A 54,928-nucleotide genomic window follows, 5' to 3' on the forward strand; every position below is an offset into this window, starting at 1 on the left:
TATATATATATATATATAGATTTTGTCGGGAAACCTAGTACACTTGTTAAAATAAGACCGTTGGATTATTTATTTATTTAAATTTAAACCATCTCACCAAACATGGGCATCGGGTAATCCAAGGGGTATCAAAATCGTGACATAGGACCAAAGCCATTCGCTCAAACCCACGGCGGGTGGGAATATTATTGCAAGATCTTCAAAATACTGGCGTGTTCTTGCCACGAATATTTAGTAAAAACCTTAAGGAATATGTTATATAAATAATAATTTAAATATTAAATTTAATAAATATTTTTATTTTCAGCATGATTTTCCTGTCAATATCCTGAGAAAAATCCCAAAATTTGAAAATCTTCACGGAAATTTCTACGCCAAGAAAGAGATTTAGCAAAACTATGCAGGAAAAAAACCAAAGGAAGAGCACACCAGGCAAACAACATCACATATGCATTCGCAGAGATGGGCTCTCATTAGACCGAGCGCCCACCAGTTTATTCTTTGAGACGATATTATACAACTCTAGGCCATACATGAGCTATATCAGCCTCACAAGCCAAAACAAACGAGAAAGAATGGAAGAAACAAAAAAGAGAAAATGGAAGAAACAAGTTACAAGATCTCAATGAGATCACACCTTGCACGTCGATTCGGCTTCCTGACCGAAGGATAAAATCTGCTCTCATTTGGCGACATCAACATCTTTCTTCAGAATAAGTTTTCCTGACTCGTTCCTGTGGAAAAGCTTCTCAACCAGTGCATCCCAATTAGTTCTTCCACTGGATTGCGATCCACTGCAGGAATGTCCACCAGAAGGTCCTTCCTCCTGACCACCAGGTGGACCTTCCATTGCTCCCTCTTCGGCAGTTTCATCTGGCATGACGGCATGTGGTACATTCAAGCTAACTGCCCTTTCCAATGCATCCTTGTGTTCTTTCTTGATTGTTTCTTGCCTCGTGATTCTCTGCTCTGTTGGGGGGGTCTTCGCCGCCTCCATGCTCTCCTTCATCCTCTGCCAGATGAATCAGAGCTGTCAAAATCATGTGGAGAGTACTACTAGCAATGGAACAAGAGAGAAGGAAAGAGAATGGGAGCAACAACCCTGACAAAACAAAGGCGCACCGAAGATAATCATAATGATGCGAATTGACAGGGCTGAGATTGTAAAGCCTTATTGTGCATCATGTGTTCCGAATGGTTCAAAAGCAACACCAATCAAAATTATCTTAGTATCCGATCAGTGACCTTCAAACTGATGCTAAATGATAAAGTTAATGGCTGGCATTCAGCAGAAAGAAGTGAAGAGGTGACAGGTAGTATTGTCATATAGCCTAGGTCTTTTTGAACAGTTTTACACCCACACTAGGGCCCACAAGAAGGATGGCCCAGACCAGCACATCTCCCTATGATGTCGAGAGGGTGCCACCATATTCCAGTTCTATTGTTGCTGCTGAATTATTTAAAGTAGGATCCAAAATCATAGGTGGCAAGGGTGAGTCTGTGATGACTTTAGTGGGACACTGAGGCTAAACCTTCTGGATCATTCATGCTACCATTTTTCACTTTGACAAAAACTTGATGCTAGTTCCAAGGTACATTATAGCCATTACGTAACGGCAATGATTGGTACTGTTACATGGGACGGGCCGCCCGCTATAAAAATAAAAATAACAAAAATAGAGAGGATGAGATTGCCCATAATGGTCGTACCGGCTGTTACTGGCCATAAAGGTCTTTACGGGGCGCACGCATATCAGCCCGGGTCGTGTGTAGGCCCTCTTAAGAGGGTTGTTTGGCTTCTTTAGATTTTTTACAATTTCTCCTTTCCTCATCTCAGTGGTGTGGGATTAACGGAAACCCATTTTCGAGCAGATTTACACCCATTTGCAAAATCAAAACACAAGAATTAAACTCGAAATGATGAATCAAAGATCCAGAGCCAATTTTGGGAAAATTGAAAACAAGAAAAATCCTTCTTTTTTCTTTTCTTTTTTCCTTTTGTTTTTTGTTGTAGTATTTGTGTTCTATTCAACATGCTATGAGCAAATTGACCAAATCTTGCTAGATTTATTTTTGATTTGGGCATATTTGCATAATCTTTTAGGTTTTTTATTTTTTATCTTTTTTGCTGTTTGTGAAAAAATATTCATCAATTTTCTCTTCTATTTATTTATTTAAAATGTCAGGAGTTTAGATCAATGTATAATATGTTTACAATTTAGATCTATGTATGGATGCATTAAAACAATGGTTTTGACTTTTGAGCTTCTTCTTTTTTGAAGTATTATGGCCATGTTTTAAGCAATTTTTGGGATGGATAGTAACAATTAAAAAAAATCTCAAATTTCTTGAGAAAAAAATGTGCAAAATGATCAAGGACATGCATTAGTGAGATGAATCCCACAAATTGCAAAACTTCGAACAGTTCAAGTGTACCCAAATTAAGGCAACACTATATGTCATATTAAATATAAAAAATAAAAATAAATAAATAAAAGCATCAAGTATTGACTTATAATCTTAATTATGTATTGATGTCAGATATCTAAAATATTAAATATAGGGGTTTTTAAGTCAATTAGTTCAATAGTACTTGAGCAGCCTGAGACAACGTTCTTACCAAAGTGTTACACCAAATCATCATCGTGATCATCATCTAAGCCTTATCCCAACTAATTGGGGTTGGCTATTTGAATCATCTTCGGTCCGTTCCACTCTATCAAGAGCCACAGCTTCGGTTAGACCATAGGTCATCAAGTATTTTTTTACTACCTCCATCTATATCCTTTTGGGCTTTCTCAGCCTTCAACTTGTACCAACTTACTTCTAACTGGCGACCAAACACATCAAAAGTGCATAGAATTATGTGCATGTAGGGAGCACAAAGTAAATAAGTAACCCAAAAGTGGCACTCATGCATCTTCAACCCTTAAAATTGCACAAAATTAAGAGCAGATATGATGATTACAGGTAGGTTCAGAAAGTGAACAGTAGAGGCAGAGGCTTGGCTTCGAGCATTGTCGGTGTAACAGAGAGACATGAGCAGGGGTTATCGGCGATCTCATTTGAAACGATAAAGCTGAAGAGGGCTTCCTCTATTCATACGGGTTTGTGACAGTCCAATCACCGGCAGATATCTGAGATGGAGTGCTTCAGATGGAAATGGGACCGAGGGTGGTCCGTGCGGTGGCAGATTTGCAAGGGCAACGAGTTCAGGGTGACTTTGGGAAAAATGTTTGGTGGGTTTTTCGACATGTAGATCTGTCGAGATCTAGCAAAGTTGGATTCCGATGCTAATGTGTGGGTTCAGATCCGGTGGGCTGAGTCATCTCCGAGTCAAGAGGATGAAACATTGGAGAGGATGAGCTCATAACAATGGAAAGCCTTTTTAAGTTTAGCCACTTGACTCCACTTTGCTTTGCATAAAAAGATTGTCATTGGTATATTGCGGATAAGCAACTTGCAACCCGTTCTAGCAGAACTTAAAGGCATGGTACAAGCCTTTCCCATTAGCTACATCAAAATCTTACTTAAGGCCTCAACAATTAACCAGAAAAGGAAAAAGAGGATAGCCCTCTCAACCCATGAAAGAAACCTTTAGGGGAACCGTTTAAAAGGATATAATCAAGGTATTCCAAAACAGTTACGTAATGGTAACACTGGTAACTATTATGCGTTACGGGGTCATAATGGCCATTGCAGAAAAAATGACGCATAACAGCCTGTAATGGTCCTATAGCAGCCGTAACAGCCCATTACAAGGCCAAAATATGTTTTTTACAAGAAGAAGAAGAAGAAGAAGAAGAAGCAGCTATAATAGCTGTTACAGCCCATATTGTAACGGTAACGGCAATGGCTCTTATGGCCATCGTTACTGTTTGGAATACCTTGGAAAGAATAATGTGCAGAAGCCACACATTCCAATAATCCATTTTCTCCATCTAACCCCAAAAACAATCACGTGAAGCAGATTACAAAGAACAGACAGAATCATATGACTTCTCCATATCCAACTTGCAAACAACCATCACCTTCTTTCTCTATGTTTGAAGTCGACGCATTCATGAGCAATTAATGCACCATCCGTGATCTGTCTACCACAATGAAAATCCTCCTGAGATATCAGAATGACCCCTCCAAACAATTGTTTGAATGGAACTTTTTTTTACATGAACTACCAATGAGGCTAATCAGCCAAAATCCTAAAGATCAGACACCGCCTCCTTTTTAGGGATACCCACGCCCTTAAGACTCCCTCTAAATGGAACTTACTGATAAACTCCATGAAATCATGTTTAACCTCCTCTCAAAAGATCTGGAAAAGGCAATGGGGAAAACACTAGGTCCAAAAGCCTTGCCCAACCACAATCTAAAACCTCCCTCTTCACCTCTTCTTACAGTATTGGGTGCTCCAGCCAGTATACTTCCACCCCACTTAGCTAGTCAAAACGTTAATCATCAAGCGTCCGGTTCCATCCCTTGTCGATCTAGAGATTGGTGTAGGACTCACAATCACTTCCTTATCTGTTTGTTCATAATATTCTTTTAACTTTGGGATACCTCTTAACATATAAATAGTATATTTTTTGTCTCTCCATTTGGTGCAAGTGTGACAAATAAGAGATTGCCTCCAAATTGACACCTACTTAAAAATATCATGGGATGTTCCATTAGCATGAAGTGGAGTTATTTGGTTGCAAACTCTTCTTTAGGATTGAGCTTACATCTAATCTACTTTTGTAGCCCTTCACATGACAACCTTAGAGCTGTCAAGCTTACTTCTATTGTTGTTTTCATGAGCACAATACCATATCAAGGTTTTATTATTATTATTATTATTATTATTGTCCTTAACTTGGGAAGAAACATTCAAAGATCTCATTACCTCCCTACCCACCTATAACAAGGACATGCCACTTTTGAGTTGTGACACTTGACACACACGTACAACATTGTTGGCATGTCTCGTGTAAAAACTATTTTTCATGTTTAAGTATAATTGTCGTTTACTTTTGGGATGTTTTTTCTACATGTAATATATTGAACTTTAGGTTTATTATTATTATTATTCTTATTATTCGTATTATTATTATTATTTATTATTATTACTGTTTTTGAAATCTTTTTTTAAGTACTAATTTTCAAATCTTTCAACATATAAATCATTACAGTACCCTACTATATTATTTTAATATTTAAAATATTTGTATGGATGTGTCAGTGAACCTGTCTTATCAAAGCCACTGTGTTCGTGCAATGAATCGTACCTCACACTGGCACATGTGTTATTGTCCAAGTTACACAGGTCCCAAGCTACAGAATTCTCACCATATCATTAGACATAGAAGAACCAGATGCCTGACAAGCTATCCTGTACAAACATTCAATCGATTATGAGATGTGTTGGGTACTAGGATTAACTATAGTCCCCTTGGAATTTCTTTATATTTGTGTTTGCCTCCTTGTTCCTTTATTTATCCTGAAACCATGCATTTCACATTCATCTTTTGAAAACAAGTATACTGTATGCTCATTTGCCATCTTTCCCTCACAAATCAATCAAACGGAAACAATTTGCATGATTGTACAAACTTTCATAAGGCAGGAATAAAGCATTTGATTATTCTCCATTGCTTGCATACGAAGATTGACAATAGTGTCCAACAATGTTTTAAATATCAACGATATCGGCCGATATATCCCACAATATATCTTGTATCCCACCTATGCGATACGAAACGCATAGGTAGTGCCGATATATCCCACATGTTCGATCCGGTGAAATTTTTTAATTTCTAATCCATTTGTTCTTTGTTAAAATTTATGTTAAATCAATGTCAAATGGTAATAAATTTATTGGTTCTTCATGTTTTGCATGAAAAATCATAGAGTTTGAGCTTTGATTTTGATATCCATTGGTTTTTCACTTTCTCCATGTTTTTTTCAAAATTTTCCTTCAACCAGCTATCAATTGAGACTAATTTTGCAGCATTTACAGCATTTGATGAAATGATCATCACATGCACTCTAATTTCGAATTTTAGTGTAAGTGGTCTGATATGCAAAAAATTCAAAATTTCCCCAATTTCTCCCAAATTGCTTGCAATGTTGCACTCCAAACATAATATCAAGCATGTATAAGGGCTGATCTACTGATTTGTCAAGTCCTTATAAATTTTCGGAAAATAAAAATCATTTTTTAATTAAAAATTAATTTTTTTTTTTTTTTTTTTTTTCAGAATTCCCCTTCAACCAGCTATCAATTGAGACTAATTTCGAAGTATTTAGGAGTGTTTGCTGAAATGATCATAACGTACACTCTAAATGTTATGCATTCAATTTAAATATAGTTGCATTAGTTCAATCAGACAATGCATAGCTTAGGACCTTATATAAAGAAAGCCCATTATGTGCACTTATTTTTTGAGATGTTATGATTTAAGAGTGTGTATTAAGGTCTTTTTTAACAATCCCTAAAGTTTCATTAAAAAAATTCAACCATTTTTCCCAATGTTTCCCAAAAAGTGCAATAAATTACCCGATATAAACGATATATCTCGTGCGATAACCGATACATATTTGTATCCTAAGGATGCGATACGTAATGCGATACCGATATTTCGAACACTGGTGTCCAACACCACCCTTCCTCCTTTTCGACCTATCGGTCTTCACTATGACCAAGTTATTCCTAACCATTTAAAACTCCATAGGCCTCTGGATTATTCTATGGCTGCACTACAAGTCTACAACTGGCTTTTGGATTTTGAACAACACTATAGGCGCTCTAGAAAGTTTTAAGTTTGCTTTCACTAATATATTGTCTGAAGAAAGCATCAGCAGCATGGAATATTCCGTGTTTTATATATATATATATATATATATATATATATATATATATTATTTTACCAATAGTGTTTGTGGAATTTCAGATTTTATGGCGCTCAATTTTGATTCTTTCCTAGTTATTTAACAAGCTAAAGTTGTATTGCCATAACTTCGTTCTATGCCTAACGTAAGTGGACCCCAATTAGCTAGGACAAGGCCATGATGATGAAGTGAAATGATCTAACGTAAAATAAATGAAGCGAAAGAATTCTAAATGCCGATGCCTATGTTATCAAGATTCAAGTATGCTGGTACATGTGGCAGGCATGTATGAGATCTGGACAGTTGATTCATGGGCCCTACCTTGGATGGGGTATATGCCAAAAATTTACATCAGTCAGATGATCATAGTCACTGATTTAGGACTTCTGCCCATTAAATTGCTTGAATCATTTTCCAACTGCCTAACTGAAATTCTTGGAAGCTGTCCAGTTATGCCTAGGACCACCAACTAGGATATATTTTAGGTGTGCCCATCCACTGTAGAGTCCACAATAGATGTAATCTCGAAAACTCCTACATGTGTTTCATGCATGCAAAATTAATGCATTAATGCTTAGCACTGGATATTTTCTAAAAGTGAAATATCATCAACTAAAAATGAAATATCCAAGCTCATTCATATAGAACTATGGAATGAGTTTGAAATTGTCTATCAACTTACGTCTAAAGTTTTTTGCGCTTCTCTTTCAATCCAAATAATTGCATGATCAGATGTGGCATTGGATGATAGGACAATATGTTCAAATCTTCCATCAACTGGAATGGCAGTCCTCACTTCAGGAGGAAACCTTCCACATCTGCAATATATGGATATGGAAGAAGTCAGTTCCAGAAACAAACACTACTCTTTCTGTATGAATGAATTAAGGCAACCTACTTAGACAAGGGACTACGACATTCCACACAAACAGTGAAAAAAATTCACAAAAATACTACTCATTTTGCTTGCTGACATTTCTCAATCAATAAACGGTACACTGAATTTAAGCAAATTTCTATGTTGACTATGATAGCCAATTATACAAGTATGGGGGTTTGGATAAAGAATGGATGACGGGATCTGGTCTATGATTAGAAAGGTTGTGATCCTTGTTTGATACAGCCCCATGTTGTTAAGGAAAGCCATACTGCTGTTTTTTCTGCAACAAGTGATTTTCTGATAAAAGCGATACTAACAAGGGCCAGTTTGATAGGAGGGAAAACAAAGGAAAAAAAAAAGAAAATTGAAATGATTACTCAAGGATGATTTGCATAAATCTATTCAAACATGAATTCCTATGGATTTCAATTTTAGGGGTATTGTTTGAATAGCAAGTAACCTCATTTTCCACTCACAGAATTCATGTTGTTTCTTGTGTATAAGAATTTAACTATGGAAAAAGGGTAATGATGGTATGTGGAATCCTCTATTTTCTTTCCAATTCAAACATAGTAAAACATCCCATCATAAGAAAACTGCTCCATTTTCCTTTGTTTCTCTCCTATCAAACAGGCCTTTCCTTTTCTTTTTTCATTTGCTTAGTTCAAGATTTTTTTAACCTGAAAAAAAGATGTCTAATATAAATGCATATCATTGATGGTTATATTACTGCAGTAGTAAATGAATTGCATGATTGAACAGGACTTGCTTTCGTTCCCATAATTTGCATGAAAAATAATTTAATTGATCTGGTTTGGGCATGCTATAAATGAATTACAATAATTAGTTGAGTAATGTTGAAATGACCAGCTTGCAACTATCATCTGCAGTGTTCATACAAAGGAGATAGGTTCCAAATTGCAATCATCTTCAAGTTAGACTTGAAAGGAATGTAGCAGCAATTTGAGGAAACTATTCGTTGTGAATACGGAGGAATGAATTAGAACTTGGTTGTTCCACTTTGATGAACATCCCAATTTAATATTTTCATCAAAACACAGCATAAAATTTTCCTAAACCATCAGCAAGGACATGGATGCATGCAAAGAGGGGAACTGAATAAGCAGAAGCATCTGCTCATTTTCAAATACCAGTAAGATTGTACTTCAGATATAGAATGCAAGATGGAACACCATTTCTCAATGAACGTGGAATCTAGAAACAATCCAATATACATGGGACTTCAGGTTCCCCACAAAATCCTTAAAAAAGAAGTCCCAAAATCAACTCGGACAACACTTCAAGGTTTTAGTACCTGCAGAATTTTCTCTCCACAATGTGATATATTCGTCCAGGAGCATAAAGCCTTCTCGGATCTCTGAGCTTTCTATCCTCTGGTACGAATGTATCTCTCATGCAAACAACAAATAATAAGCAGGGCAAGCTGTCCAAAGCAGTAAGACCTGGTTTAAAAATAATCATAATTTACTCCTTAAAACATCAAATCTCAAATTAAAACAACAGCCCTGAGTAACCCAAAACAAGGAAGCCTGAAAACATTGTACAACCTCAGAAACAACGTAGAGACATCAGCTTACCAAAAGATCGACTTAAAAATGTCTTCCAAAGGCGTAGGCGTCCTGGGCAAGAAATCATCCTGGAGAAGTTAACAGTTCAGACATTTCCATCAATTTCTAGAATAAAAATTTAAAAATAAAAAAATTACGGCATTGCCTTTTCTGGAATGAGAGGATAAATCATAAATTGGATGAGTAATATTTACAGAATTCGAAAAAAGAAAAAGAAAAAGAAAAAAAGAAAAAAAAAAAAGAAAAAAAAAAAGAAAAAGAGAAGAGAAATGGAAACAAAACTGGCAAATCAGAAGTTAAATCAAAACGCTGGTGATCTTAGAGAACCTTAGATAAGGCCACGTGCAAATTAGAAACTAAGCCCATGTGCTCCACTAGAAGCGGACAGATGTGCCTGTTGGGGTATAAAATTTGGTTAACGGGAGAAGTTTCAAGGAGGAAAATTGGTGAAAGAAATAAAGGATAAAGGTGAAAGGCAAGTGAGTTGCGCGGGAAGCATGATGCGCGAGAGCTGAGTTGCGTGGGTCCACGCAACTCATCCATAGTCATGTTGGGCCGCGCAACTCTCACTAGAGAAGAACGAATTGGAAATGCGAAGTGGGGCCCATGGCACAGGATTCGAGGGCTCACACGTGCAGGAGCCTATAAATCCTCCCTCATTTGGGACATCGGATGTTCAGAAGACCAGTGCCTCTAACAGATATTGGAGACAGAGAAGGAGAGGGAGTGTGGAGTGTCGAAGGTGCGGCCCGCGCAACACCTCGGTCCGCACAACTCCCATGAGTTGCGCGGATACTCTTTGAAGCAGCTGCTATGTTGAAATTTTCCAGATCCTCAGGCTATTGCAGATGCGTCAAAGGGATCCAAGCACTACTTTATCATGCCAATAAGGGACGAAAGTCACGAAATGCATAGGAAGCCCACACAACTCATCTCCCCTGGAGATATGATCAATATGAGTCGGAATGCTGCCGAAATTCATATTTTGAATTTACTTAGCTTTTGTATTTCTGGTATTTCTAAGAGATTCTATCTTGGAATCAAAGGACTAAAATGATGTAAATGAACTCAGAATGAATAAAATTGATGATCATTCTCTTAGTTCTATCTTTTGTTAATATTAAGTGAGATATTCCCCAAATCAAATGCTTTTCGTTTCTGGTCGAAACAGTGCCTACATGGAAAGTCTGTGGGGGTCTCTCAGTTGTGAATTAGGTGGGCCAGTCAACTCATCAGATGGGCCCCACATGTTGGAAAATGATAGATGGTTTAAAAGAAAGTGCCGATCTCCACATTCAACTAATGATCATCCATAAGTAGCTCCTTTTGAGTAGAGAGAAAACAGAGGAGAGATAGTGGGCCACGTCTTTGTACATTATCTCCAATCAGACGATTATAGCCTTTGATTGTATTTGGTGGCCCATCCAAAACGAGGATCAGTTCCTCGTCACTCCTGTAGTGGTTTTGGCTGACTGTTGGAAAGAGCGTCCATCTTTGGCTTCGCAAGGTCCACAAGATTAGATTATGGATTGTTGCAAAGGTCCACAAGCATCCGTCTTCAGCTTTTCTGGCTGCCAAATCTGGCACACAGAAAAGGCTAGCATTCTGCCAGTGGGGCAACCAGCGTCCAACAGTCAAAGCTGCTGGATGAGGGCCAACAAAGAAATGAGAGGAGCGACCAATGCTACAGTGGCTGCTGGTGCGGCTGGTGTGCATAAGAAAAGGGAGGAGATGGGTGGCTGAGCTGGGTAATGACAGTGGCAGTGGTAGCCATTGTTGCCATTGTTGGTGGCTGTGGCTTCAGTTGTTGCTGATGCTACTGCTGCTACCTGCAGTGCCATAGCTGCAGCAGAAAATAGTGGCTGCAGCAGAGCTGCATATTATGGAGAACAGAGGGTTGACCAGTGAGCACGGATTTCCAGCCATGGCAATTGATGCTGTCAGTGGTGGTTGCAAGCATGTTATCACTGCTCCCATTATTCTAGGCAGTGTTATCGAAAATACATTAATGACGTTCTGATACCATTTTGTAGCCCGATGGCAGACCCGATGAACAAAAGCGCAAGATCTAACAATCTATACACGACCTAATCTTGTGGACCTTTGCAAAGCCGAAGATGGAAGCTCCTCTTTCCAACAGTCCGCTAAAACCACTATGGGAGCAAGAAGGAATTGATCCACCCTTCTGATCCCCATTTCAAATGGCCTACTGAATACGATCAAAGGCTCATCATCTGATCGGAGCGAATGGACGAAGATGTGGCCAACTTTCTCACATCGCTATTTTTTTCTACTCAAAAAGGAGTTGCACATCATTTTATCTCTATTCGAAAGGAGTTACTCATCGTTTTCTTTCCATTCAAAAGGAGTAACTTAAATATCCAGCTCTGCCACGGCCACCACACTCAATAGCAGCTACGGTAGCCACAATCACAGCCGTTGCAGGTAGCAACAGCTGTGACTACTTGTAATGGTGATGAAAACAAAAGGTAGGTGTTGGGTTTCTTAAATGAAAACCCTAAGGGAGAAGAGAACCCATGTTGGGCCTGGGTTACAGGCCTGTTATTAGTGTTCCTTCTGGTATTTCTTTGGTTTTCTTGACACCATTTTTTTACTAAAATTGGGCAAACTTGTGGGGACCATCATATGCCATCCATGGGCATCTAGACAGCTTGCATGAGACACACATTTACTCATAAAAGCAGTGGGGCTGATAATTAGGCCCAGAGTCCCTCCTTGGTCAAGATTGCAAGTCATTTTAGAGGCCCTAATCTGCCATTTGTGGACTGATACAAGATCTGAATAAAGAAGTGACTCAAAGTTTTTCAGCGAGATCTTTCCATCGGTGTAGTCCGCTTATGCGACGGATGGTTCATATTTGATGTGATGATGACGGTTGATTATGGACACATGATAAAGCATGCAAAATCAAATGTGTTCATTCAAGGTTTTTATGGTACAACCAAGGTATTAAAAAACAGTTAGGTAAACAGTAACGGTGGGAACCTTTACACATTAAGGGGCCATAACGGCTGTGATATCGGCCCGTTATATATATATATATATATATATATATATATATATATAAACAGTTGTTACAGACCATATCATAACAGTGGCCGCTAGCGTTATTGAATACCTTGGGTATGATCAGACCTTTTATGATATTCTTGGATGTGGGCCCACTTTTGAGAAGATGACCAACATGTGGGACCCACATTCATTAGTGTTTCTTTTATATATTGAGTTCTTGAAAATGTGTGAGGGGTTTTCCAGTCTATCCCATCAATCATATATGTGGACCGCTCATCCATTTGCAGCCCATGCTGATGATCAATGGTGATTATCTAATTAATTGATTACACTGCAATTAATCAAGGGTCCTTGTGAAATTGTCAAAAGATGGGGATTCTCATTCAAAGGTTTGATTTGATTTGATTAAGCCATCTTATTCATGAGAACCGTTGATAATATGTGCTAATTGTAATCACCCATACAAGTTGTGCGTGACCTAAGTGGAGCTTGTCTCTACCATGAAACCAATCTTGCATCCATGCTAGAAGGTTGCATTTGTTGCATAAATTATTTTTGCAGAAGGATCTTACTTGTTTTACTTGAGAACTTGACTATTCTACACCGTACGCTCTAGTTATGTGGATTTTCAAATCTCATCTATAATGGATTGATTACTTCTGCAATAAGAGACTTGCGCAGCAAGTAGTAATGTTGATAATTAGTGCCAATATTGTTATGATGTGTAATATAAATGTGGCATGACTAATAAGCTAGATAGTGATGTTTTGCAACGTAGTGGTGGCTTTCAAAGCAAATTATTATTGAATTGTTGAAGGGTGAAAAGTTTAACAGAAATAACTATGATGGTTGGTTCCACACTGTGAAGATCCTCCTCGCAAAGGATAATATTGGAAACGATTGTTGAAAAGTCAAGTCTGGAGGGCAACTCAGCCACTAATAGAGCTACCAATATTATTAGTGAACATGAGTATGGCTCATGCAACTGTATGGCCCACCTAGTCTTGGTGTTTGGTCTTATTTATGTGTTTTGTCTTATTTCTTGATGTTTAGCGGTACTTTGGGTATTTTTTTTTGTTTTTATCACTTACATATACGAGGGGACTTTTTTACCCTATTCTCTATTTTTCTCGTTCTCTTCTCTACAACACTTTTTCTTTCCACTTTTTCTTCTTCTTTTCTCTTCTATATTAATATATATGGTATCAGTGTATTTACTTCTAATCTAATCCATCTTCCACTCTTCTATCTCACAAACTCTCCTCTTTCTAATATAATATCAGAGCATATTTACTTCTGATCTAATCGATCTTCTACTCTTATATCTCACAAACTCTCCTCTTACTTTTCTTCTTTGTCCTTCCTATCTTGTGCTAAAAATTATTTAAGAAACCTAGGATTTCTTCCTTTTCTTGGTGTGTCGGGCCTGTGTCATGGTCCATGTGTGAGAGGATGAATGTTGTGTTCGAGATCACCACCTCTCGTGTTCGGTTGGGACCAAGGTGTTCCAAAACGGTAATGGCGGCTGTAATGGCCACCACCGTTACCATTATGATAACGGCCATTACGGCCGTTACGTAACCGATTTTCAATACCTTGGTTGGGACATGCAGATGTGTGGGCTGATTGTTTTTGTCAAGTGAGGTGTGCACATTATGTGATACATGAAAGTGGAGCGTTCTCCTATTATGAAAGGTCAACCTATATTCGTGTAAGCATTGTGGTATTCATCTTAACCTTTTGTTCTAATGGTGATGAAGCATGGTCCAGAATCTAGATTTATAAATTCATCCAACTTTCTAAGAGTCCAAATAATCTCTATAAAATTAAATAAGGCAAATTGTCTCCAGTGGTCTAAATCTATTCAAGTGATTTTAACGGCCAAAGGCTAATTGAAATATTTGTCCATGTAGAAGCCATATGAGAGCGATACCATGTATGATCAATGGATCCAGGAGGATGCTCAGCTTATGACATGGTTGTGGAACAGTATGGAAACATCTGTAAGTGATAATGTAATGTTTTTGGATACTACAAAGAAGGTTTGGGGTGTATGACGAGAGATGTATTTGTCTGGCAAAACAATATCTCGTATGTACCAATGGTTTGAAAAGACTTTCTCATTCCAACAAGGAGATAAGTCTCTTGGTGAATATTATTTAAAACTTAAAGGAATGTTGGAGGAACTAAATGTGTATTAACTTCTCACTAGTTATCTGGAAAAGCAACATGAGGAGTTCCTATCTAGTTTTAAACCAGAATGTGAACTACAGTGTATGATTGCCTCCAACATGTATCCCTTGTTATGGTGATCGTGGTGAAGTGGGAAGAGGTTATGGACCTAGGAAGTGCACCCATTGTAGGCTTATAGATCACTCCGTAGAGGAGTGTTGGGATCTCCACAGAAGCTAACCTAGGCTAATCAGACATTTTATACTAGAGAGAGCAATGGGCCTCATTTTATGAGTTCTAACTCTACAAACTCAACACCAATGTATATCTAGAGAGACAACTACACTTACCCAAAATGAATCTTCCAAGTTATTGAAGAATTAGCCTGTATCTGTTGCTACTCACACTCCTATAGCCACATTCATAAACTCAGGTATGACGTGTTTTAAGTCAAAGTCCTCTACTTCGTAGGTCATTGACTCTAGGGCATTTGACCATATGACAGGTGAGTCCAGTATTTTTTCCTCTATTAATACTGTTTTTTGCCTTTAGTCCACTTTTTTTGCCCTCGCAACAAAAATGCACAAAATGAATTCTTTGACAATGTATCGCCAATATATCGCTAAGCATCGCCAATGTATCACCTATATTTTTTACTCTGTGTATCGCCAATACTTTTAACTATGTAAATTCCAAGTGTCACTTGTATCGACAATGTATCGGCGATATTTTGATAATATTGCCAATGTATCGATATCGGGCGATATTTGTTTATTAAAAAAAATCATTTCAAATTTTTTATGAGTGCATGGTTGTGTGATGAAATGCATGTTTGTATGTGTGTGTATATGTATGCATGCATGGATGGATGAATGTACGTATGCACGGATGGCTGGATGGTTGGAAGGTGGGTTGGTTGGATAGATGGATGGATGGATGTGTGTATGGGTGCATGTATTTGTGTGTATGCGTGTATGCATGAGTGGATGGATGGATGTGTGAATGGGTGCATGTATGTGTATTTGTGTGTATGTGTGTAAGCATGTGTGGATGGATAGATGGATGGATCAGGCATGCGTGTTTGTATGTACGTATGTGCATGCATGAATGGATGGATGGATGGATCCACCATTTTCCCCATGTTTCCTTGAGTCAACCAAACATGCTTTTAGGCCCCATGACAAGAAAATTAATATTTGATTCCTAAATATGCAAATATAGGTCTTTTCGCTATTATTTGATTCTTAAATATGCAAATATGTGCGTATTTTAACATCTCTTAAAGTATCGTTGAAAAATTCCACCATTTTCCCCATGTTTCTCTGATGCTTCCTTGAGTTGTTACATACTTTAGAACCCCATTAACAAAAAACTTAACATGTATGCATCTTTTTTCTAATGATTTCATTCCTAAATATGCAAATATGTGTATTTTAGCATCTCCTGAAGTTTCATTAAGAATTTCCATTATTTCCTCGTGTTTCCCCAATCTTTCCCTCAATCAACAATACATTTTCGAGTATCAGCGGTGATATTGATACATGTTTCCGTCTCCCTATACATGTAATGATACCAATACCACGAACACTGTTTACGTTACAAGTTATGTTTCACTAAAACAAAAATCAATTGATGTTTTTAATGATTTGTCACATTTTTCTATTTCTAATAAAAAATAGTTCATATTTTTTCTTTTTTCTTTTTCTTTTTTTAAAGATGAAAAATTAGTTATTCTTTTTAGTGATTTTAGTAAAATAATAAAAGTAATAGTATTAAACTAGTTTTGTTGCTCTTTCTTTATCTTTATAGTTAATCTTTGCGCTATTTTTAATATTATTTTAGTTTGCGTTTGGTTGCATCAAATATTGTGATTTTTTTAAGAGGTAGATATCATGAAATTTCATTATTAGTCAATCTAATTTGGTACAAAATATCATGAAATTTCATGATATTTGGTGCAACTAAGAGCAAACGTGATTAAAAATCTAGTAGCAGCATGTAGCTTACACTACACGCTATGTAGCGTACACCTCACTCTTTGGAGGATGAACACTATGCTGCACGATATTCGATATTCAAAAATTGATCATCGAGAACCACTCAAAGAGGTTCCCGGGATTGTCTTAGAAAATTTCATGATTAAAAATTCAAATATGTCCTTGAAACCTTAACAGAAAAGATTACCAGGTTAGTTAAGAAGTTGTGTCTGTAGACCAATGCCAAGAAATTAACGATGTTTTATATGTCATATGCAAGTGCAATAGGTAGCTTTATGCATACCATGTTGCACACTAGACAACATTTGTTATGCCATCAAGCATAGTCAGCCAGCCAATGCCAAAGTAACTCATAATAGTTTAATTGACAAGCTATAAAACATATATTCTACTATCTCAGAGGAAGTTAAGTATGTTGTATATTGTGTTGCGATTTAGGAGTGTTTGAGTCCGAAGGTCTTTAAAGAATAAAGGTGTTGTATCATGCATTCATGAGTCTATTTTCATTGAGGATTGACTACAGCTCTGCCAATATTTTTGTCAAATGATCCCGAAAACCACCATAATCAAATCAAATTGAAATCAAGTATCATTACATTCAAGAATAAGTGAGAAATAAGAGAGTAGTGCTCAGTTACATCCCTACCAAAGAGATGTTGACAACCTTTCTATTTTGCTTATAACAATTTAATGTTTATTGCTTCATACGCCAATCATGCTTCTCGCATGGTGTGCCGTAAAGGCCATTACCGGGCCGTAAAGGCCGTTACGTAAAGGTAATGGTGGCAACCGTTACACGTTCGGGGTCATAACAATCATAACAGCCATTACGGAAAAAAAAAAAAGACCCATAATTGTCGTTAATGGCACGTTATGTCCCCTATAAAGGCCATAACAATCCCGTAATTGTCTGTTATGGGGAATATACAGGTTTTCCATTCTTTATAATCAACATTACAGGGCAGATACATGTTTTCGGGATTTTTTTTCAATAAAAAAAGAGATCGTAGCAGCCGTTATGGAGGCCGTAACAACCGTTACGACCCATATTGTAAAGGTAATGGTGGTTGGCCGTTGCGGTCATATATTGTGGACATTCCTTACTAGGTATATAGATCGTCAACATTTGTTATAAGATAACGAGATTAGGTGGTCAACTTTATGATAATATGCCAATCACCCACTGGCACGGGACGACCAACCTTACTGCACAAGTAGTAGTAGGGATGATGCAGTGTTTAAGTTATTGATAATAAGTCGATAATATCGATGTCGCTAGCGTTGCGACACCAAAACCCACTAATATCGTTTCTCTTCCAATTATCAGCGAAATTCCAGCAATTTTTATACTTTTCGCGATAAATATTGTTCTTGGCAATAAATCTGTTGTAGCTACCAGGTGACGGTAAAAATCGAAAAAAAAAAAAAAGGAAAAAAAAAAAAAAAAAAAAAAAAAAACAAACTTTTAGATCATGCAAGAGAGTGATTGCGGTACATGTAGAATAAGATTGTTGGGCCAATCGATTGATCAGCAACAGCAATGCGTCGACCCTCCATAGGTACAAAAAAACCTCAATTTTCCATTTTTTTTTCAAACGCAATGGGTATTCCGGTGAAAATTTTGCGAAATTTGGTGGATTTTGTGTGGATTTTGACTAATGATTTGGGAATTTTGAAATGGTGGGTTCGAAAGCCTATTTCCCACCTTCCCCAAATGCTTCGAAGGCATTTTTAAGGGACGATGCCCTGGTGCAGCCTGCGAATCGTGACTACTTTCGGTGCTCTATGGGCCCCACTATTATGTAATATGTTTTATCCACGCCGTCCATCTATTTTGGACCATCATTGTATGACATGATCCAAAAAATGAGGTAGATCCACATTTCAAGTGGACCACACCACAGAAAATAGCAATGATTGAACGCTTACCCTTGAAAACTTCTTAGGGCCCATTGTACTGTTCATTTGCCATCCAAACACTTGATTAGGTCACACAACTCTAGATGAAGGGAAAACAAAAATATGATCTAAAATTTGAAAATTTTATGGGCCCCAAGAAGTTTTTAATGGTGGCCATTCAATGACCAATGTTTCCTCTGGTGTGGTCCACCTTAGAATTGGATCCGCCTCATTTTTTGGCCCATGCCCTAAAATCATCTGTAAAAATGAATGGACAGTGTAGATATACTGTTCAATTCATCCGGGTGGTTCCCATCGGCTGATTTTGAGGGACATGAATTGCTTACAACACAGGGACAACCTGCCAAGAAAGCTAGGTGGGGCCACCGCAATATTTGTGAGAAATCTACCCCGCCCATCCATTTTTCCAGATCATGTTAGGACATGGGCCCAAAAATGAGCAAATCCAATACTCAAGTGGACCGCACAATAGGAAACAGCGGATAGAGAAATGCTTATCATTGAAACCTCCCTAAGGTCTATTGTGATGTTTATATGCCATCCATACCATTCATAAACTCATTCCTAATGGGATAAATTGAAAGCACAAAAAAGCCAACTTATTCAAAACTTTTGTGGCCCCGCGAATGTTTCAATGATGGAGGTTCAATTTTCGTTGTTTTCTATCATGCAGCCCACTTGAGTTGTGGATCTACCTAATTTTTTGGCCCATTTCGTGATATGATTTGGCAAAACGGTTGGACAAAGTAGATTTCTCACAAACATCATGGTGGGCTCCACCTAGCTTTCGTGGCAAGGCCTGCTTTGGCAGGCAATCCGCGTCTGATTCCGATTTTGGAGCGCAGATTGAGTATTACCCCCACCAGGACCAAGCTAGAGGCGAACAGTCCTATTGGGGATCTGTGGAGCCCACCAAGATACATGTTTTTTATCCAAGCCGTATATCCACTTTGAAAGGTTATTTTAGGACATGATCCCAAAAAGGAGGTAAATCAAACGCTCGAGTGGACTACATCATAGGAAGCAGTTATGACAAAGACCCCACCATTGAAACTTTTCTAGGGCCTACCATGATGTTTATTTTCCATCCAACATGTTCATAAGGTCACATAGACCTGCATGAAGGGAAAACATAAATATCAACTTCATCCAAAACTTTTGTGGCCTCCAAGAGGTTTTCAGCAGTGGGCATTTAATCCTCATTGTTTCCTGTGCTGTGGTCCACTTTGGCATTCGTTCTACCTCATTTTTTTGCTCATCAAGTAAAATGATTTGTCAAAATGGATGGATGGCATGGATAAAAACACATATATCACAGTGGGTCCATGGAGCCCCTCATAGGACCATCTGTCTCTAGCTAGGTCCTGATGGGGTAGTACCCAATCCCTGCCCAGATTTTGGGGGCGGGGCTACATTGGATCCTTGATAATGGGGCCCACCTTGATCCATATTACTTACATCCATATCATTCATCTGTTTTGAAACCACAATTTAGAGTATGATATCCAAAATGAAGCAGATCCAAATATTTGGTAGACCACACCACAAAAACAATATTAATTAAATACTCACCATTAAAATTTTCTTTGGGGCTACCGGAAAGTTTATTTACCATCCAACCTGTTGATAAGGTCGCAAAGACCTAGATAAAGGACGGTACCAATATCAGCTTAATCCAAAACTTGTGACCCACAACAAGCTTTTAATAGTCAATTACCACCGTTTCATGTGGTGTGGACTATGTGGTCCACCTGAGATTTGGAACTGCATCATTTTTTTAATTATGCCATAAAATAAGCCATAAAAACGGATGTACTAGTGGATTTAAGGTACATAGATCAAGGTAAGCCCCGCATTTAGGGATCCACCGATATCATGCCTCGATTTTGGGGAGCGGATTAGATGCAGACCTACCTCACCAATTTTTTATTCATACATATGCAAATATGTTTATTTAGACATGTGCTGAAGTTTCACTGAAAAATTTCACATTTTCCCCCGCATTTTCGGTTATCAGCAATATTATCGACGATAACGATATTATATCTTTATCTCCATCCAGTGAAACTTGTAGCGATACCTACAAGTCGAACATTGGGGTCATGTTTACATAAAAAGGTGTAAACCACCATCTATTGTGAATAATGGAGGATGGGGATAGGATGAGTAAAATATTAAATCAGACTTCTGTAGTGGAAATTAAAGATGAGACGTTAAAGTTGAAATAACGTACTCATAATCCAGTGCACTATTAAACAATAGACACTATTGTATGATTTTAAAGCTACCTCATGAAGAGATGAGATGAGTCATGCCTCGTGTGATGAGTTGTGTATTATAAACCTTTATTACATGAATTTGTAGCCATACGTATGAACCTATTACCTACTGAATGCTTTGATTTGATCCAATCATTACAACGTGCAAATGGTTAGTCTCATAGGTAACTCTTTGTGTCCTAGCTACCCTCCTCTTGTGTAGTATAAAGGGATGAGAAAGACCGAGTGGCGCCACTTTAGTGTACAATGGCGAAGATCCCGAATAGATTGGACCAGAGTTAGTTGTGTTATAAAAGTGACTTTGTCGAGTCCAAATTACACATTCATAGGGAAGATCCTATGAACAACTTCATCAAGTTCTTAAGCAATTAATACACATTAAAAAAAAAATGTCTGCAAAACGAGTTTTTTAAATGAACTCAACAGTTAGATAAGTGTGTATGTTAGCCAAGTACTAAAATCAAGAGTCAACTCCATCATCACGTGGACTAGTGTAGACATAATAAAGCTTGGGCTATCAACTGCTAATAAGGTCGTAACTAGATACTCAAACACCTAGATAGCTTATCTAAGACAACATGACCTAGACGGACATGACCTAAATAGCCTATCTAAGACTATAATTCCAAGAGTGCTAAGAATAACAACTTAAATAGCTTATCTAAGAAAGACATTACCTAAAATAGCCTATCTACGACTATGATTCCAAGAGTGCTAAGAATAACCTAGATTCAACGAATGTAATAGGAATACCAAGAATCACCTAGATAGCCTATGGAAGACAGCATGACCCAAAGAGACAAAACTTTGCTTGCAACCAAAAAGGAGCTAAACATCTGAGTTAGACCGATGATATAACCATCAGATCACAAGAAATTCATCTATCGAGTTTGTCCACTAGTTTCTTTTTTTACGACACTGATGGAATCGTAAGGGCCTGTTTGGGAGCGTGGATTTGGAATCCCTTGGATTCAGAACCCCCTAGATTTGAAATCCCCCTATTGTGTTTGGCACCTTGGATTCGGAATCAACTTTAATCCAAAAGTAGCTATGCATAGTATATTTATAGGGGTTTGAATTTAATTACTAAATCAACTTTAATATCTCTAATTAGTGAACGCATGTAATGTTTGACACAATGGTTGTAATAAGCCCGCTGAAATATATACTTTGCCCGAAAATAATGAAATTCCAACTCTCGGATGGGCCACAAGCACAAGATCACGTACGAGTGACTGACCAACGATTTTTAACCGTTGATTTAAATGGACAATGTTTGGACAGCGCTGATCATCATATTAAAGTAATTATAGTGATGCAATTGATAATCTAGTTGCTTTGGGATATCATTAGTGGGCCATGTGCCCAATAGTTTAATACTCTAGTGACACACATATTACACATGCAACTCTTGGAAGGATTTTAGATGTAATCCAAGCTCTCACCGTGGATTTCAAGAGTCTACCACCAGAGCAGGAGTAAGGATCCAATCCTTCTAAGAGTTGCATGTGTAATATGTGTGTCACTAGAGTATCAAACTATTGGGGGCCCACTAATGATATCCCAAAGCAGCTAAATTATCAATTGCATCACTATAATTACTTTAATATAATGATCAGCGCCATCCAAACATTGTCCATTTAAATCAATGGTTAAAAATCGTTGGTTAGTCACTCGCACGTGATCTTGTGCTTTGTGGCCCATCCGAGACTTGGAATTTCATCATTTTCAGACAAAGTATATATTTCAGCAGGCTTATTACAACCATTGTGTCAAACATTACATATGTTCAATAATTAGAGATATTAAAGTTGATTTAGTAATTAAATTCAAACCCCTGTAAATATATCATGCATAGCTACTTTTGGATTAAAGTTGATTTCCAATCCAGGGTGTCAACCACAATAGGAGGATTTCGAATCCAAGGGATTCCAAATCCACGCTCCCAAACGGGCCCTAAGACTATTGAGTAAAAACCTTTCGAGTCTTAACAACAATCTAAAGTTGGACACACAATGAATGTGGCACAAGCCCTTAATAGAAATAATACTACTTCCTAAGTTATCCTATCAACTACATCACCCCATCCAATTTCAACCCTCGACCATAGTTCCACAAAATGGCCACTGATCAAACAGTAAGGACCCCTCCCCTCCGACAGCTCAATTTTAACACCGCACCCCATACAAAGCAAGCCCCACAATTTGAACTGTCCAGATCAAGCACATCCTCACCGCATCCACCATAACACAATTCATCTAAAAATCAAAAGAAAAACAGGATTTAAAAAAATTAAAAAATTAAAAAAAAAAAACCAAAAAAATACAGAGAATTCTAACTCACCTGCAGAACAACCGAGTATATCACATCAGCATACTTCACTGCCAGGTTCAATGACATACACCTAGCGGGTGCCACGGCATAGCACCGCATCTTCTCCCTCGGCACCCCACCGATCTTATCCCTATGATTCACCGCCGCAATCGCCATCAGCGCCGCAACGCCAGACCCCAATGAGTGGCCAGCGAACACGATCTTGTACGTCGATCCGTTCTGCTGCCACAGTTCACGGAGAGTGTCCGCTTCCTGGTTGAGCAGCCAGACCGCCGATTTCAGCAGGCCATGGTGGACATACCCACCGTCGAACATCTGCATCCCTAAGCGGTTGTCCATCAATACCTTGTAGTCGCACTCTTTTCGCAGATTAAGGCCACGGATGGCTAGGATGATCTCTTGATGGTCGTGATCGATGTAGATGATGTAGGGCGGGGCCTGGCCTTGGGTTTGCTCGTAGGTGACGCGCTTGACGAGCCAGTCGGGGTTCATGCGGTATCCGCCGTTGGCTGGGAGGAATTTGGGACAGGAGAGGTCGGTTTCATAGACGGCTAGGATTGTGCGGCAGATGCGAGGGACGGGCTCGAATTCTTCGAGGGTGGCAGATGTCCACGTGGCGCTGTCATCGGAGCCCACGTAGGTGCAGCGTTTCCATAACCAGCGGGAGCAACCAAAGCAGACAACGCACTCGATTCCGCAGGTGACGGACATTGGTGGCTGAAGGGAGTGGCTCTTTTTGTAATTTTGGTGAAAAATGGTGGGTAGAGATGTTGATGTGGAGATGGAGATGGGAGAGGCTGAAGGTGAAGGCAAGGGAGTGGCCTTTTTGTAATTTTGGTGAAAATGGAGGGTAGAGATGTTGATGTAGAGATATAGAGAGAGGGGAGAGGATGAAGAGGGAAAGGAAGGGAGTGGCTCTTTTGCAATTTTGGTGGAAATGCAGGGCAGAGGTTGACGGAGAGGAGAGAGGTTGAGCTGCTGTTTGATTGAGCCTCTGTAAGAAATGAAGCTGCGAGTATCCTTTCCAGCTTCCAGGAATGCTACAGCGGTACACCTGTTCCTGCGTTGAACACGTGTGACTCTTCATATATTCAGACCCCATATAAATTCATTCAACAGTATCTTTATTCTAACCTGTGAATATAGCTGATTCATTCATCAGGTGGGCCATACTTGTACTGGAAACTCATCAACGGCTTGTGTTCGAAGTACATCTATCAATTTATTTGGGTGGAAATAATATGAATTTTGGGTTGGATTATTTTCAATTGATTCTTCATAATATGCATGGCTCAGATCTCTAATATGTGTGTTAGGTTTCCAAGCGTACCGTGATTCACCTCTTCTTGTAACCTCGCGCGTATCCATTCAATATTTGTCGTTTGCTTATTCATGGAAGCGGACTAGATGAGATCCCGGCCCCACACAAGACGATGCGGTCCTCACCGTGCGGCCTACTCTGATGTGTGTATTATGTATCCACCCCGTCCATCCGTTTTTCCATATCATTTTAGGGTATTATTATAAATTAATAAGATCCAAATCAAAGGTAGACCATACTCTAGGAAACAGTGGTGAATGAACATCCTACCATTAAAACTTCTTATGGTCAACCTGATAATTAAATCTGCTTCATTTTTTAGATAATGCCTTAAAATGATATAGAAAAATGGATGGACGGGGTGGATACAGAGTATACATATCAAGGTGAGCCCATAGTAAGGGCCGCACTGTCTTGGGTGAGACTGGGGTCTCACCAAATCCGCTCATATTTTATTTCAGTCCGTATCGTATTTATTGACTTCTGGGACGTGGACAGGGTGTTCAGAGTCGATACGCAGGATTAGTGGGTGTACTTGGTCGCGTGAGATGGAAAGAGGCTTCGCATAAAAAGTGCAACTCAGTGAAGTTTTCATAATATCCTTTCCATTCATCAGGTAGCTAGTACTTGTTTCAGTTGCAAAATCCAACATGAGATTCCGTATTTATCATATGAGTCAAAAATTATACAATAAAAGTGGACAGTTAAAAAGAATTAAATTTATTAGTCAAATCATCAGTGAGGCCCACTGGATAATTCAACTGATAATATATCTTGAAAAATAATGAAATAATGGGCTCTAAAATATTAATGGATCAGATCGTGTATACGTTTGCTGAGACATGACACGGTGTATATCGCGCGAGCGAGCACACAGAACACTCCCGTCTTCTTATTACATTGTAGCACCATTGATTTGGCGTCCGGAATCAACGAGACTTGGCGTCGAAGGAAGCGGATTGCGTGTGGCACGATGTGGACAAAGCTCCGTGGGGCCCACTTTGATGTATTTGTTTTATCCACGCCGTCCATCCATTTTTTTGCAGCTCATTTTAGTTCATGAGCCCAAAAAAGATGCAGATTCAAAGAAAAAGTGGACCACACCAAAGGAAAAGTGGGCATTGAATGGGCACCATTAAAAACTTCTTTGGGGCACAGAAGTTTTGGATCATCCAGCTGTGTGACATCATGAAGAGGTTGGATGGCAAATAAAACATCACGGTTAGCCGTTGGAAGTTTTCAACGGTGGGCGTTCAATCCCACTCTTTTATGTAGTGCGGTCCACTTGAGCGTTGTGAGCTTGGGCCGCGTGGGCGACAGCGATATCCCTTCCGGCGGCGGGGTGCCACAGCAATCAGCTTCCGGTGTTAAATTACCACCATTTTTAAGTCGTAAGTATCTTATCACCTACGCACATGCGTACATGCGTATTAATCCAGGCCCTTCAAATCATGGGGCCACTGTGGAGGTGGCAAAGACCGGAATCACATGGATCAAACAATCCTAACCACACAATTTTCTGGTTACCAAGTGGATGGCTGAAATTTCATCACGATTAACAAACAAAGTTAGGTCCAAGTGATTAATGGGTATTTGGCTAGGGGTGCCCCACGTAAACTTGGACCCTGATTTGGGGTCGGGAATTTCCTGTATGTGAGCCAGCGTAGCCTTTTGTAGGATCCTCCATGATGTCTGGGGGACATCTATTCTGTCCATGGGACGGTGCATGGCGAGCTCATTTGTAGGAGGTGAACCCAAGCATGAGGCAGATTGAATTCAAGAGGACTGCACTGTGAGAAACAGTTAGGATTAAACGCCCACGATTCAAGCTCTCTTGGCCTCCACAAACTTTTGGATTAGGCTAGTATGTGTGTTTATCATTCGTTCCTCCCTTATGAAGAGGGGAAGCTGAATGCTTGGAGCTAGAGCCCATCACAAACCAAGCTAGCTCGGTTAGTTCACTCGACTCTACTTAGTTAAGCTTGATTCGGCTCAACTCAAAAACTAGGTTTAAGTTGAGTTGAGCTGATGTTTTTTAGCTTGAAAAAAAAAAAGATAAAAAAATCAAACTAAGCTCAAGCTAGCCTGAGTCTGACTCCACTCGAGACGAAGTTAGCCAGGGCCCGATTCGGTTTGGCTCAACTCAAGTTGGAATTGATTTATAGCTTAATTTTATATATTATATTTATATTATATATAAGATAAAATCTATTTTTTAAAAACTTAAGCATCCTTTATGACTTTTATTTTAGCTTGTTTTACAAAATAGCTCTAGGCCGGAAAGCTCTACTCGAACTTGGCTCGAGCTTGCCTAAGTTGCTGATCAACCCAAGCCAAGTTGAGCTAAGCAGAACTTGAGTTAAGGCAGGTTATTGGCCGAACCAAGCCAAGTTGTGTCAAGCTCGACTCAGTTCAACTTGTGTCTAGCTCTACTTGGAGCACCCCATGGGATATCACTATAGCACGTCGCCAGATCCCAATGAGACTTACTGTGCTATATGTGTTTTATCCACGCTGTTCATCCATTTTTCTAGCTCATTTTGGCTATGAGCTGAAAATTGATGCAGATCCAAAACTCAAGTGAAAGCCCACTCTTAAAAATTTCTTTGGGGGCAAAAGAAGTTTTGGATAGAAAATATATTTGTGCTTTCCTTTCGTCCAGGATCATGTGGCCTTATGAAAAGGTTAGATGACAAATAAAACATCCCAGGAAGCGTTCAATAGTAGACATTCAATGCCCATTGTTTTCCATGGTGTAGTTCACTTGAGCTTTAGATCTACATCAGTTTTGGCCTCATCCTCTATGATGAGTTGGTAAAATAGGACCACAGGGATGAAACACATACATCATGGTGAGTCGCACAAAGCTTAGGCCAAGTGTATATCCATGTAATGGGTGCCACAGCCAATGGCAGGCATTTGCATTGTCTTTACATCCTATGTGTGGTCCACTTGAGTTTTGGATGTGATTATTTTTGGCACATGTTATAACATGAGTTGAAAAATCTGCTGGACAAACTGAATGTCATATAAATATAATGGGGCCCCACTAAAATTTTGGTCACATGCGATTCATGTAACATGAGTTGGAAGAAATGGGCAGCCCTGGTTGGAAGGATCTGACTTGCAGTACATGTACACCATACGATGAGATGGGCACAGCTTCGGTGGATCTCCAAATCCACCTTGGTGGGTGGATCCCTAACTGTGGGGGCCACCATGATGTATGTGCATTACATTCACACTATCCATTCGTTTTGACAGCTCATCTTAGGGTATCATCCTAAAAATGAAGCAGATCCAAATCTCAGGCAAACGACACCCTTGGAACAATTGTGATTGAATACCCACTAGCATTAAACTTCTTAGAAACTACTGGAATGTTTATTTGCCATCCAATCTGTGATAAGATCACAGGGAACTCGATGGAGGGACCACACAAATATCAGCTTAATCCAAAACTTTTATTTTCCAGGTGATATTTTAATGGCCAATCACCCTATTTCTTGTGGTGTGGTTTATCTGAGATTTGGATCAGCTTCATTTTTTAAATCATGCTCTAAAATGAATTGTTGAAATGGATGGATGACATGAATATAAGGAACATACACCAAAGTCAGCCCCACAGTCAAGGATCCTGGAGCCGAGCCCATGTGCCATGGATGAGACACCCAGCTCAACCATAGACGTGAAATCTCCTTGATAGCTTTCTCACCCAAAGTGTGTGGGGGAGACAAGTAAATCAAGTGGCCCCACTAACTAGTTTCCCTAGGTTATTGGACACCCTTTTGCAGGAACTTCCTGTGCCAGGGAACTGGATGGGGCCCACCATAATGTTTGTGAGAAATCTACCATCATCTATCCATTTTGTTGGATCATCTTGGAACATGAACACAAAAATGAGCCTATCTAAAACTCAAATAACGTGTGAAGGAGATGGTAAGGATTGAACGTTTACTATTGAAACATTCACAAGGTTATAGAAGTTTGGGTCCAGCTAATATTTTTGTATTTTCGATTCATTTGAGCAACAATGAACTTATGAACAGTGTGAATGACATATAAACATTATGGTGAACCCAGGGAGGTTTCAACGATAGGCTTTTCCCTACTCACAAACATCATCGTCGGCCCACCCAGCTTCCCTTGGCCTGGAAGCTCTGTAAAAGGCTTTAGCAGGCAATCCACATCCATCCATATTCTCTTCACGTGGCCACATCAGCACGTTCAATGAAAAAGACAAATCAAATAAGGGCGTTCAATAAAGACCGCTCGACCTATGAACAGTCAGCCATATTTTATGTGGGTTGATGTATCTGTTTTAATAGCTTGATTGAGACATCTTGTATAATAATATCTGAAACATATTTTAAAGGAGTCGCTTGACATTATAGAAGACTATCCATTGATATGATGCAGAAAATTGAGAAATTATACACGTGGCTTATTGTTAGTGGTGGAAATGAGCTGGGATCATACTAGGTTGGGTCAACCAAACTTAACCCATTTATTAAATGAAAGTTCTTCTTCATACCTGACCCACCACCCATTACTGTCTTACATGACTTAATCCCACTTAAAAATTTATTAAGTCTAACTTAATTCACCTAACCCAACCCGAGACAACCGAACTCAAGTTTAAAAATGAAACACGACACTAAAGCTAGGCACAACCTAGACCAGACAGTGGATATGAACATATGAAAAAAATTCATTCGTACTCCTTTTTTATTTTGTTTCGGGTTTTGGGTCAATTTGCTTTAGTCGTCTGCCCAAGCAAGTGATAACTAGAGCTGGGCAGAATTCGACCCGATCCAAACCGAACCGAAGGCGTAGATCAGTACAGTTCAAGTAAGACCACTCAAATCCAATCGTACATCAGATAAAGTTTGGATCGTGGTCAATCCGGACCGATCCGATCCGAAATCCAATCTGAATGGATCCAATCCGATTTGGTCGGGTACTATATAAGTAATACTTTTTATTTTCATTTTTTTACTACCCGCCTCACCCGAACGAAACCCTAATTCCTCTCTTCTCTTTCTCCGCACCCACTCATCTCTCCTCCTTTCTCTCCCTTTTTCTCTCCCCTCTTTCTTTCTCTCCTCCTTTCTCTCCTTCTTTATCTCCTTCTTTCCCACCTCTCCTTCTTTCTCTCCTCATTTCTCTCCCTCTCTCTCTTGATCTTGATTCAACCCGACTAGACAAACTCAACTCGATCCAACTTAGTTCGGTTTCCCTGACCGAATCGGACTCTGTTCGGGTCAAGCCAGCAAGGATTTAGATCGGATCGAGTCAACCCTACTGGACTCGGTCCCAGATCAAATCGAGTTCGGGTTAGGTTCTTGGAAAAATCGGATCGAGTCGAGTTGGACCCAATCCGATCCGACTCGACTCGATGCCCACCTCTAGTGATAACCTATATGGGCGAGTCTAGTCGGGTCGTGTCAATTTAACCCAAGCCCATCCCATTTACTTAGACGGGTCACAATTCTGCATGAGCTCAACCAACTACCCATTGACCCAAAACCACCTCAAAGTCAAGTTAGGCCAATTGACCCATGGGTCGAACAATTTTGCCCATACAATTAGTTTAAAGCATAGTTTTAAAACTTGTTGATTTGTCTCAAAACTTGATCAGGCCAACTCGATTTGGTGAGATTTCAAGCCATCTTTATGAAAATTGTTACTGGGTCCGACTTGCCTTGGGCTCGAAGAGATTCATTGAGTTGACTCGGTCAACTCGACACAAAATGATGCAGATCAATAGCCTTAACCATTGCAGTATCAATGATGTTGGTGCTTTAGGTTAGGGATTATATTACATATACAAGATATAATTATTTTAAACATTTATCCACAATCGTAAAATTTTAATTTATGATTAATTAAGTATGGAGTTAAGTTAAATCAAGTCTTCGAGTCAGCCCGATCCAGCTTAACATCGAGCCGAGTCAAGCCTTTGGATTTTGGAACTATGATTTTAAGAGAGCTTTGAGATTTAGAAAGACATTAGAAGGAATTTCCAACATAGGTGGAGGTATTTAGGAAATTTAAAATTTTTCTTTCTTTTCCACAAGCTACTAAGTTTTACTAGCTCTCATCAATGAATGGCGGCATCTTTAACATTTTTTTTATGTGAGTAATTGATGTAGAGCAGGTCACGGATAATTTCATGGCCAAGATGGACCAGAAAAGGCCTGATTGAAGACAGAGATGATCTGAACCGTCAGAACTTAAAACAGACGTATCTCGCAAACCAGGATGAGTTATCGAACGTAAAATATATGATTTTGAGGTAGGACAAGCTACTTTAGCCACCTAACCTTACCGCATCGGGTTGCACAAGCCGGATTTGTGAAATACCATTAGATCGACGATCATTTCCCTATTTTAATTCCATTTTTACTATAAATAGTAAGTATTAGTTTGATTATAACTCTTCATCCGTTGGGCTTTAGGATTTGCGCCCAACATGAAAAGTGCTTAGAATAATTAGAGGAACAGTGTAGTGAAGCCAAATAGGACATTTACTATTTTTGGTCAAAAACCTTGCACACTAGTAGACATCACGATTGTTTATAAATAATAAGTTTACTAGTTATAGTAAGTTATGGATTCTAGGAATTTTAGTTGTAGTTTGATTCTAAAATTTCTTTCATTGCTTAGTATCCCTATTTAAATGATTGTGAACTCATTTATTTCATTCATCAATCAATTGCAAATTTTATAGAATTTATTCTCTATTTTCTTGTTCTGGTAGCTCAGCCGATATCCTCTTCACATCCGCCTTCAATAAAATGGGAATCGGGAGATCCAAACTACGGCATGTCCGTACTCCCTTGCTTGGGTGTTTAAGGAATAAAATCACCTCCGAAGGAAGTATACTACTGCTTGTGACTGCAGGAGAGGGTCACAACTAGACCACCATGATGGTCGACTTCCTCATAGTCAATTGTCCCTCTATCAACAACATAATATTGGGACGACCATCCCTCAACGTCATGAGAGCAGTGGTGTCAACCTATCATCTTACCATGAAGTTCCTGACTGAGCACGGTATCGGTCAAGTTAGAGGTGATTAGCACAAGGCCCGACAGTGTTATTCGACGACACTCATGGAAAAATCTGTCGAAAAAGGGTCTCATGTAGAAGACTTAGTGGTCATACCTCTCTACGAGGCCGAACCAACTCGAACGATTTAGGTTGGCTCGTTATTAGCCCCAGAGTAGCAAGATGGGATCATAAGTCTACTAAAGCGCCACACCGACGTCTTCACATGGTCCCACCAGGACTTGCCCGGCATCAACCCAAAGGTAATGGTCCATAAACTAAACATCGATCCCAACCACCGACTAGTGAGGAAAAAAGACGAGCGTTCGAACCAGAGCGATACACAATCATTGGTGAGGAGGTCGACAAGCTCCTCGGGCTGAGTTCATTGAGGAGATTTACTATTCTGACTGGATAGCGAATGTCGTGCTGGTGAAGAAATCGAATTGAAAGTGGCGAGTAAGTGTCGATTATACAAACTTAAATACAAGCATACCCGAAAGACATTTTTCCCTTCCTGAGGATCGACCAGCTGGTCGATAACACGGCCAGGCATGAGCTCCTCAGCTTCAGGGACACCTACTCGAGTTATAATGAGATTGCCATGCACGTATATGACAAGCAGAAAATGACCTTCATCACTGACGAAGGGCCCAACTGCTACAAGGCCATGCCTTTTAGGCTGAAGAATGCTGGAGCGACGTATCAATGCCTCGTCAACAAGATGTTTGCTAAGCAGATTGGGCACTCTATAGAAGTCTACATCGACAACATGCTGGTCAAGAGCATCAGGGTTGACCTTCGAAAAATGTTCTCTATCCTGAGGAAGTACCAAATGAGGCTTAACCCAAACAAATGTTCCTTCAAGATAAGCTCGAGAAAGTTCATCGGCTTCTTGGTCAACCAGAGGAAAATTGAAGCAAATCCCGACAAGATACAGGGGTTGATGAACTTGAGCTCGCCCAAAACTATAAAAGAAATTGAGTGTTGAGGGTCAAATATTGCATATCAGACCCATGTATTGTATGGATTTACAAGCATGACACCGTTTAATAGCCTAATTTAATTGTATTTGTGATGCAGGGCGTCTTCATGAGCTTGGACTGGGAAAGGACACTAAAAAGCATGGATTTACCGATCTGATGACACTAAAGCATGGGACGGACTCTAGAAGACCAAGAACGACGGAATTATACACCAGGGGTCCGCGGAAATCGGGGAATTGAAGCTCAAATGGCCTGAAAAGTGTTCTAAATGCAAGATCATAGGGTTCCCACCATCTGATCAGTTCAAAACTCCATACGTGTCCTGAAGACCATAAATGAACCGTACACGTGAAATTTCAGCTCCTGGATCACTGTGGAAATGGCCCAACGGACAGATCAGCCCACAAATTATCAATCTGGGGCCCGCCAGATAGCTGGATATACTTCATTTTTGGTGTCAACCCCTTAAATGAGATAGAGAAACGGATGGATGGAGCGGATTTAGCATGAACATCATGATGGCCCCCACCTTAGGTTGCATGTGTACACATTCATGGATGTGTGCAGCGCACCGGACCCATGAAATCGGTCAGCGCGCTCGCTGACCGATCCCTTCTCCAACACAGGTTCTTTCACCTGCGAACGCGAAACAGAGCTGTGTCTTGTGGGCCACCATCATGATGCGACGGTCCGATCTGGACCGTCCATTGGAATCCCACGGTCCACTGGCCAAGACCTAGGTGACCTTCTGGCCCCATGCAGATGCAAACACGGAGATCGATGTACAACATAAGATGAACGGTGAATTGAGTGAGTACAATGGGCCACACAAGAACCCACGAAAACTACTCTTCCCCGACTGATTTTTCACAAGGAATTCAATGAACGGTGGGGATTTCTCAACCGATTTCGATCAGGGCCTCCACCAACGTCCCAGCGCAAGAAGCGCCAAGCTCTGTTGCGCGCAACCGAGATGTTCGGGCCATTCCGTGATCAAGATGCTGATCTGATCAACAATCCAGTCCGCTCAAATGATAGATCAAGCGATCTTGAACCCCACCAAGAAGTCCGATTCCAATTCTTGACGATCAGTCATCCAAAATCTCAAGCCAAACGGAGGTGTGTTTCCGTGTTCCGTCTGCTGCGCACGCTGCTGCCGCGCCTGGCTGCGTAAAGAAGAGTGTCTTCGCACCCTATTCCGGGTAGGACTCCCGGACGACAGTCCTGTATAAGAAGACGTAAAAGGGGAGAGAGAGAAGGAGGTTCTGGGAGAGGTTCTGCTGCTGTGCACGGCTTGGGAGAAAGACAGGGACGTGGAGAGTTGCTGCTGTGCACGAGAGGAGTGCGGCTGGACGGTGGTTGTTCTCCAGGAAGTGCGGAAAGGCTGGCAGCGTTTTGAGGATTGGAGGACAGACAGAAGAAAAGAAGACAGGGAGAGAAGATGAGAGAGAAAAGATAAGGAATTTTTCTTCATTTTATTCTCTTTTTCATTTTCTTTTCCTTTCTATTTGTTTTGGGTTTAGGCCAATCATGAGTGGCTAAACCTCTTAGCTAGGGCTAAGAGGTGAAGCTTGTAGCGTGATGGGATAAGTCTTCGCTTGCGCCTTTGTTTAGACTGAATTGAAGTTGATTTAATCTTATTCTGGGAATGTACTTTTTGTCTTTAATGGTCTGTTGTGACTAAAATTACAATGGATCTGCGATGATTTTGAGTATTACTTTTTCCCCTTTTCATGTTTGTAAAGTCAGGAAGCCCTGTCGTTCACCATTGTCCCACGGGCATGGTAGGATGACAGTACCCTTCCTGATCCTCATACATGGTTGATTGGTTGGTAATTAGTTTAATTCTGTTGTTTGCTTTGTCTCCTGGGCATGGTTAGATGATGGAATCCATTCTGATTCATATACCTTTCGTCTCTTGAAAACCAAATCAAGTAAGTTCAGTTTGAATTCCATATGCGAGCATAAGATCTCCCTGATCTCTCCAAGTGGATCCTCTGAATCCCTAGTTTCCATCCTCTGAATTCCTTAAAGTTTTAATTATTCCACAATTATTTCTTAAATTCTATTTTGTTTAGATCGCATCTTAGTCTAGTTCTAGTTCTACTTGATTTCAGATAACGTACAGGTATCAGTCCCTGTGGATTCGACCTCGGTCTTACCGAGTTTATTACTACATCACAACCCTATACTTGGGGAGTGAACAAGTTTTTGGCGCCGTTGCCGGGGACTGACGGTTACGTTTTTCTGAAATTAATTAGTTTTAGAATTAAGTTAGGATTAGGATTTTACTTACTTTAGGATAGAAGTTTTTATTTTATTTTATTCTATTTTTAGAACTTAACTTGTTTCCTGTTTTATAGGATCTGGACATAAGTTTCTAAATTGGTAATTCCTTCCTAATCTCTCTACTTTTTCATATTTTTAGAATTTAGGTTATTTCTTTCCCTTCTTAGAAATTAACTTTCTATTTTTGTTTTATTTTAGTGACTTTCTAATTCTGACACTTTTAGAATCTAATTTTGTTTCTTAATTTATTTTTAGAATTTTCTGTTTAGAAACTAACCTTCCTATTTTGTAGGCCTTTAAGATAGAAATCTCTAATTCGGTACACTCCTTCCCTACGTTCTATTTTTCAAATCTCTTGTAGTAATTTACTTTTTAGTTTAGGACTTTCTTAATTTAATTTAGAAATTTCTACTTTCTTTTAGGAATCAGTTTACTGTTATCTTTCTTTTAAAAGATTGTTTTTCTCCTTTTTAGAATCTAACTTCCTTTTGTTTTATTTTGCAGGTCCTTAACTTAGGGGCATCAATTTGGTAATTTCTTTCCAACTCTCCTCTCTTTTTCCTTTTTAGATTTCCTTTTCCTTTCTTAGGATTAGACTTTGAATTTGATTGAGGGCTGTGAGTGTTTCATGCCCAAGTGGGCCCGTGACAACACTCGACGTCTCTTGACTGAAGGAGGATTGGTTGAGGGGTTGACTATCCATCGCAGGACTGGACACCGCTCGAAATCCCCTGAGTTAACTGAAGTTATGGCTGAAGACCAACCTCCTCTACTTCCACCCAGGGTGGAGGATACCCAAGATGAGAACGAGGTGCATCAGGCACCCTCGCCTCATACTTTATGAGATTATCTACAACCGGCGGGAGTGAGTATGCCCTCATGCATGATTTTTTCCGAAAACACAGGACAAATGGACATCAAGCCAGGAGTTATCCAACTCCTTCCCAAATTCTATGGACTTGAATCTAAAAGTCCATATTTACATTTGAAAGAGTTCGATGAGATTATAGCTACATTATGTTTTCCTAATGTATCTGAAGATACAATTAGGCTGAAACTCTTTCCTTTTTCCTTAAAAGAGAAAGCTAAGACGTGGTTACATTCACTGCGTCCTAGATCCATTGGCACATGGAACGATATGCAGAGGGAATTCATAAAAAAATTCTTCCCACATCATAAAACGATTACCCTCAGAAAAGCGATAATGAACTTTGCCCAAAAGGAAGATGAAACATTCTTTCAATGTTGGGAAAGGTTCAAAGATTTGGTCAGTTCATGCCCACAACACGGATTTGAAACGTGGCGCATTACAAATATTTTCTATGATGGACTGACATCTTCCATGCGCCAAATGGTCGAGACAATGTGTAATGGAGAGTTCATTAATAAAGATATCGACGAGGTATGGGACTACCTTGATAGTTTGGCTGAAAAAACACAATCTTAGGACTATTACCCAAAGTCGAACACCACGTCTAGGCCGACTCAATTAAAGGAGAAAGGTGGATTATATCTCTTGAAAGAAGAGGATGATCTTAAGTGTAAAGTGACTACGCTCATAAGGAAAGTTGAGGCCATGGAAGGAAAGAAGGATAAGGTCAATGAAATTGTTTGCGGCATCTGTGATTGCAACATTCACACAACTGAAAACTGTCCTACAATACCTGCCTTTCGAGGAGTGTTGAATGAACAAGCCAATGCCGTAAATAATTATCAAAGACCTTTTACTGGACCTAACTCCAACACATACAATCCTGGCTGAAAAAATCATCCAAACTTTAGTTGGAGAAATGGACAAACGGCGACTCTTCCAGGTTTCTTCAATCAAAATCCAAATCAAGTGAAACCTCAAGAGGAACCGGTTCAAAATCCCATACAAGAGCTGGCTCAGGCAATGCGGGGAATCACAGATTTTATGCAAAAGATAGATTCTCGTATGACGGTTATAGAAAAGGGGATGCTTCCTGCACAACCTCTCCCCAATCCTAAACCGCAGTACGAGAATAATGATCCCAGCTCTTCAAATCAGATGGGGCATGCTAAATCCATCACCACTCTTAGGAGTGGGAAGATCATTGATAAAACTCTTCCTGTTTAGGCTCGAAAAGCCCCAAGAACCAAAAGAGGACAACAATGATGGATCCAGGATGCCCCACAAAAAGTAGAACCTGAACTTCTAGAGAAGTCAGTTGCTCCATTCCCCAACGGTTGGTTTCACCAAAACCTCTCTCTAACTCTCGGATATTCTAGAGGTGTCAAACAGGTGAAAGTCAACATTCCTCTACTTGATGTCGTTAAACAGATACCTTCATATGCCAAATTCCTGAAAGACTTATGCACGACCAAAAGACGGAAAATTGTTCAAAAGAAAATCTTCTTGACTGAGAAAGTGAGTGTCATCCTAAAGCAAGACGTGCCGCAGAAATTCAAGGATCCCGGTAGCCCAACCATATCATGTGTAATCGGGAACCATCGAATTACTCCTGCACTTCCTGACTTAAGAGCGAGCGTCAATTTGATTCCCTACTCAGTATACAAACAGTTAGGTTTGGGTGAATTAAAACCCACCCTAACCACACTACAACTTGCTGATCGCTCTGTTCGTGTACCAAGAGGGATAATTGAGGATGTGTTGGTCCAAGTTGATAGATTTTACTACCCTGTAGACTTTATCATCCTGGACACTGAACCCATCAATAACATGAGCACTCAGATTCCTGTCATTCTTGGTCGCCCATTCCTTGCCACGTCAAATGCAATTATCAATTGCAGGAATGGGATCATGACTATGTCTTTTGGAAATTTGACATTGGAGTCAAACATTTTTTTCAATAACGGCAGCAATTCAGAGGATGATGACGAGTTCCACGACATTAACATGATTGACTCTTTCGTGGAAGATACGACACCTCTGACCTTATCCTCCGACCCTCTAGAGACGTGCCCGGCCCACTCCCATGATTTTGATGATGACATGATTAGGGAGACGTGCGCCTTGCTTGATATTGCACCGGTACTTGAAGTTAACCGATGGAGGCCACAATTTGAAGAATTACCACAAACCGATGTAGTGCCTCTACCGCCTAACCTCAAGCCGCCGAAGCTTGACCTTAAAACCATTGCCCTCTGATTTGAAATATGCATATTTAGGTCAAGATGAGACATACCCGGTGGTGATCTCTACCCACCTGGAGAAAGAACAGGAGAGTATGCTTATATCTACTCTCATTGAGCATAAAGGAGCCCTGGGATGGACGATAGCGGACCTCAAAGGAATCGATCCTTCGATTTGTACTCACCGCATATATCTTGAGGATAATGCAAAAACCGCTTAGCAACCACAACGTAGACTAAATCCAAACATGAAGGAAGTGGTTAAGGCCGAGGTTCTTAAACTTATTGGATGTGGGTATTATATACCCTATATCCGATGACCCAATGGGTGAGTCCAACTCAAGTGGTCCCTAAGAAGTCCTAATCACCATCGTAGCCAATGCTAATAATGAACTCGTACCAACCAGATCACTACGGGTTGGAGAATGTGCATTGACTACAGTAAGTTGAATAACGTCACGAGGAAAGACCACTTTCCCTTACCATTCATTGATCAGATCCTGGAAAGGTTAGTGGTCATTCCTATTATAGTTTCCTCGACGGTATTCGGGCTACAACCAGATAGAGATAGCCCTCGAAGACCAGGAAAAGACCACATTTACATGTCCCTACGGCACCTTTCGCTTATCGAAGGATGCCATTCGGACTATGTAATGCCCCCGCCACCTTCAAATGATGTATGCTTAGTATCTTTTCTGATATGGTGGGGCAATATCTAGAGGTCTTCATGGACGATTTCTCTGTTTACGGTCCATCTTTCAGCAAGTGCTTGGAAAGTCTTAAATGTGTGCTGAAAAGATGTGAAGAAAAGAACCTGGTACTTAATTGGGAGAAGTGTCATTTCATGGTTCAGAAGGGAATTGTCCTTGGGCATATCATCTCGTCCAAAGGAATCGAGGTAGATAAGGCAAAAATCGATCTTATCTCTAACCTACCTCCACCAAAGAACATCAGAGACGTGCGATCCTTTTTAGGACACGCAGGGTTTTACAGACGATTCATAAAGGACTTTAGTCTCCTCTCTCGTCCATTATGTAATCTTCTTCAAAAGGATGCTCCGTACGAGTGGACTGAGCAATGCCAGGAAGCTTTCACCAAGCTTAAGGGCACGTTAACCACTGCACCTATCATGCAGCCACCCGACTGGAACCTTCCTTTTGAGCTTATGTGCGACGCTTCTGATTATGCTCTTGGGGCGGTCCTAGGCCAGAGAAAAGACAAGAAGCCCTACGTCATTCACTACGCAAGTAGGACTCTAAATCCTGCCCAAGTAAACTACTCGACTACGGAAAAGGAACTCTTAGCCGTGGTGTTCGCCTTGGACAAATTTAGGTCCTACTTGATCGGATCCAAGATTATTATCTACACCGATCATGCAGCACTTAAGTATCTTCTTTCTAAGAATGATTCTAAGCCCCGCTTGATACGATGGATCCTTCTACTCCAAGAATTCGATTTGGAAATTAAAGATAAAAAGGGAGTAGAGAACGTAGTGGCCGATCACCTTTCTCGCCTTAATACCTCTGATTCCCTTGAGGCGACCCATATCAATGACATGTTCCCTGATGAACAACTATTCAGAGTCTCCCATTCACCTTGGTTTGCGATATTGCTAACTATCTTGCTACAGTGTGCCATACCGACACAATGGACCGCGCAAGATAAGAAGAAATTTTTACCGAGGTGCGCAACTTTTCCTGGGATGATCCTTATTTATTTAAATATCGCTGACCAAATTCTAAGGAGATGTGTACGACGAAATATTACCCACCCCCTTCTGTCACTCAGAGGCCCTGTGGTGGTCACTTTTCTCGCTAAAAAGACCACGGCCAAGATTCTCCAGTGTGGCTTTTATCGGCCCACTATGTTTAGGGACACTCATGAGTTTTGCAAAGCTTGTGAGCGTCCGTAAATTGGGAGCATTGTCCCGTCGAAATATGATGCCTTTGAATCCCATTCTTATCATCAAGGCATTTTTCGGGGCATCGATTTCATGGGACCATTCCCCCAATCGTTTGGAAATCTGTATATTTTGCTCGCCGTGGATTATGTCACTAAATGGGTCGAAGCGATTCCGTGTCGAAAGAATGACCATCGCACGGTCATTAAATTCCTAAAAGAAAACATCCTTTCTCGATTCGGAACGCCTCGAGCCATCATTAGTGATGGGGGCTCACACTTTTGTAATAGACCATTCGAGAGCTTAATGAAGAAATACGGTATCTCTCATAAAGTGAGCACCCCATACCATCCACAAACAAGTGGACAAGCTGAGATTTCGAATAGGGAGATCAAACACATTTTGGAGAAAACGGTTAACCCAGATCGTAAGGATTGGTCAATCCAATTGACCGATGCCTTATGGGCATACCGTACTACCTTTAAAACCCCTATTGGAATGTCTCCCTTTAGACTTGTCTATGGGAAAGCTTGTCACTTGCCTGTGAAGTTGGAACATAAAGCGTACTGGGCGATCAAAAATCTTAATTTCAATCTGGACAACGCTGGCTCGCTACGCAAACTTCAATTGAATGAACTTGAAGAAATCCGGAATGATGCATACGATAATGTGAGAATTTACAAGGACAAGATGAAAACATTTCATGACCAACACATTTTGCGAAAATCATTCACGCCTGGTCAGAAGGTCCTTTTGTACAATTCTCGATTACATCTCTTTCCGGGTAAGCTTCGATCTCGTTGGACCGGCCCTTACATTGTTGTTACTGCTTATCCTCATGGGGCCGTTGAGATAAGAGATCCCGACAATGGCAAGGAATTTAAAGTCAATGGCCATCGATTGAAACCATTTGTCGAGAAATTTGATTCAGAGGACATGTCCATGCCTCTGACTGATCCTGTTTACCAGGAATGATCTTCTAGTCTGATGGAGGTATAGGTAGGTTTATCGCTTTCATAAGATTATGGTAGTTGCTTTGGTCTGGCTGAAGACGTTAAACTTAGCGCTCCTGGGAGGCAACCCAGCTTTTCAACTTATTTCATTTTCCTAGCTAGTTCAATGTTTGTGGGTAACATTCCTGCAAACCCTCACGAGACTACAACTCGTCCACTAGGGGTAACCTAGGGGTTTAAAGGCTTATTGCATGCGCTAAATGCAATCGAGAGCACCTGCGAAAGTGGTATAGGTAGGATTTTATTTTTGTTAGTTTTGTGTTATTTTCTCTCTCGTGCTGACTGGATTCCATGCTGCGATCTCTTTGAAAGTCTCTCATGATTCATCATCCAGGTACTATCTTCCCTTCACTTTTTCTTTACTTTTGTTGTTCTATGCGCATTCCATACTCATATCTTTTACATTGAGGACAATGTAGCTTTTAGGTTGGGAGTGGGAGATTAGTTTACCTAATCAGTATTTTCTTGAGCAAAAAAAAAATTGTGAAAATTTTTAAATTTTTTCTGGACTTTCTGGTGAATTCAAAGTGATTTGACAACCATCTTTGATTTAGAATCACAGGATATGGAATGTTGGTGATTTACTGCTCTTGGATTCAGTTGCTCGTTAGATTTCACAGTTAAGTTTAATTATTAATCCATGATTAGAAGTTGTAAACATTGATTGAGTCATGATTTCACATGTCACATCTCGCTTACACATCAAGATTTCAGTTTGAAACTGAAGGGTTAATTTTTGTGATCAGTAAGCATAGAAGGAACCAACTGGAACAATTGCCCGTCAAGATCAATTAAAAGGAAGAAATACCGTTGAAAAAGGTTAGGCAAAGAATCTTCACTATAGGTTTGCTCCCTATAAGTGTGGACTTCATTCCCCTTCTTGGTTTTTAGTAAAAAAAAAAAAAAAAAAAAAAAAAAAAACTGAAGGAATGAAAAGATGATCTTTGAGGCAAGCTTTGGTTATTATGAATTCTCTTGTTGATTACCAACGATATCCTGAAATAAAGAATTGAATATTAATGTTGAAAGTTGGGATTACACTTTACATCTGTGGAACTCAATGTTTAGGATTATTTCTAATTAAGGGACTAATACTTTGAATGAAGTTTACCGTGTATTTGAGTCTAGGAGAGAGTAAGGCCCAACATTCATGAATTGTTGAATTCTGAATATCTAGATTGTTTTCCAAAATCACTCGAGTTCATAGAAATTCTCCTGTAATTCTCAACTTATTTTTCGCATACTTTGCTCGGGACTAGCAAAATGCTGGTTGGGGGTTGTGTTGAGGGTCAAATATTGCATATCGACCCATGTATTGTATGGATTTACAAGCATGACACCGCTTTAATAGCCTAATTTAATTGTATTTGTGATGCAGGCGTCTTCATGAGCTTGGATTGAAAAGGACACTAAAAGCATGGATTTACCGATCCGATGACACTAAAGCATGGGACGGACTCTAAGACCAAGAGCGACGGAATTATACACCAGGGGTCCGCGAAATCGGGAATTGAAGCTCAAGTGGCCTGAAAAGTGTTCTAAATGCAAGATCATAGGGTTCCCACCATCTGATCAGATCAAAACTCCATACGTGTCCTGAAGACCATAAATGAACCGTACACGTGAAATTTCAGCTCCTGGATCACTGTGGAAATGGCCCAACGGACAGATCAGCCCACAAATTATCAATCTGGGGCCCGCCAGATAGCTGGATATACTTCATTTTTGGTGTCAACCCCTTAAATGAGATAGAGAAACGGATGGATGGAGCGGATTTAGCATGAACATCATGATGGCCCCCACCTTAGGTTGCATGTGTACACATTCATGGATGTGTGCAGCGCACCGGACCCATGAAATCGGTCAGCGCGCTCGCTGACCGATCCCTTCTCCAACACAGGTTCTTTCACCTGCGAACGCGAAACAGAGCCTGCGGAAGTGTCTTGTGGGCCACCATCATGATGCGACGGTCCGATCTGGACCGTCCATTGGAATCCCACGGGTCCACTGGCCAAGACCTAGGTGACCTTCTGGCCCCATGCAGATGCAAACACGGAGATCGATGTACAACATAAGATGAACGGTGAATTGAGTGAGTACAATGGGCCACACAAGAACCCACGAAAACTACTCTTCCCCGACTGATTTTTCACAAGGAATTCAATGAACGGTGGGGATTTCTCAACCGATTTCGATCAGGGCCTCCACCAACGTCCCAGCGCAAGAAGCGCCAAGCTCTGTTGCGCGCAACCGAGATGTTCGGGCCATTCCGTGATCAAGATGCTGATCTGATCAACAATCCAGTCCGCTCAAATGATAGATCAAGCGATCTTGAACCCCACCAAGAAGTCCGATTCCAATTCTTGACGATCAGTCATCCAAAATCTCAAGCCAAACGGAGGTGTGTTTCCGTGTTCCGTCTGCTGCGCACGCTGCTGCCGCGCCTGGCTGCGTAAAGAAGAGTGTCTTCGCACCCTATTCCGGGTAGGACTCCCGGACGACAGTCCTGTATAAGAAGACGTAAAAGGGGAGAGAGAGAGAAAGAGGTTCTGGGAGAGGTTCTGCTGCTGTGCACGGCTTGGGAGAAAGACAGGGACGTGGAGAGTTGCTGCTGTGCACGAGAGGAGTGCGGCTGGACGGTGGTTGTTCTCCAGGAAGTGCGGAAAGGCTGGCAGCGTTTTGAGGATTGGAGGACAGACAGAAGAAAAGAAGACAGGGAGAGAAGATGAGAGAGAAAAGATAAGGAATTTTTCTTCATTTTATTCTCTTTTTCATTTTCTTTTCCTTTCTATATGTTTTGGGTTTAGGCCAATCATGAGTGGCTAAACCTCTTAGCTAGGGCTAAGAGGTGAAGCTTGTAGCGTGATGGGATAAGTCTTCGCTTGCGCCTTTGTTTAGACTGAATTGAAGTTGATTTAATCTTATTCTGGGAATGTACTTTTTGTCTTTAATGGTCTGTTGTGACTAAAATTACAATGGATCTGCGATGATTTTGAGTATTACTTTTTCCCCTTTTCATGTTTGTAAAGTCAGGAAGCCCTGTCGTTCACCATTGTCCCACGGGCATGGTAGGATGACAGTACCCTTCCTGATCCTCATACATGGTTGATTGGTTGGTAATTAGTTTAATTCTGTTGTTTGCTTTGTCTCCTGGGCATGGTTAGATGATGGAATCCATTCTGATTCATATACCTTTCGTCTCTTGAAAACCAAATCAAGTAAGTTCAGTTTGAATTCCATATGCGAGCATAAGATCTCCCTGATCTCTCCAAGTGGATCCTCTGAATCCCTAGTTTCCATCCTCTGAATTCCTTAAAGTTTTAATTATTCCACAATTATTTCTTAAATTCTATTTTGTTTAGATCGCATCTTAGTCTAGTTCTAGTTCTACTTGATTTCAGATAACGTACAGGTATCAGTCCCTGTGGATTCGACCTCGGTCTTACCGAGTTTATTACTACATCACAACCCTATACTTGGGGAGTGAACATTGAGTGCCTCACGAGCAGAGTCGCAGCCCTCAATAGGTTCGTCACCAAAGTTATGGATAAGTGCCTTTCATTCTTCCGACAACTGAAGGGCAAGATAAAGCCGACATGAAATGACGACTATGAACAAGTCTTTCAACAGCTTAAGGGTCTGTTTGATTTCACAATTCACCCGTGAAATTCTCGAAATTACGGCTGTCAGAGATATTTCCGCCGTTTGAATATAAAGTGAGATTTCCTGCAGAATTTCTTCCTACGGAAGAGATGCAATGGTTATCCGCACTGGAACGAAATCACGTATGTAATGGCTCGGTGCACGCATATGCAACGCATGGGGTGTTCGGAAGCTTCATGTGGGGTCCACCGTCATCGACAAAGGAGATCCGCACTCTCCATCACACCAGGTGGCTGATTTTATGGGTTAACCCTGGATGGTTTTGCGATGTAGGAGTTGGGTCTCCCATCTCCTTCAATGGTTGCAATGGCTTGTACTGGGCTCTTCTATATTGTGATCCACTTCGTAGTGGTGGAAGTTTCATTTTTGGATTAAACAGCTTAATCCTTATTACGGAAATACTAGTCGGCATGGATGGTAGCAAACACATGTATGGTGGACCATATTTGAGATCGGATAGAGGGTCTTCCACCCACCTAAAGCTCCATCGTAGCCTACTACTACAAACAGCTATCACCCGTAGCCATCATTTTTCACCAGTGACGTGAGACGGATGGGTTGAAATATGAATCTGTTCCTCAGGAGTAAATAATCACTGTGCCTGCAACGGAGTAATGTTATAAAAACATCACGACGTCCGTGTTAACAATCACCCTCTACCGTCACTAGGTTCCTGGTATGTGTTCTGTTCTATCTGGATCGTCTTCTTCGTTTTTCAATACGAATGCAACCTACTTATCATCTTCTGTTGCAACAGGTAAAACGAGTTGTCAGTTTCCTACCATTCTTCATCCTCTCAACAGGTCAGTTGGATCTCAAAACGTAGCCATAAATGGGTGAAACACATACATCATAGTGGGCCCATAGAGCACCGACCATAATCCAGTGGCTGCTGGCAGGGGATTAGCCAATCTGTGTTCCAAACCCTGTACGACAAAGGATATGGACGCAGATTTGCAAAGGCCCTTAACCGGACCGAAACACATTGCGTACTAAGTAACTCAGTACGATAAGCATACTGAGTAGACTCTGTGGGGTCCACCGTGATACACGTATTTTATCTACTCCGTCCATCCATTTTAAAAGATAGATGTATGTCTTAAGACCAAAAATGAAATATATCCAAATCTCAAGTGAACCTCACCACGGGAAACATGTGAATTGAAATTCTACCGTTGAAAACTTCTCAGGCCCACAGAATTTTTGGATCAAGCTGATATTTGTGTGGTCCTTTCATCCATATCTATGTGATGTTATGAACAGGTTGGATGACAAATAAACATCACCGTAGGCCCTATCAAGGTTTCAAGGGTGGAAGTCATTATGCCCACTGTTTCCTTCGGTGTGGTCCACTTGACCTCTGAGCATGTTTGTATTTTAGACTCAACCATTAAAATGATCTGTAAAAACGGATGGACGGCGTGGATAACCCACATACATTCATAGTAGGCCCATCTGAGTTTACTCAGTACGATAAAAGCATACTGAGTAACTCAGTACGCAATCCTATTTCCACCCGGACTGTATTCCATTCGGGCAAGGCGCTGTGGGGCCCACCTCAATGTACATATTCTATCTACCTCGTTGATCTTCGTTAGTACATCATTTTAAGCTAAGATCCCAAAAAATTAGGATCATTATGGATCACCATTAAAAGTTTCTATCCATGTCGTCCATCCATTTTGGATCATTATTTTAGTGAAAGGTTGTAATGAGCTACGCCCATCCATCTGATCAGTGGCCCATAACTTAACGGTAGAAAATAAAGATGACAATGGTAGAAGGAACAGGATGACCTACTCATCCATTCATGATAGGGCCTAAAAATTGGATGATCCAAAATCAATGGCTAAAATTACTAGCAGACACGTGTGCATGATCGATGCCTTTCAGTGGGCACACCCCAGCGTGGCCATAACTTAAGGAAAAATAAGGCCCATGGAAGGACGGATGCCCACTCACCAACTTGATAGTAAAATGGATGTCAAAATAATGGTAACCGAATTCCACCACAGAAGCTCATGTGATCTTCAGATCAATTCCTAAGAATTTCCCGAACCCACCTTGCCCATGGAACGATGATCCACCGGGAAATGATCCCCAAAATGGCCCCCTAACAATCGGACGCACATGTGCTAACTTTGATGCACACATTGTGATGGTACCGTATTCCCACGATGCACACTAGAGATCTCAGATAATCTGGGTCATTTACAAGCTACAAATCAAACAGCGTCAGGTAAGTCTTCACCGTATTTACAGCCATCACGGGAGCAAGCAAACAGGATCACCCAACTACTACTTCCACCCGAAAGTCTTGCAGGCGGAAATGTAAATAATGATTATTTACATTTTCATTTGCAAGCTATAAATCAAACAGCTTCAGGGGTACTTGGGGGCACCTCTGCTACTATCCAAGCCCGAATAGGGAGAGCCACTACTGCTCTATATGGCTGTCTCATCCGCGGTGGTTAGCTCGGCATTGATACAAGAAGTCAGAGGTAAGCAACTCCATATGTATTACGTCAGCAAGGCACTAGTCCAAGTTGAGACTAGATACACTAATATCGAGAAGCTCGCGCTGGCCTTGATCGTGTCATCGTGACGTCTCCGCCCCTACTTCAGTCCCACGCCATCGTGGTCCCGACCAATCAGCCCCTCCATCAAGTGCTTTAAAAACCTGAAGTGTGAGGAAGACTGACGAAGTGGCGATTGAGCTCAGCGAATTCAGCATCGAATACCGACCTTGAGTCGTTATCAAGGGCCAGGTAGTGGCTGACTTCGTTGCTGAGTTCACCAATGCCGAGCCCTCAGAAGAAGCCAAAAACGAGGAGGAAATCAACCTGCAAGAGTGGACCCTTCATGTTGATGGGTCTTTCAATTCAAAGGGCAGTGGAGTAGGGATAAGTTTTGTGGCACCCGACCAGACTTGCACATAGTACACCTTGAGATTTGGGTTCCCGATGTCCAACAACGAAGCAGAATATAAGGCACTCCTCGCCAGGCTCAAGGTGGCGAAAGCTATGGGAGCCCAAGCCCTGAAGATCCACAACGATTCACAACTCATCATCAACCAAGTCACTGACAAGTACCAAGCCAAGGGAAGAAAATGATCACCTACCTCCAGAAGGTGAAAGAGCTTATTGGCAAGTTCAGTAAGTGTGAAGTCACCTTGGTCCCTCGAGTAGAAAATTCTCGTGCAGATGCCCTGACAAAACTAGTCACAACAGATGACGAAGACATAGCCGAAATAGTCTCGATCGAGTTTTTACTGAGCCTAGCATCAACCGATTTGAGCTAAAGGAAGCATTTCTTGTCACCTTGACACCCAGATGGATGGACTCGATCATAGGCTACCTCCAGAGGAATGAACTACCCGACGACAAGCTCCAAGCGCGAAGAATCTGAAACCAGGCAGATGATAGGGAACGTCCTATACAAGAGGGGATTTTCCCTACCATACCTTAGGTGCCTCCAACCCGATGAGGCCCAATATGTTCTGAGTGAAATCCACGAAGGAATCTGTGGCAACCATTCGGGTGGAAGAGCACTAGACTATAAAGTGATTCGACAGGGATACTACTGGCCGACCATCCATGAGGACGCCAAACATTATTCGAGGAAATGTGACAACTGCCAATGATTTGTCACAATACCTCGACAGCCTTCCAAACAGCTGACCCCGATGACTGGCTCCTGGCCATTCGCATAATGGGGGATTGATGTCATAGGATCACTGCCGATGGGCAGAGGTCAAACCAAGTTCGATGTCGTAGCTGTTGACTACTTCACCAAGTGGGTTGAGGCCGAGCCGCTGGCCAAAATTATCGAGCAAAATATTACTGACTTTGTCTGTAAGAACATCATCTGCAGATATGGGCATTCCATACACTATTGTCACTGATAAAGGCAAGTAGTTCGACAACGCGTGCTTCCAAGGACTACGAGAAACTTGGTATCCATAATGCCTACTCATCAGCTAGGCATCCTCAGGCCAATGGACAGGTTGAGGCGGTTAACAAGATCATAAAAAATCATCTCAAGACCAAGCTCGAGAAGTCCAAGGGAGCTTAAGCCGAGGAGTTATCACATGTCCTCTGGGCATATTGAACAACTGCTCAGACCTTAACTGGAGAGACTTCTTTCTCCTTAGCCTTTGGTGCAGAAGCCATAGTACCAGTAGAAGTAGGACTTTCGACTGCGTGCATTGAATCGTTCGACGAAAGTCAAAATGCCGAGCAGATAACCCTGAGTCTAGATCTCCTCGAGGAAGAAAGGGGACGAGCACAGTTGAAAATCGCCGCCTATCAACAGCGGGCCACCCGGTACTACAACTCCAGTGTTAAGGTGCGCCAATTTTGAGTAGGGGATTTAGTCCTTCGAGAAAACTTTCAGAACACCAAGGAACCCAGTTCTGGGACATTGGGTCCGAGCTGGGAAGGACCCTAAAAAGTAACATGCACGACACGACTAGATGCATATCGACATGAATGGGCAGCCCTTGCCTCATCCGTGGAACACCGAGCACTTGAAGATCTTTTATTCCTTAAAAGGAATTTAAAAGTTCTAGATATGTCGAACATGTTAATCGACTCAATGATTTATCTGTTAACTAAGAGCGATAACCCTTTTCAAAAAAAGGTGTTATTAATACTACTATTTTTCCTCTACTATTTTATTAATTCTATAATAAAAGAACTTCTCCAGGTCAGGGGAAGGGAATTTTTTTTAACATTATTATCCCGACTATCCGAGCTATATGAATGGCCACTGGGACTTCCCTCAATTTAAGGGAAGAAAGTCCTTCTAAGTACTCGGCCTACTACTATGTGGTTGGCCTATTGATTCTATCGTGCACAGCCTACCACTACATAATTAGCTTATCGGCCCTACGTTACTCGACTTACTTGTTCTACTTCATCCGACCTACTAATTATAGTAACTTGAGAAGATCACACACAACATTCATGACCAATCATTGCAAAAATATTTTTTTTTTCATTAACAAAGGAAAGGGCATTATAATGCAAAAACTGAAAAGTTTTGCAAGTAGTAGAGGGGGTGAGGCTTGGCCTACTCTATGGGGGGCATGCTCGGCTTCGATAGGGGTCAGGTCTTCAGCAGGGGCTAGGCCTCTAAGAGTCTCATTGGCCAAGCAGCTTAAGTCGAGCTCCAGGTACTTCTGCCTAACATGCTCTCGACACTACTCGTAACCAAGGTTGAAGGATTCGTCTAGCTCATCAGCTCGCTCCCTGGAGGCCTTGTATGCCTCCACTGCTACAATTACTTTACTTTATTTGCTGAAACACCAATTGATAGGAAGTTCGTATTAGTACTTATATGTTGTTGCCTCTCAGGTACTTTTTATCCACTTCTATTTATTTTTATTTCTCTCATGTTGCTTTTATTGGATATATTTATACATTGAGGACAATGTAGAATTTAGGTTGAGGAGTATTCCTTTGGAAATTCTTCAGATTTGTGCCGATTATTTTTAAATTTTTGAGCTAAAATTTTTAAATTTTTTTATGAATTTAACTGGTTTGAAAGATAATTCAGATATTATAATGATAAGATATTTAATATTGAGGATTTTTGAAACCTGAATTTTAGTTATTTGATATATTTCAAAGTTAAGTTCGAAGTATTAATCTTTAATTGGAAGTTTTAAACATTGATTGAGTTATAAATTCATATGTCACATCTAGTTTACATATTAAAGTTTAAGTTTTATATTGTAGTGTTAACTTGATGATTATTGAAAATGAAATAAACAAATCTGAGGAAGTTATCCATCATATTCAATAATAATAATAATAATAATAAAATTTTAAAGAGAGAGAGAAAGTAATACCCAAGTAAAAAAATAGTTGCCATTAAAAAGAGCTACCTATCAAAATTTTATGAAAGGATTGTTGTTATAAAAAAAGATTGAAAATAGTGTGAAAGCCATTAATGGAAAATTCCAAAACTAGAAGAGTAGAGTGTTCAACTATAAGGCAAGTTTTTTTTAAGGTTTTGGTTATCCTAAATACTCTTCGATTATCAATGTTATCATGAAAGTAGATAGCTCAACCTTTGGTTGTGTTAAGTTAAGATTTAACTATGCACTCATGGAATTCAATGTTTAAAATTTTTCTAATTATAGGATTAATGCATTGAACTTGATTAGGATATTTACTAAGGGCTAGAGTTTAAATGAGTTATGCTTTCCATTAATGTATTTAGATGTTTATAATTTAGATTATTTTTAGAATTGCTTGAGTTTAACAGAATTTATTTATTTAGTTTTGAAATATCTTTTGCATGTTTTACTCGGGACTAGCAAAATGCTAGTTGGGGGTGTGATAATGTCTAAATATTGCATATTTATCCTCTCAATTACATTAGGTTTCTTAGTATTAAGGTGCTAAATTGATTCATCAATATATGTTTTCTATATGCAATGAGATTTTGGACCTAAAGAATAATACATGCTTAAATGATGTATTTAGAGATAAAGTTGAATATGATGAAGAATTGGATATTTGGAGGACATTAATGAAGAATTTATATGCCAAATATTCAAGAAAATAATGTATAAAGGATGGACAAAAGACTAAAAAATCATACAGTCCATCAATAGAAATAACAAACTGTTCAATCCCAACTAAGGTTTGTTCGGTCTAACTGAATGTACACATAATGATCCAACAATAAGATGTGATTTTCAAAGATAGTTCAACTCAACATTAGGCCTGACCGAAGCCATATTCGGTGCCACCAAAAAAGAGTTCAGTGCGACCTTAAGAGACAAAGACTTCAGATGAATATTAAAGAAATTCGATTACAACCGAGAGACTAGTTCGGTGTGACCAGAGACTATAGTTGGTGTGACCAAAGTGTAACAAAGGAGTGTATACTGACAATTGGTATCGATTCCCTAGTGGGGGCGGCTAACAGAGGAGTGTGTACTAACAGTGGGGTGTACTAACAAACTAACAAAAAAATATATGAAAGTTTGAGGTCAGTTCGAAGACGGTGCGAGTTTTCCTATTTAAAGGGATGTTTTAAGCGATTCTAGATACAAATTAGGGCTTGAGAGAGACCTAGAGGTGGCGGAACTTCCACGGAATTGTCTTTCTTCTTTAATTTCTCAATTTTAGTTTGCCTTTTAGTTTTTTTTCTAAAATGTTACCCATGCTAGGATAATCTCTTAACTAAATCTAAGGAATAAAGCTTGTAGTTAATTGCAATATTTAGTTTATTTGATTCAATAACATTGGTTTGAATGATGATAGTAGATTGAAATAAATTTGAATTTACTTTAAAATCTTTGAGTTAATTATTTATGAATTTGTTGTGCATCATGGGTACAATGAATGCTTTGATTAAACAATTATTTAGCTTGAATTAGAGAATGATTCAATATGTATAATTGATCTATATATTATCGCCTAAGGGTGCTTTAGATGCTTCTAATTCCATGTGATTGAGATCTAAGTGCTTAATGAGTGAATCGTTCAATTGAAATCATGTTTTATTGGTGTTAACGATTTGTTTAATAGAATTATTCTTTGATTAGATAGGATGGGAATTCAATTCCAATTGAGTTATAAATTGAATCAGTGAACGAGAAATTGTGATTGCTATAAGTGGATTCTTAAATCCTTAGTTTTTTATTTATTGTTTTAAAACTATTTTCTACTTTGCTAAATTGAAAACCCAAACACCATTTACATTTATATAAGTTCTTGTTTGTGTTCCTCATTCCCTAAGGATTTAACCTCAGTCTCACCAAGTTATAACTGCATCACAGCCCTACACTTGGGGTTGTCAACCCTTCGGTTCAATCAAAGGATGCCTCTCGAAATAACTTTCCTAATCATTGGACAATCTTATGTAAGCTTTGAACTGTCCCATGGAGCCCGGTAGATGCAACGATGCTTGTTGCGAACTCAATTTGGCTTTCCTTTCCTCAGCTTCACTCTCCATCAGCACTCACGTTGATGAAATTTTGATTTGAACTTGTAGGGCAGTTTCCATTCCACAAATTAGCTTATAAAGAGTTTCGTCTGTAGCTGTGCATAAAAAAGTGGCTTAATGTCTTCTAATTTTCTCGAGGAACCCGTTGATCATTAAATTCATGAAGGGCATTTTATTATCGATGTCGATAGCATGTAGGAACCCTTAACAACTAATGATATCATTGAACTTGTAGGGCAGTTTCCATTCCACAAATTAGCTTATAAAGAGTTTCGTCTGTAGCTGTGCATAAAAAAGTGGCTTAATGTCTTCTAATTTTCTCGAGGAACCCGTTGATCATTAAATTCATGAAGGGCATTTTATTATCGATGTCGATAGCATGTAGGAACCCTTAACAACTAATGATATCATTCTTCATGAGAATTATCACACGAGATAAGAATGATGCCTCCATCCTCTTTCCGAAGTAGTCGACTGTCACAAGTACGCGCTAATGACTGTTAGATGCCGTCAGGTTGACTTTTCTGTTGATGTTCATATCCCACGTAGAGAATGGTTAAAGCTTTGTAAGGTTGTAGAGTTTCGAAGTACACATATGGATCTAGTGCACACGCTCCTGACACTTGAAGTACTTTCTGACATGCTAGCAGCAATCTGTCTCCATTATTAGTTGATAATAACCAAGATGTAGAATCTCTTCCGCCATTGTATTCATTCATGTGCAGGCCACACACTCTAACATAGAATATAGGCATGATCTTGGCAACTTCTACTTAACGGGCTTGATTTCAGGCTTGGTTTACAAGTTTTTGCTCGAATTAGAACAAGTCTTTATGGAATGTAAGATTGGGCAATCATGGCTTCAAGAGTTCCAAAGTCAAACTCTAGATTGAAATCATATGAGTTAACTTGTTACTCAGGTGCTTTGATAGATAGACTTGACACTTTATTACTTGAGATTTTTAGATTTTTTTTTTCAGAATTTTTAGAAAATTTTAAATATCTGATTTTTTTTTAAATGAAATATTTGATTTTTTTTTTAATGAAGTATTTGAAAATTTTAAAATATTTGGTGTTTTGGGTTTTGAATCTTCTAACTTTTTTGGAATTTTAATTAGAAGGGATCTCGAGCAAGACAGCGATGCAAAACAAGGACTGCCTGATTCGGCTCAGGGAGTCAAGCATTATAGCTTTTATTGTCGTCATGGGGACTATGAACCTGTTACTGCCCTGCACTCCTTCCCCTTAGGAGGCAGGGCCAAAGGATCAGTAAGTGAGCCCTTGCCATTGTGCCCAAGTCTTAGAATAGATATGGAACTGATCTCTGAGTCGGTGTCGAATTCGATTTCTCTCGGTTCATCCTCGATGCATTGCAACTCCTTGGGTTCTTCCAACTTGGGTGGAACTGAACTCGTGGTCCAATCAATCAGAGGCAATTACTCCCCTTTGACTGAATTCTCATCAAACAGCTTGGTCAAGCTCAATCCGCTCATTTGGTCCTTTGAGGTAGAATTTGCCTTGTCATCGAGACAAGTGATACATGTACTAATATATCAGATAGATGTGCAGATGAAGGGATCCTTCTTTTCTCGATAACCTTATCTTCTACTGGTATCTTTGTCCATTGGTTTCTCCCCTGACTGATATCCCAGTCTTCTCTTGTTCACATTTCCTTGATCCTCTGTGACTAGGGTAGAGTCTTGATATTCTAGCCAATAATAGGAGATCTGATGCTCAACAAGATAGAAGACGTAGTTTGATTCGATGGGACATGCAAGATGAATGCAATTCGTAGTTTCGAACTTGAGATTGTGGTATGGCATGTCCTCATTGGAGCATCATACATGTATGGGTAAAATGTCGGGCTCCTTCTGTCTCTCGTTGTTGTGGCTAGATGGTGGGGACTTCTGCCCTTGGTTGTCGATTGACAATTGTGGCATGGATAGTAATGTTGGTATTGCGGGCAAGTTGTGCCCCAAGTTGATTAGTGTGGGTAGGTTGTGCCCCTGGTTGGCTAGAGTGGGTAGGTTGTGCCCTTGGTCAACTGCTGGAGGGGGGAGGTTGTGCATGTGGCTAATTGTTGGAGTGATGGGGAGGTTGTGCCCCTGGTTAACTGCTAGAGAGGGCAGGTTGTGGCCCTAGTTGACTGCTGGAGTGATGGGGAGGTTGTTCGCTTTGATACTTGTTGGAAGAGGCAAGTTGTGCCCCTGATTGACTACTACTGAGACGAGGAGATTGTCCCCTTGATTGATTGTTGGAGAGTTGTGCCCCTTGGATGACTCAGGGTGCGAAGACTGGACTGAATGAAGCCCATGAGGGGCTCTGAGATTGGACTAGCTGAAGGTGCCCTGCAAGATGAGGGGCTCGAACTCTGGACGAGAGTCGATGGCGTGAATAAATTGGGCTGGATGGAAAGAAGATTCTTCTTTAATAATATTGATGGTATGAGTGCTTAATTACAGGCTAGATTAGGGTATTGTGGGTTTTGTTTGCCGACTATGATTGTGATATTATAGGTTTCATCTCAGTTGTTGTTGTTGTTATGGTTGT

General features: G+C 40.2%; 1 protein-coding gene and 1 non-coding gene across 3 annotated transcripts; both read right to left on the minus strand.

The window, feature by feature from the left end:
- Positions 1–417: 417 nt before the first annotated feature.
- Positions 418–24,073, minus strand: LOC131226705 (uncharacterized). 2 transcript variants are annotated; one of them, XM_058222343.1, is made up of 6 exons: positions 23,897–24,073; positions 23,084–23,806; positions 9,349–9,407; positions 9,066–9,194; positions 7,553–7,688; positions 418–1,012 (listed from the first exon to the last, which is right to left on the minus strand). In XM_058222343.1, exons 2-6 carry the CDS (start codon positions 23,783–23,785, stop codon positions 683–685), a joined length of 1,356 nt encoding a protein of 451 aa, XP_058078326.1. In that variant the 5' UTR covers positions 23,786–23,806; positions 23,897–24,073; the 3' UTR covers positions 418–682. The 2 variants fall into 2 exon arrangements, with proteins under 2 accessions (XP_058078326.1, XP_058078325.1); XM_058222342.1 differs by having other exon boundaries at positions 23,084–24,072.
- Positions 24,074–35,909: 11,836 nt separating this feature from the next.
- Positions 35,910–36,016, minus strand: LOC131228343 (small nucleolar RNA R71). The gene has a single exon (XR_009162849.1). It is a non-coding gene; the product is annotated as a small nucleolar RNA R71 (small nucleolar RNA).
- Positions 36,017–54,928: the final 18,912 nt, after the last annotated feature.

This window comes from Magnolia sinica, chromosome 15, assembly GCF_029962835.1.
Source record: "Magnolia sinica isolate HGM2019 chromosome 15, MsV1, whole genome shotgun sequence".
Lineage (NCBI taxonomy): Eukaryota > Viridiplantae > Streptophyta > Magnoliopsida > Magnoliales > Magnoliaceae > Magnolia > Magnolia sinica.

What these genes read in the sequence shown, in the direction of transcription:
- LOC131226705 (XM_058222343.1), bottom strand. Translation starts at nt 23,785, where the DNA reads ATGTCCGTCACCTGCGGAATCGAGTGCGTTGTCTGCTTTGGTTGCTCC. An exon ending in ATTTTTAAGTCGATCTTTTG is followed by an intron (nt 9,195 to 9,348) that starts GTAAGCTGATGT and finishes TGCTTTGGACAG; the next exon opens with CTTGCCCTGCTTATTATTTG. An exon ending in AAGCGCAAAAAACTTTAGAC is followed by an intron (nt 1,013 to 7,552) that starts GTAAGTTGATAG and finishes TTCATCTGGCAG; the next exon opens with AGGATGAAGGAGAGCATGGA.